Source organism: Chenopodium quinoa, unplaced genomic scaffold, assembly GCF_001683475.1.
Source record: "Chenopodium quinoa cultivar QQ74 unplaced genomic scaffold, ASM168347v1, whole genome shotgun sequence".
NCBI classification, from domain to species: domain Eukaryota; kingdom Viridiplantae; phylum Streptophyta; class Magnoliopsida; order Caryophyllales; family Amaranthaceae; genus Chenopodium; species Chenopodium quinoa.
The window spans coordinates 5,659,347-5,731,435 of record NW_018744693.1 but is presented as its reverse complement, the minus strand read 5'-3'; the positions used below and the strand labels follow the sequence as shown (position 1 = coordinate 5,731,435).

The window sequence follows — 72,089 nt, the reverse complement described above, 5'->3', positions numbered from 1 at the left end:
GAAAATGATAAAGGGAAAGGAAAGGCTAAGGAACAGGGAAGAGAAAAATTCAGCAAAGCAAACTATCAAAAGTCAGACATGAGGAAGGCCATGATAGCAGCCTGGGGAGACTCAGCAAGTGAAGAAGAAGATGATGACCAACCAGAAGAGGAGACAACCAATCTTTGTTTAATGGCCAAATCAGATGATGAAAAGGCTTACCTTGAGGAACTCCAGAAAGAGGTATTTCTTGATCCTAAACAGCTTAAAACTCTCTCTAAAGATGTCTTGATAGATATATGTCTAGAAGAAGAAGAATTCTTTAGAGATACATGTGTAAAGTTGAATAAATGTGAAAAAGCTCTTAAGGTTTGCAAAGAACATGGTGCTTGGTTGGAAACAGCCTATGCCAAGTCTCAAAGCAAATAAGAGAACTTGATTTTAAATACAAACACATAACTGAGATAGCTGATAGAATTAAGAATGAAAGTATTCTTCTGAATGTTGAACTAACTCAGTATAAGCTCATGAATTCTGATATCAGTTCTAGCAGTTCCTCAAGCGATCAATTGCTTAAATTCAATGTTGATTTTGAAAATTTAAAAAATGAGCTTTCTACTTTAAAAACCCAAAAGGATCAACTTGGATCGGAACTGAATGCTAGAAAGGATAGAAGTATTGATCCAAAAGTCATACCTAAGTGGATAGCTGATGCTCAAGGAAAAAGAACTGAAGGCCTTGGTTACATGACCAAGAAAGGTAAGCAAAAGAAATATGTTGAGCTTCCTACCATGAAGGTATGCACTTTTTGTGGTAAGACTGGACATCTCTATGGACAGTGTAGGATAAGAGAAGAAGCTGATAAAAGAAATGTAAAACAAGTGTGGGTCAAGAAAACTGATATTGCATCCACGTCTAAGGAACCCAAGGAAACCTGGGTTCCTGATCCTAATGCTTAGTTTTCTTGCAGGTCCTAGTGAGGGGGAACAACTCGTGGTATCTCGACAGCGGTTGTTCAAAGCATATGACAAGTGATAAATCAAAATTCCTCTCACTAGAAGACTACCCTGGAGGAACAGTAACCTTTGGGGATAATAAGAAGGGCGAGATCATTGGAAAAGGCAAAATTGGAAGATCTAAATCTCATTCCATTGATAATGTGTTCCTGGTCGAGGGCTTAATGCACAATTTGCTCAGTATATCACAATTCTGTGATAAAGGAAACTCTGTAAGTTTTACTTCTGATTCTTGCAACATCATCAACAACAAGTGAATAAAGGTTGTTCTAGAAGGAACAAGAAGAGGGAACACTTATACAGTTGACCTCAACTTAATCCCAAGGAACAACCTTAAATGTCTGAGTGTTATTGAAGATGATCCCCTGCTATGGCATAAACGTTTTGGACATGCTAGCTTTTCATTACTGGACAAGCTGAGGTCAAGGAACTTGGTTGTAGGACTTCCTATTATCAAGTTCCTACAGAACAAAGTTTGTGATGCATGTGTGAAAGGCAAGCATGTTTGCTCATCTTTTAAATTGAAGAAAATGGTAAGCACTACAAAGCCTTTGGAATTAATCCATATGGATTTGTGTGGTCCCATGAGAATTCAAAGCAAGAGTGGTAAGAAATATGTTTTGGTTATTGTTGACGATTATTCCAGATTCACTTGGGTTATTTTTCTTGCTAATAAAGATGAAACTTTTAACGAGTTTGTTGCCTTTGCCAAGAAAATACAGAAAATCAGTGGTCACTCCATAGTCCATCTCTAATCAGATCACAGAACTGAATTTGAGAACTCAAGATTCGATGAGTTTTGCAGGGAAAATGGCATGAATCATAACTTCTCAGCTCCAAGGACTCCCCAACAGAATGGAGTTGTAGAAAGGAAGAATCGAACCCTTGAGGAAATGGCTAGAACGATGCTGATTGCAAGTGGATTGCCAAGGAACTTCTGGGCTGAAGCCGTGAATACAGCATGTTACATCCTTAACAGGGTAACAATCAGAAGTATCATCAACAAGACTCCCTATGAACTATTCAGGGGAAGAAAGCCAAACATATCTCATCTTAGAGCCTTTGGTTGTAAGTGCTTTGTACATAATAATGGTAAGAAAAACCTAGGGAAATTTGATGAAAGAAGTGAGGAGGCTATATTTCTAGGATATGCCTCTGATAACAAAGCTTATAAAGTCTACAATAAAAGCTCAATGTGTGTTGAGGAAAGCATTCATATAATCTTAAATGAAGTTAACCAATTTGTGAGTGTACAGGAACAAGAAGAAGATAATGATTTTGAAATTGGATTGATAAGAGACAGGGATGAAGAAGAGACTCAGAATCAAACCAAGGAAAAGCAGCCTACTCTAGAAGAGGATCATCAAGAAAATGGAGAGGTTCCTCAACCCGATGAACAGGTAAATGAGGAACAAGCAGAAGAAGCAGAAGGAACAGAACCAGAAGCTCCTCAAATTGGAGTTCCAGCAAGGGAATTTCAACCCAGGCCATTCAAGTATCAAGGTTTCCATCCAACTGATCTCACTATCAGTGATATAGGAAAAGGAACGCAAACAAGATCACAAATGAGGAACTACTGTGCATTTCATGCTTTTCTGTCCATCCTAGAGCCAAGAAATCATCAAGAAGCCTTGGGAGATGCTGATTGGATAGTGGCCATGCAAGAGGAACTCAATGAGTTCAAAAGGAACAAAGTCTGGCACCTTGAGCCAAAGCCTAAGGGAAAGAAAGTTATTGGGCTCAAATGGGTGTTCAGGAACAAGCTTGATGAACATGGCACCATTGTAAGGAACAAGGCTAGATTGGTTGTGAAAGGCTACAACCAACAGGAAGGTATTGATTTCGATGAAACCTTTGCTCCTGTAGCTAGATTAGAAGCTATTAGAATCCTAGTAGCTTTTGCTTCTTTTATGGGTTTCAAACTCTATCAAATGGATGTGAAATGTGCTTTTATAAATGGTTTCTTAAATGAGGAGGTGTTTGTTGAACAACCTCCAGGTTTCGAAAATCCTAAATTTCCAAATCATGTTTTTAAGCTTGATAAAGCTCTCTACGGGCTCAAACAAGCTCCAAGAGCCTGGTATGAAAGGCTTTCAAAGTTCCTACTGAAAAATGATTTCAAAAGAGGAAAAGTAGACAAAACTCTTTTTCTTAAATCTTGAGGAACTGACTTGTTAGTTGTACAGATCTATGTAGATGATATTATATTTGGTGCTACTAACAATGGTTTGTGCAAGTACTTTGTTGAGCTAATGGGTGGTGAATTTGAGATGAGCATGATGGGTGAATTAAATTTCTTCCTTGGACTTCAAATAAAGCAAACAGCTGAAGGAATAATGATTCACCAATAGAAGTATGTCAAGGAACTTCTGAAGAAGTACAACATGGAGAATGCCAAGACAAATCATACACCTATGAGAACAACAACAAGACTTGATGAGGATCCACAAGGAACAAGTGTGGATCAAACCACTTACAGAGGTATGATTGGTTCATTGCTATATCTTACAGCCAGTAGGCCTGACATTTCTTTTAGTGTTGGATTGTGTGCTAGATTTCAGTCTAATCCTAAAGAATCACATCTAACGGTTGTTAAGAGAATTTTGAGATACCTCAAAGGAACAGATGACCTGTGTCTGTTCTATCCTAGAAGTGATGACTTTATGCTTAGAGGATTCACAGATGCTGACTATGCAGGTGACCTAGTCAATAGGAAAAGCACCTCAGGTATGGTTCAGTTCCTTGGCTCTTGTCTAGTTTCTTGGGGTTTCAAGAACCAAAATGATGTTGCATTGTCTACTGCAGAGGCTGAGTATGTAGCAGCAGCTGCATGTTGCTCTCAAGTCCTCTGGATTAAACAACAGTTGCGAGACTTTGGTATTAAATTTAATTGCATTACTATCTACTGTGATAACACTAGTGCAATTTTCATATCTAAATATCCAGTCCATCATTCAAGAGTTAAGCATATTCATATAAGGCATCATTTCCTTAAGGATAATGTTGAAAAGGGTTTGATTAAATTAGATTTCTGCCAAACTGACAATCAAATTGCAGATATTTTAACTAAACCCTTGAATAGAGAAAGGCATGAGAAGATGAGAATGGAACTTGGGATGATTAAGTTATACTGAGAAAAATGCATCAAGTTCCCCCAGGTATGAAACCCAAACTGACATGCTTAAACTATTGTATACTGTGCACAAGTGTTATATGTTTAATTACATAATTAAGACAGGTTGTGAGCAGGAGTAATATTTACTAAGGGCATAGAATATGGAAAGTCCGAAATTGGTTGCATGAGCCTTGTTGATTTGTTCCGTGTATCAAGTTGTATTTGCAAGTGATCTTTACTGATAATATTCAAAAGATAAAATTTTTGTGTTTATCTATCTTTCAAAATTCCAAATTCTTTTTATCTAAACACAAATAAATCGGATGAATGCATCTAATTTCATCATTATCTTTTGTTCAAAAAGTAGCCCACTTACACTACTCTCTTGAAACACGGTTTGCGTTTCCCTAAGCAATAAATATGAGTGTCAAATCAACTAAATTCACTTTACCTCCCAAACGACACCTCACTTATTCACTTCACCAAGTTACCTCCACCATAAAAGCAATGTCAGCCTCCTCAAAATTCACTCCACACAAAAATTACCTTCTCTCTCATCACTCCGATTAAAATTACTCTCCAATGTCTGTCTCACCAAAAACCCAAGTTGAAGCCGAAACAAACACAAACCCTACCCAAGACATCACCATGGAAATCATCCCGGAAACACAAAATCCTGAAGCCTCCAAGCATGAATCTCCAACTGATTCTAGCGCTTCTCGCAAAAGGAAAGCTGAAGACATTCAAGAAGAAATCGAGAACATTCCGGAGATGGGTGTCAACTAACAAGACAAGCCTGCTTTCGTGAAGAGGCTAGAAAAGATCAGTGATCACTTTGTGATAGGTTTGGCACTTAATTTACCTTGGTGTAGATCTGTTAAGCTTTATGAATTGCTAGATTTGTTTGAGGCTCAAAATTGGGTGAATTTGTTGGGTGAATGTTTCAATCGGAGTTTGTATGTTGATGCTATGAAGGATTTCTGTAAAAGCTTTAAGTATTCTAAAGGTGTAATTCGTTGTTGTGTGCTTAAGAAGGATATTGAGTTTGATGCTATGTATTTGGCTGAGTTGTTCGATTTGCCCAATACTGGTTACGATATTTATTTCAAAAATAATGTGATAAGGAACCATCTTCCTGATGCCAATATTGATGAAATAGTGGAGTATTTAGGTGGTGACCCTGAGGAAACTTACATAAACCACAATGACCTAACCCCTCTTGATAAAATCCTGTTAAAATTTGTGTTCAATGACATAATCCCTCGTTCTCAAAAGAGAGACAGTGAAAACAAGCTTGATTCTATCCTAATCTATTGCCTAGCCAAAAAGATCCAAATTAACTTTCCCTCCATCATGATCCAACACCTTTCCCACTGTGTTCCTAAGGGATGGAAGGTGGGATATGGCAACTTACTCACCTATGTATTTGAAAGCTTTGGTATCTCCTTGACTAATGTAGAACCCTGCCTCTCAAAAACACTGAGTACATACAACCTATATTCCTTGAAAATCATAAGTTGAGGATTGTAGATGGGTGTTTTGAAGCAGTACAGGAGGAAAAAGAGACTAGACCTAAGGAAGTGAGTGCACCATCTGAGGGGGAAGATGAAAGGGTTGTTGATATGGTTGAGGGAGTTGTTCAGGAAATTCAGGAGCAAGAGGAGGAAGAGGAAAAGCGGGTGGAAGAGGTCATTGAGACAGGGGGAAGGAAGAAAAGGAAGAGCTTGAGGCTGATGAAGAAAAGGGAAACCTCTGCACCCATTTGCATCATCCTGCTTGCATAATCATGAATGAGTAATGTTGGACTTAATGATTTTGATGATGACACAACCTCACTTACTTACAAACTAATAAGTGCTTGATTGTTTAAGTGTGTACTCAGTTACAAAGACTAGGAGAATGAAGTGTCTTGTAAAAATACCATGAGGAACAAGAAGGCTAGAAGCAGAGCTAGCCATATAGAAGAGTTCCCTCACAGGAACTGGCGCTTCAGAAATGAAGACTGGAGAAGAGAAGTTCCTCCCAAGGAACAGAAGCCTCGGAGTAGACGCTTCATCAGAGAACATGAAGACTAAATATATTTTTATATTTTAGGATTTATGTAAGTATAAGATATTAAGTTGCATTCGAAATACTGTGTGGAATTGGTCTTAAAAGATAAAATTGCGTAGGCTAGTTTTTAGGAAAGTGGTTAAGTTTTTAATGTTTATCTTTTTCTTAACCAAAAAGATTTTATTTTATTTCTGATTTTCAAAAATATCTTTAGAAAATAAAATCTCCCACTTTTTTCTAAAAGCTTGCGGCCTACTCCTCCATGATTTTCTTTAAGTCATGGTCTTGCACATTGAGGAGTTCATGTTTCCTTAATTTTAGGAACATGATCTTCTTAGTGGGTATGAGTAGTGGCGTAATGGTGTTGCTTCACAAAGAGGATTTTCCAAAGCTTTTGTTGATCTATAAATAGCCTTTAATTTCTGTTGGAAAAACTCACCCTTGCTCACATAAGTTTTCAAGCTTCAAAACGAGTCAAGTGTCAATTCCACACAAGTTCATTAGAGTGCTCTTAATATTCTTATACTAGAGTTTGTTTATCTTTTGAGTTGTAATTTGGGGAATGGGGAAGTTCGAGTGAACGTTTGTGTACGAGAAAGAGAAGTGAGAAAGAGAAGAGAAAGAGAAAGAGAAGAGAGAACAGAGAAGTGACAAGAGAGAAAGAGAAGAGAAGAGTAACAAGTTGGGTGACTTGTTCCTCAGGGTCTCAAGTTTGTAGAGGAACGTGAATTTGAGTCGTTAGCTTGTAATAGGTTCGTTTGCCCTATTATAGTGAAGATTCTTTTCTCAAAATCCCAAGTGGTCGTGGTTTTTCTCCTTGTTAGGGCCAAGGAGTTTTCCACGTAAAATCTCTCTTGCATTCTTTAGTTCCTTTAGTTAATCTTTCAGTTCCTTTAGCTAACTTAATTTTAATTCCGCAAAAAGTTAGGCTAAATTCTCATACTACAATTCAACCCCCCCCCCCCCTTCTTGTAGTATTCTTTAAAACAACAAGTAATAAATTAATCATTACACCAATCATATACCTTTGCCTCTAAGCGCGCCTTGCATAATTAGAGCACAAATAATACTTGTAATATAAAATAGTGCACGTCATACGAAATTCACAATGTATAACCAAACAATTTAACTCAGTCATCCCTATACATGATACTAAGTTCTCGATCCGTCGTCCTTAAACATGCACCTAAAAGAAAGGTTTCGTAATTTGTACGTACCTTGAGCAAACGAATTGGTATGCCACTTTACTAACTAGAAATCACCTTCAATAAACTCCTCTCCTAATCCAAATAATAACATCTCAATCAATACCCAATCAATCAAATTTACAACAATACTAACTTACTTTAAAACCTTCAAAATCCAAATCAAACAACACTTTAAAACCTTCACTTTAGTTAAAATTAAAGGCTTTTATATAGTTCTTTAAATTTTCTTCATAAAAACCTTAAAATACACTCTTATACATGAAATTACATCAAGTTCAAAGTCTAATAAAAATCTGAAAATTATATAAAAACCCCTAAAAATCTCCATTTTTAATGGGTGATTAAACCCTCTTTATAAAATATCAAAAGTAGTACTTAGAAACTATTTCCAACAATTAAAACTTCAATAAAAACATATATTTATGCTTAATTAACTTTAAACATAATTAATTTTATTAATCAAACTCAAGGATAATATTTTAAGAATAAAAAAACTTCGTTAAAATCAAAAACTGCCCGAAAATCATATTTAGAGGCTGAATTTGGCCACGAAAGGGTGGTTCTCACTACTAAAAGTAGTGAGTCTTTCTTAAAACGTTGTTTTCCACATGGAAAATACTACTTTTTCATCAAAATCGGATGAGTTCAAAATCTGATCGGGATTAAAACGGGATTAATATTAACGAACGAAAATCTAAAAATTAAAACACGAATTTACATGTTCAAAATAATCTGCAATTAAGTTAAACTAATCATTAGTTATAATCACCAAAATTTCAAAACATCATTACTATAAAAGCCCTAAATCAATTGTTCATAAAAACCCTAAAATCATGATTTTCAATAATTAAAAACCCTAGGTTATAAAATTTACAAAATCTGAAAATTATGATACTTATAAAATCTGAAATTATAAAGTTTAGTCATCAAAATACAACTTGATACTAATTAAATTACTTTTATACAATAAAATCAAAATCCATAAATCAATAATTACAATTATACAAATTAATAAAACAAAGGAGAGAGAAAATAAGACTAACCTTTTTTGTGTGGGAAATTTTTCAGGATTAATGGGGTATTTATAGGAGAGAATGTTGTAGGGTAAGTAAGAAGATTGGGCCTCATAAAATTATTGGGCCAATTAGGTAAATGAAATGGACTAGGCTTTGTTTGTATGATCATGAATTGTAGAACATAGGTTCATAAAATAGTTTGTGCTAAAATAATTTTTGACCAATATTAATAATTTGAAACTTTTGAAATTAAATTATGAAAAATAACAAATAAATATTATAAATAAAATAAATTTTCATTTATAAATATTTAAAAATACGGGGGATTACAATTATCATTATTATTGATTTAGAATAAATTTAACTTGAATTTTTTTTATTTTTTTTACTTTTAGATGTATATTTTCAGTCTAAGTTAATTTAATTTTAATTTAGCTAATTTGTATATTAAAATTTGAAAGTCTATATGCATTTAAAATTAGATTAGATAGTAGTCTTAAATTACATACCTGGAATGGAAAGTATTAATTACAGAAATGGAAAGTATATGAATCAAAATAATCACAATTATATTATATGATTTGGCAAATTTTTGTGTATAACTTGTAATAGGTAATTAATGGCGTTGACTAAAAAAAAGGGAAAAAAAAAAAGGAAAGAGATTTTGGAGGGAAAAAATAGCACCAGAAAATGATCCTTGTTATTCCTGATGTCTATTTTAGTATTATGTTATTATTGATGGGTGTACACAAGATTTTATTGTACACGTTGTTTCATAAAAAATAAAAATAAAAATTATTGTATACGAAGTATATGTCAAAAAAAAATTATGGCTAGTTCACAGATATGCTTTGATTTAATTTTATTTGAATTTATTTTTTTCATATCACACTATTACCTAATTTGACTAAATTTTGATGTAATACATAAATAGAAAATACATATAATGCAGTCTTATTAGATTTGTATAAATATATACTCCATATATATAGTCTGTTTGCACCATAGCACCTTAGTGAGTCAAGTTTTAAAAATTTTGACCATAAATAACACAAATATATAAGAAACTAGGTTAGTTTCCGTGTCATGCACGGTAATTTTAACAACCAATATCATTATAATTAGTGTTTTATTTTTTTAAAAAAAAAATCTTAAACTATAGCTGACAAATTTTGATCAAAATAAAGGATTATGAAAGATTTGTTATTAGATATGAAATGATGTATATAATGGTCGATATTTTATAAAAGCATGATAATTGTGAAATATTATTTTAAGATTGAAATAAATGTATGAGAAATAAATTTTATTAGTTAGAGTAAGAAAAATTTGTATTATTAGTTCATAGGAAGATTTGTAAAATAAATTATTTTGGATAATTTTTATTCTATAAGAAGCATTGGAATAAAGAAAGAAAAATATTGAGAATGTAGAAGAAATATAAATAATTATAATAATTTACTATAGTTAAATTTCACATAATAGTGGTTTGTTATTTTAATAGTTTTTCATATTTTGGAGCTAATTTCATTCTCATTTGTAATATTTTAATATTTTAGTATTTTAAAAGTTTTGAAATTTGTAGCAATTTTGCAAATTATGTTAAGAAATTTTTTTATGATTTAAATATTTGTCTTAGTTAATTTTTTTATTTTAAGTAATTATATAGTATAAGATTAGTGAATTATTTTTGTATAAGATTTGTTCTTTTAATAGAAATTTATCAAGTAAAAAAAAAACCTAAGGACATACCATGAGATGACACGTCTCATTGTTGATGTATATTTTAGTATTTAGTTATTGATTGATAATATAGTCATATGAGATGTTGTTGGATTTATTTCAATGTCTACTTTTAGATATTATATTTTTATAATTTTTACATGAGCGGAGTTGCAAATATTTACATTTTATGAAATGTCTAGGTGTAGACACCTGATTGTGTTTCCCCAAAACCAAACCGAGTAATAAATATCTTTCACGTCATTTGATTATCAAGCAAGGTGAAATGTGAAAGAATCTCGTGATTCATCTGTTTTTAATAAAAAATACTTCTTTTTATTTTCAAAAATCATTCATTTCGTACTCTATTTATGAAAAACGTCCAATCCAATTTAGTTTGGTCCATGGGTCCAATAATAGTTTATTTGGATGAGTCTTGAAAATACCTTTCCAACGATATATTAAAATCCCAATTCCGATGAATAATGAGGAAGTTATGGCTAAAATACTAAACTGGGCTCAAACCAGATTTTACCTACGACCCAATGTTCATGTGGAGGGTCCAAAGGTTTAATCCCAATCCTAAAATAATTAGGATTTATTAGAAGCTTCTATAAGTTTCTAAAAGATCTTAATTATCCTTTTTAAAAAGATAAGATTAAAGAGTTTGAAATTGGATAAACTTTCCTTTTTAAGTCCTAATTCTATTCGAAATGAAAGACGTTCAAAGATGATCAGATATTATTTTCGTACTTCATAATTTTTATCCAAATCTTATATGGTTGAATATATATCGAAACTATCTTTCCAATGACATACAATAATATTAATTCCAATTTATAACGAAAAGGATATGAAAAAAATACGAAACTCTATCCAAAACTGACACAGTCCCACTACTTCAGCCATATATTTAATTTTACAAAATATTTCAATAATTCTAATTGGGTTGGAAATTAGAATTCAAGAGATTTCCAATGACATATTATATGCCTTATTTGGACTTCTGGATCAAAAGTTATGATAAAAACAAAATCCGTAAAAACTGCTGACCATCGAGTTTTAGTTCGATTCGAATTCGGATTCTTTGTGGGGAGTGGAATTTGGAGTCTTTTCTATTCCTTCGACCCTCTTTTTTTCCTTATAAATATAGATCATATCATCCCTTTTTCAATCATCAACAATCATCTATTCTCTTCTCTTTAAAAGCTAGAAGCTTTTTTTTTTCTCTCTAGATTTTTTAAGCCTTGTCTTTTCAAATACAACATTCCTCCTTCACGAGTCTTAGACACACCTAGCCAAACTCGAAGTTTCCTTCGTCCTAGACGTGAAATGTTGATAATTTCTGAGGGTTTAATCCCAAATCCCTATTTCAATTATTTAAATTAATTGTTTGATTTAATATATCCTTGAAGTTACTAACGTGTGTATTGTTTTAATCAAAAGAGATACGAGGCAACAAAGTAAGTTGTTTTATTGCTATATTTCTACAGAAAGCATTTTAGATTATTTTAATTCCTAGTATCATGTTAGGATGTTATTTATTACTTTCTAGTATCATGTTTAGGTTGTTTCCTATTTCATCTATCATGTTAGTATCATGTTAGGAATAAAACTTTGATCTTTATTGTTTAGTGACATGCTAGGATTTGTTATTAATCATGTTACTATCATGCCTAGGATATTGCTAATATTATGTTTGATGAGAATATTATGATGATGATGATGATTTGTTGTATCAATTATTATTATTGTTGCTTGTTATATTATTATGTTATTGCTTGATCACACCCTCTCTTATAGGTCTAAAGGGAATTTGTACCTGTAATCACGCTTAATAAGATAATTAATAATCTTTTTTAGACTAATATGATTTTAATTCAAGTGATCGCCAATAATAGATTTGTTTGAGCATTAATATTCAACCAACATAGATTAAACAAGTTTAGGATTAATATATTGAATGTATGTTAGTCAGAAAGCGCACATGAATATGCGAAGAACTAAGTAGACGCCTATTTTTAGGGAAGGTTCAATCTCTTTTAGATTAGATTTGTACCTTCATCCCCGAATATTCAATCATGGTTCCAGACCACTATGGAGTTAGCGATATCATGGATCGTGAAGGGTTTAAAAGTTCCTAAAACTTGTTGGCGACTGTTTTACTCTAGTTTCCCTCCCTTTGGACGCGACCATACTTAACTGTATGATCACAGTGGGGCTCAAGTGGGGAATGCTTGAAATATCCGCTACAGTTTTTGGCGACACCACTAGGGAGGATTTCTATTTTAATTCCTAAAATTTATTTTGGCAATAATTTAGAATGAGTGGATGAGACTCGAAACGTTCTAAGTATTCTTGTGCGTAATTTTGATTGACATTATTGGCATAAGCATAAAAAGATCGGCATTGGATAGATGATGCGCGGGGAAATTAGGTCGTTGACTAACCTCCTCACGACCAAACAAAATTTATTATAATCCTAAACTAACCCCTAAACAAGTCTAGTGGTAAGTTTGGAGTCGAACCACAAGGAACGGTGTTGTTAGATTGTTCTCGATCTAGTGCTTAATCTACGCCGAATTCGGTTTATGGATATTGGACACTACAACTACACTAACACACATAAAAAGGCCAAGATATTATAAAGTCTACTAGGGGCAAAGATCCACTTTGAACAATTAACGAGTTAATGAGAATCCAATTGATAATAAATCATGCAAAGAAAGAATTAAAATGGGAATTAATTACACTCAAGAGCAATCTCTCAAATTCCTAGCCTAGATCCCTCATTGACTAGGTGCATAGAAGAAATTTACCCAAAATTCAATCAAATATATAAATTCTAATTCACAATCCCTTGTCAAACTAGAACTAATATGCAATCAAGTTTGCTATCATGGGAGATCAAACCAATCTAAAACAAACAACATGTCATCATCAATTCAATCAATTTAATCACACAATTATCATCAAATTTATCTCAAATAACTCAATTAACCATTACAAAGTTTCACTAAACACCTAGTAGAAGGAAATCTACTCAAACATGATTAACAAAGCAATTAAAGAAAGCATACAGAGAAAAGAGAGTAAGAATGCTCATTGATATAAGAGGGAGATCTTCAAATCATCAAATTCCTCCTTTGATTATCCAAAATCCATGAAAACCATTGTATTTCTTACTTTCTCTCTCCGAAATTTGAGAGTTTCTCTCTCTAAAAACCTAAAACTAACCTAAAAACTACAGAAAAAATGAATTCCCCCCTCTAAAATGAGCAAAAAATCTATTTATAGCCCTTACTAAATTGCCTAGGAAGCTCCGCAACAAGTCGAGCAGCGCGTAGAGGAGCGGGCGCTCCAATTTCGTGCACGGGCGCTCCTAGGTGCAGCAAAATATGGCCGAATCGTTCCAGAAAGTTTGGAGCGGGCGCTCCTCAAAGATGCGCGCCCGCTTCTCTCGGACTGGGCAAACCGCTCAGCTTCAAATGAGCATATCTCCCACGTTTTACATCGGAATTGGGCATATGACCTGTCGTTGGAAAGCTCTCAAGATAAGCTTTCATCTCAAATTAAAATCGCCCCAAAATGTTTTGTAGATCAAAAGATATAGGCATTTGAAGTATGATCTTTGCAAATCAAGTGCACGTTTCTTCATTACTTGTTCTTTTATGTTTTATATTTCTTCAATCTTGAGCAACGAAGTTATCCAAGTGTTCCTAAACATAATAGTAAGCCAATAAAGTTTAATATAATGTCATAGGCCACCAAAATATGCAAGAAAAGCTAAAATTGAGCAATAACGACATTTCACACACAAACATGAAAAATGTAGTAAAATGTTATTAAAACCAAGTAAAAAGATAAAAAAAAAAAAAAAAAAAAAACTATGAAAAACTAACTAGAAAACTCCTAAAAATAGCGAAATAAATGGCACTTATTAAAAGACCATCCGTAATGCGTCAAAAACATATGATTTTTACACATAGGAAATTTGGGAAATATGTTTCACAGCTAGAGTCGAAAAAACGCTGCAAAAACTGGAAAATTCTAAGAACATAGGGGGCTACTGAGGCATGTAAAAACTAGCACTGAGAAAATAGTGCCCGTCGGAGTGCGATGGCTCTGTTGTAGCGCGATAGGGAGATCGTCTCACGATGGTCCCTGTTGTCTCGCGCCAAGGTCTTCTAATACCAAGCCAAAAACCTGTGTTCTTGTTTCAACTAGTTTTAGTACTGTTTGCTCGGCTTTACTTCCTGATTGAGTTTTTCCCACTTTTCTAAACCCATATGTGTTCTACATAAGGCCATAATCCTTTGGGAATTCATGCTCCACCTACCCAATCGAACGCTCATTGCAACGAAGGGTACATCCGAGTTTGTGAATTCACCAAACCGTGGAAGCAAGTTTAACTTGCGGGGTCCCATCCATACGCGCCAACCCTTCCAAAGGTAAGGCTTCCGCGCTATGCATCCGGACTCATATCCATGGACTTTCTTTGACTAACCTTATCCTTGAACTTTAGAGAACTAGAGCCATGATTAGTTTGCAAACTCATTGCATCATATTGTGCTTACTTAACTCCTTGTGCATCTTTGCTTGTGCATATTAAACTAACCGTTGGGTTTGACTTGTAATTATGAATATGCTTAAACAAACTAATCGATGACTAAAGGATTTTGCTTAATTAATTGATTAATTAATTTGAACCAATAAATATGTCTAAAATCGAGTCATAGTTCCTTTGAGTTAACCCGGATTTTTATTCCTGTATACTGCACAAGCGCCAACTTGTTTTGGTCATAGCCGAATTTCTAGGAAGATACGAGTCATACAGCCTACGGATCTGTATTCCCAAGTTTTATCTTTCATTTGGAGTTGGTTTCGTCCAATTCGGAGTCACAGATCAAAAGTTATGAATTAAAAACTACAGCCTGTCCGATTTAGTGCACATACGTACCGTGAGGTCTTAACTTAATTTTTGTTTGAGTTTAGTCACATAGTTTAGTCACATGGTCGTGACACGAGTCTTGAACATATCACCTACACTCACTAGTCTAAGAACACACTTTTTATATACTTCTTTTCACACCATGACCATGTCTTAGGTTCATGCATGAGTCGCTCTTTCCGTCATTTGAGTTGGGTGTCCACTCTACTACTAATTTTTCCATATCTCTCCATTTACATCACCTTTTCATACATATCTCACACTTTCCTTCTTAAACACTTTCTACATTCACATTCCTTCATCTTACATGCTTCCTTCATACATCATTCATCTCACTACACTCTTTTCCCATCCATGCATGTTGAATCGAGTTTGAGTCATGTGATTGAGAAACAAAAAAAAAAGGAAATGATGAAACAAATGCACAAAGCAAGCTTCTCACCAATATTTCGTGCTTTCTTCTTCTTTTTTTCAAAACCTTCCCCAACAAGTCTAGCATAGGCACCCTTTGTCTTCCTTAGATTTATTCCCTAGATTTTATCCTTTTCCTTTAATAAAATGAGCATTTATTTCTTTGCATATGATCATCTATAGACACCTGATTGTGTCTCCCCAAAAACCGAACCTAGTGATGAGTACCTTTCGCGTTATTGATTATCAAACGAAGAGAAAGTGTGAAAAGTCTTGTGATGCGGTCGTTTTAATAAAAATACTTCTTTCTGTTTTTGAAAATATTTCTTTTATTACTCTATTTATGGAAAACGTCAATTCCAATATAGTTTGGTCCATTATGGCTCCAATAATGGTTTAGTTGGATGGGGCTTGAAAAGACCTTTCCAATGATATATTATAAGCCTAATTCCGATGAATAATGAGGAAGTTACGGCCAAAATACTAAATTGGGCCCAAACCGGATTTTACCTACGACCCAATGATCATGTGGAGGGTCCAAAGGTTTAATCCCATTCCTAAACTAGTTAGGATTAATTAGAAGCTTGTATAAGTTTCTAAAAAGATCTTAATTATACTTTATGAAAAGATAAGGTCAAAGAATTTGAAATTGAATAAAACTTCTCTTTTTAAGAATCCTTGTTTTGTACAAAAATGGAATATGTTCAGATATTATTTTCGTGCCTCATAATTTTTATCCAACTCTTATATGGTTGGATATATCATGAAATTATCTTTCCAATGATATATTATGATATTAATTCCGAGCTATAACGAAAAAGATATGAAAGAAATACAAAACATTATCCAAAACTGACACTCTTCCACTATTTCGGCCATATCTTTTATTCTACAAAAGATTTTAATGTGATTCTAATTGGGTTGGAATTTAGACTTCAAGTGCTTTCCAACGACATATTATATGACTTATTTAGTGATGCGTTTATACCCAACGCTGAGGGTTTTCTTTTGGTCAATGTTAAACTCAAACGGAGCTAACACAAACCTATGCTAGATTTTGATCAATCGGATCAAAACCAAGCTTGCTCAATCAAACGGATCGAACAAACAAACTTAATTCGTAAGTCTGCAATAATAAACTCAAGAAAACTATTATTTCAACTATGAATAAAAATTACAAACTAATAGCTTTTTATATACTAGAGTAACCGACATAAGATTCCTACTCCTAATAGGACAGCTAGACTAAACACTAATTATAAACCCAATATAACTAGGACCCTATAGCTTGTAGGCAACAAGCTGCCAATGTATTACTAAGAAACCAAATAGGAATTAACTTTCTATATTTCTTAAATAATTAATTAAAAGTAAGCTAAAACTACTACTCTAATTTAGTCTACCTTCTCGCCAATGTCGCCCATTGGAGTACTACCAAATTAAGATATGTTCCTACTCTAGCCCCAAAACGACCCTCCAAGTAGGCCATGATCCAATCCAACGATAATAGAATCCTACTTGGATGACATGTAAGAGATATAGCCTTATCAATCGCTTGACTAACTTGACCCTTTAAAACTCCCGCATCATTCTCCCCTTCTTCGAAAGAAATTGTCCTCCATTCCCCGACAATAATATTAACTTATTCCATACGTGTGTCCAACCCATCAAAACGCTCTAAATTCTTACCCACTGATGCAGTAAGTTTGTTTACATTATCTGAGGGATAATCAATTTCGTTTCCGAAATTACAAGGTTGTTCTTCGTCTCCAAGCATGTCTCTCGTTGGTTTCCCTCTTTCTCAATCAAGAGAGTCGATTACGTTAGACTACGCCGCAAAAATCCTCACCAAAAACCTTGGTTGTTGGCTCTTGATACCACTTGTTGCGTTTATACCCAAACACTGAGGGTTTTCTTTTGGTCCATTTAAACTCAAACGGAGCTAACACAAACCTATGCTAGATTTTGATCAATCGGATCAAAACCAAGATTGCTCAATCAAACGGATCGAACAAACAAACTTAAGTCGTAATTCTGCAATAATAAACTCAAGAAAACTATTATTTCAACTATGAATAAAAATTACAAACTAAAAGCTTTTTATAGACTAGAGTAACCGACATAAGATTCCTACTCCTAATAGGAAAAACTAGACTAATTTAAACACTAACTATAAACCCAATATAACTAGGATCCTATGGTTAGTAGGCAACAAGCTTCCAATGTATTTCTAAGAAACCAAATAGGAATTAACTTTCTATATTTCTTAAATAATTAATTAAAAGTAAGCTAAACCTACTACTCAAATTTAGTCTATCTTCTTGCCAATGTCGTCCCATTGGAGTACTACCAAATTAAGATCCGTTCATGCTCTAGCCCCAAAACGACCCTCCGAGTAGGCCACGATCAAATCCAATGATAATATAAGCCTACTTGGATGACATGTAAGAGATATAGCTAGGGCTATTCATAGGTCTAAGACCGGACCGACCCAGATAGGACCGAAGACCAAAAATTAGAATTTGAAGAACCAAAGACCGGACCGATTTAGCTAGGTCCGAACCCGGACCGGACCGCTTTGGACCGATTTAAGAATTTTTTTAAAAAGAATACTAAATTTTTAATAAAGTTATGAAAAACACGAAAAAAGTAAAGGAAAAACTATATTTTAACGTTATTTTAATGTCTTTTTCGTACAAAAAAAACTCATAAAGTTAAAGTTATCAAAGCTTATTAAGAATAATTTTAACCATTATTTAAGGTTTCATGCATATTTTTAATAAAAAAATCAGTCCGATCCAAAACTGGTTTTTATAGGGTATTGGACCGGAGCGAACCGAAGACCGGAAAAATGAATTTCAAGACCTGAAGACCGGACCGATTAATTAGGTCCGAACCGATTTATGAACACCCCTAGATATAGCCTTATCGACCGCTTGACTAACTAGACCCTCTAAAACTCCCATATCATTAAGACTTCTTGATCAAAAGATATGATAAAAACAAAATCTACAAAGAACTGTCCCAGCCTTGTCGCCAAACAACAGAGCATGTCGCCATGTGTGATCTTTTCTATCGTTTTGCAACAGACTCTGTCCCATGCGACAGCTCTGCGCCAGAACCAATTTTATTCCGATTCGAATTCTAACTCTTTTCTATCGTTTCCAAACTATTTTCTCTATAAATAGGGGTCGTATTTCCCCGTTTTTCAATCACCAATAATCATCTAATTCTATTCTTTCTCTCTCTAACAGTTGGAAGCTTATTCTTTCTCCCTCTTTCTAAACCTTCCCTTTTACAAAATTCCGCATTCATAAGTCATAGACACACCTAGCCAAGTTCGAAGTTGCCTTCGCCCTATACGTGAAAGATTGATAATTTCTGAGGGTTTGGTCCCAAATCTCTATTTCAATTATTTAATTTAATTGTTTGATTTATTATTTTCCTTGAAGTTAATAACGAGTGTATTTTGTTATTAGAAAGAGATACGAGACATCCAATTAAGTAATTTAATTACTTTGTTATTCTTTTGACATAGAATTCATGCTTTAATTGTTTTAATTACTAGTATCATGTTAGGATGTCTTTATGATTCTTAGTATCATGTTTAGGGCATTAACTAAGATTTCTAATAACAAGCATATTGCTATTATCATGTTTAGGATGCCTCCTATTTCTAATATCATGTTAGTATCATGTTAGGGCTAAAGTTTTGATCTTTAATGTTTAGGGACATGCTAGGATTTATTATTAATCTTGTTAGCGTCATGCCTAGGATCTTGCCAATATTATTATGCTTTATTGAGATTATGATGATGATTGTTGTTATGTTGCTTGATATTATTATTAGTTCTTGATCACGCCTTTTATATATGTTTAAAGGGAATTTGTATTTGTAATCACGCTTAATAAGATAATTAATAATCTTGTTTAGGCTAATATGATTATAATTCAAGTGATCGCCAATAATAGATTTGCTTGTGCATTAATATTCAACCAACATAGCTTCAACGGGTTTAGGATTAATATATTGAATGTATGTTAGTCAAAAAGCGCACATGAATATGAGAAGAATAAAATAGAGGCCTATTTTCAAGGCAGGTTCAATCTCTTTTAGGTTGGATTTGTACCTTCATCTTCGGATATCCAGTCATGGTTCAAGACCACTATGGAGTTAGCGATCTCATGGATTGTAAAGGTGTGTAACCTTCACCCTGTAAACGGTTTACAAATTTCTAAAACTTGTTGGCGACGCTTTTTGTAATACCCCGTATTTTTAAAAATGTTTTATAAATGAAATTTTATTTTATTTATAGTATTTATTTGTTATTTTCTGGAATTTAATTTCAAAAGTTTCAAATTATTAACCTGGGTCGAAAATTATTTGAACAAATTATTTTATGCACCTTTATTCTACAATTTATGTCCAATCAAACAAGCCTAACCCATTTATTTACTTAATTGACCCATTATTTTTATGAGGCCCAATCTTTCTATTTACCCTACAATTCTCTCCTATAAATACCCCATGAATCCCCAAAATTTTCCCACACAAAAAGGTTAGTCTTATTTTCTTTCTCCTTTATTTTATTAATTTGTGTAATTATAATTATTGATTTATGGGTTTTGATTTTATTGTTTGAAATTAATTTAATTAGTATCAAATTGTATTTTGATGATTAAACTTTATAATTTCAGATTTTATAAATGTCATACTTTTTAGATTTTAATTATTGAAAATCATGATTTTAGGGTTTTTATGAACAATTGATTTAGGGCTTTTATAGTAATGATGTTTTGAATTTTGGTGATTATAACTACTAATTACTTTAACTTAATTCCAGATTATTTTGAACACTTAAATTCGTGTTTTTATTTTTAGATTTCCGTTCGTTAATATTAATCCCGTTTTAATCCCGATCAGGTTCTGAACTCATCCGATTTTGACAAAAAAGTAGTGTTTTCCATGTGGAAACAACGTTTTAAGAAAGACTCAATACCTTTGGTAGAGAGAGTACCCCCCTCTAGTGGCCAAATTAAGCCTCTAAATATGATTTTCGGGCAGTTTTTGATTTTAACGAAGTTTTTTTTATACTTAAAATATTATCCTTGATTTTGATTAATAAAATTAATTATGTTTAAAGTTAACTAAGCATAAATATATGTTTTTATTGAAGTTTTAAGTGCTGGAAGTAGTTTCTAAGTACTACTTTTGATGTTTTATAAAGAGGGTTTAATCACCCATTAAAAAGGGAGATTATTAGGGGTTTTTAAAAAAAATTCAGATTTTTATTAAACTTTAAACTTGCTGTAATTTCATGTATAAGAGTGTATTTTAAACTTCAGATTTTTTTTATGAAGGAAATTTAAAGAACTATATATAAGCCTTTAATTTTAACTAATGGGAAGGTTTTAAGGTGTTGTTTGATTTGGATTTTGAAGGTTTTAAAAGTAAGTTAGTATTGCTGTAAATTTGATTGATTGGGTATTGATTGAGATGTTATTATTTGGTTTAGGAGAGGAGTTTAATGAAGGTGATTTCTAGTTAGTAAAATGGCATATCAATTCGTTTATTCAAGGTACGTACGAGTTACGAAACCTTGCTTTTAGGTGCATGTTTAAGGACGGATCGAGAACTTAGTATTATGTATAGGGATGACTGGGTTAAATTGTTTGGTTATACATTGTGAATTTTTGTATGACGTGCACTATTCTATATTGCAAGTATTGTTTGTGCTCTAATTATGCAAAGTGCGCTTAGAGGCAAAAGTATGTGATTGGTGTAATGATTAATTTATTACTCATTCATGATTATATAAATAGAATGAGTAAAGGAAGAATTTAAGACTTATAAGACGAGGTTAAGGTTTTGGGGTGCCTTATGCACTCAAGGTGTTTATACACCGAGGTAGTTAAAGGAATAAATAATAAATGTTGCTTGTCACTAATAAATCAAGAATTGAAATTGGAAAGTTGTTTTACTTGATTGAGTTGATATCGGATTGATTGTATTGTTTGCATATGAGTCATCACCAAGTCTAAACCTGTAAATCACGTAAAGTGCAAGATGGATGAGCAATAAAACTCTGGATTGGTGCCCATCTGGAGTAATGACAATCAGGGGTTGGGGTACACGGGGTATTAGCCGTGCACTTTTCTCAAGGCCGTCTGATCTACGAGTCTCCTATTTCAAATATTTTTTTCTAAAACTAGGAGTTAGGTGAGATCTCATACTAACTACGGTCACGGAGTCGCGCCCGTGGTCATTGGATGTTTATTGATGTTTCCGAAAGGAGGCATGGTGTTTTTTCTTTTATTGATGTTCCAAATGGAGCATGGGTTGGACAACCTTGTCTATTGCATAATCTAATGAATAAAAATAATGATTTACCTATTAATTAATGGAGTCTTAGTAATATAAATAGTTGAGTCATATGTCGAGTCTATAAACTAATGATGCGTGATGATTGATTATTAGTAGCATGTTAGGGATTTCTTTTACGTTTCGCAGCTTGTATGTACTCAGCTTTGCTGATTGCATGCTTTGTGTATCTTTCTCTGGTCATGGCCTTCGCCTTCCAATGACCCTGTTATGATTCAATCTTTACACTTGTAATATTGGGGAGCAAACTCATCACAAGTGTTTACATAGTTTGGACTTGCATCAAGGTGGTGGGATTTTGAGTGGAGAGTTTGTTATTATTCGTATTTTATTTCTTTTCATAAGTTTGAATTTATTTAAACTCAACTTTACTTTCATACTATTTTCACTAAGTTGGGTTTTGAATAAGGGCCTTAATGATTCCAAGTTGTAAGATTTAATTTGGTTTTGTTTATTGGTTTTGAAACTTATTTATAACTGAATTAGTTTTTCCGTTGCTAATTTCTGATATAGCCTTAACGTTTGAACACGTGGCGGTAGCACGCCAGTAATTCTCTTGAATATTATTCAGGATCCTCACAGGTTTAAAGAGAGAATTATTGGGGTGTTACACTTTTACTCTAGCTTCCTTCCCTTTGGATGCCACCATGATTAAGTGTATGATCACAGTGGGGCTCAAGTGTGGGATGGCTTGAAAAATTCCCTAAAGTTTTTTGGCGACTCCACTTGGGATGATTTCTATTTTAATTCCTAAAATTTATTTTGGAAATAATTTAGAATGAGTGGATAAGACTCGAAACTTCTCAGTCTTCATGTGCGTAATTTTGATTGACATTATTGACATATGCATAAAAAAGGTCCGCATTGGAAAGACCATCCGTAATGAGGTTTAAAGAGAGAATTATTGGGGTGTTACAACAGCTGCTACTTCTTTTAACCATTATGAGATTTTAGCTATTCATGAGGCTAGTCGTGAATGTGTATGGTTGAGATCGGTAATTCAACATATACGAGAAGATTGTGGTTTATCTTTTGGAAAAGAAGCACCAACCATTTTATATGAAGATAATACAACATGCATTGCGCAGCTCAAGGAATGATACATCAAAAGAGATCGGACAAAACATATCTGACCAAAGTTCTTTTTCACTCATAATCTTCAAAAGAATGGTGATATAAATGTTTTAAATATTCGTTCGAGTGAAAATGTGACAGATTTGTTTTCTATGACGCTTCCAACTGTGACAATTAAAAAGCTACGTCATCACATTAGATTGCGTTCTCTTAAAGTTCTCCAGTGATGTTGTTGTGAGGGGGAGCTTTGTGCGCTGCACTCTTTTTCCCTTAACCATGGTTTTTTCCCAATGATTTTTTCCTTGGTTAGGTTTTTAATGAGGCAGCATTACATGCGCATTAATAGGTATATATTGTATTGTTTTAGATAGTGAACATTCAAGGAGGAGTGTTGTAAAATAATGTCTGTTCATTATCAATTGGTAGTTACTTTTATGTATATATATTACTTCATTGTATGATAAATGATAAGACAATTTTATAATATTCTACATTATTATCTCTACATTCTTTCTCCCTTCCCTCTATTCTTTCATTCCTCAATGTACTTTTCACAATATCTTAATAATTATGAAAATATGAAATGTGACAAACACTTAGGGACACCCAAAATTACAAAAGTGACAAACAAAAGGGGACGGAGGGACTAAAACATTATAAAACAAAGATTTCAAGGGAGCACCAAATGGAAAACTAACAAAGATTTCAAGAGAGCACCAAATGAAAAACTAACAATAAAACATTTGAATGTGTTTAATTAATTAAAAATATAAACCCTAAAACATACCATAGGTTCATATTAAGCTACATAATAGCAGTACTAGAATACTTTTTTTTTTTGGTGTTTAGCAATACTAGAATACTAGCAATGCTACAAGGATTAATATTTTTCGCCCTACATTTAATTTCCTTTTGGTGCAACATTATCAAACAAAGAACAAAGAAGTAGAACCTAGCCCTACAAGAGCCAAAACTTGAAGTTGAGAACCAGGTGCAGGCACCACTGAAGGTGCATGCGGAGCTATACATGACATTGACGATCAATCGTAGTCCTTTACTGCAATGATCTTCATTACCACTGATGAAGAGATGAATCCTGGACGTTCGAGCTTAACCACGGTGTTACCATAAGTGTACATAGTAGTGGAGTTGGTTTAATTTTGTACAGTGGTAGTAGCCATATTTGTCCACTATTAGAACTGAATCATTATATAATATCAAATAATTTTTACAATAAAAATAAATTTCAGTATAATATGTCTAAATATCTTGCATTATTAAAAGGGATATATGATTGTATTTAACATTCAATTCGAAAAGTTTTTCCTAAACTTTTATCACACTATCTGGGTATCGCCTAGCCGGTCTTGCAGCCAGGCTACAAGAAAGCGACACTTGGTAGTCCAGTTTTTTACCAAGTGTAGCGCCACGTAGGCGACAAATAAGTTTTATTGTGACACATATGATGCTAAGTTATCGAATTTTGGATAAATTTTTTAAGATAAAAATGTTGTATATAGTTTTGTTATCGATATACTTCTAATATTTCATATGTACAAAATTAATCATAACTTTTAATAAAATCCTATAAGTTGGTTCTATTTTCATCATAAAATTCGTTTTAAAAGTTCTTTAAAATAAGATTCATTTATAATATATTTAAATTATTTAAAAATTAATGGAGAATTAGTAAAGATAATTATTGTTTGGTAAATTACTTTCAATAAAATAATTTAATCTCAATTAATTAATTTCAAGTCAATAATAACATTAAAAAAAAAAAGTTTCTGGCCTAGGGTTTGTCGTCCTTGTCTAAGGTTGGCGATTTCTTGGCGATTCCAAGTCTTCAATTCCCCAAATATTCTCTTCTTTCTTCTCTTAATTAATCAATCAACTCTGCTTATCTTCTTTCTCTACCAATCATTAATTTTATTGTGCCTATTTATGCTCTCATGGATGACATAATAAAAGAGTGGGAGAAATTGCAATTAACGGAGTATGAAAATGCGGTGGTGGGTGTAGTGGCTGAGGGTGCTGACGAGGATGCAAAAAAGGAACAAATTAGATTGGCTTTGGTCGGTAAACTATGCACTGCAAAAACATTCAATGCGGAAGCGATGAAAAGAACCCTATCGAACGTATGGGGTGTAACTGATAACATTGTGATTAGAACGATGGACACGAACCTCTTTATTTTCCAATTTCTGAATATAGAAGACAAACAAAGGGTAGTCGATGGTATGCCTTGGTTCTTTGATGGTAAACTTATGTTACTTGGGGAGTTAAAAGGGGAAGAACAACCATCTGAGGTTGAGTTTAGCCGCTCTCCTATGTGGGTTAGACACTTTGATGTACCTTTCAACAAACGAATACCAAGCAGGATGCGTGAGATTGGCGATGCCCTGGGAGGTTTCTTGGAGATGGATGAGTCGGACCCCTTTGAGTGGGGTGAATTTGTATGAATCAAAGTGCTTGTTGATGTGAATAAACCGTTGAGAAGAGGCTTGTTCTTAGCTGTTGGTGGGTCTCGTTCGAAGTGGATTGATATCAATTATGAGAGACTAGCAGATTTTTGCTTTTATTATGGCTTTCTTGATCATACCGATAAGATGTGTGCAAAAAAGGAGGGTGATGGTGACGAGAACAATGAACTAGTCTACCAGTATGGTCCGTGGATGAGAGCATCACCCATGAAAAATTCTCAAGTTGCGATTGGTACACGTGAGAAGGAGAAACAATTACTGTCTCGAATGAACTCTGGCAAGGGTAATCGTCCTATCTTGTACAAAGACCCAACAGCCATCAAAATCAGTCCTATTGGGGCAGCTAGAAAACTCCTATTTAGTACTCCATCTTCATCCCCTATGAAGTCGAATCCGAAAGTGAGGGAAGCTAGTCTGATGATAGTGAATGATGAACACACAAATAAGCTTGTCTTGAGGCCGAAGAGTATTGGAAGTAACATTAATTTGGGTGATAAGGGGGGTAGGGTGGGGGAGGATGGTGTTTTTTGGGATGGAGGCTGATGATGATTGTGGAGTTATTAGTGAAAGGGAGGGTGATCAGAGTGTTAATGGTAGCATTTTGGCTAGTGTGGGGGCTGTAGGGACCACAAGCAAAAATTGGAACAACAAAAATGTGAGTGGAAAGTGGAAAAGGAAAAGCAGGAAGGAGGGGGATGATATTTTCTTTACTGACAATGAGGAAACCGTGCAATATGACAATGGGTCTGTGAAGAGAATTCTTTCGAAGCCAGTAGACGAAAGAGAATATGTTGCTGATATGTCTTCTCTCAAAAAAAGGAAGGTTGTGACTAATGATGTCGGAGACGGTAGAGGGGTGTGGTGTGATCCAAACCCTCGAAGAGCAATGAAAATCTTGAGCTGGAACTGTCGAGGGTTGGCCAACCCTCGATCAGTTAAAGCTCTCCGAGATTGGTGCTGGAGGGAGCGGCCAAATATTGTCTTTCTCATGGAGACAATGATTGACGAGGTTAGTTTGTCTAGAATTAAAAATAGATGTGGTTTTGTTGATGGTATATGTGTTAGTAGTAGAGGTAATTCGAGTGGTATGGGTTTTTGGTGGAAGGATTTAAATGTTGTTGTTCGTACTTATTCTATTCATCATTTTATTGTGGATGTTTGTGATCATAATAATATTCCTAAATGGAGCGCGGTTGGGGTGTATGGGTGGCCGGAACAAGAAAACAAGCATTTAACATAGGCTATGTTGAGAAGAATAAAATCTAGTAGTGACTTACCGTGTGTGATGTTTGGTATTTTAATGAAATTGTAAGCCATGAAGAGGAAGAGGGGGGAGTTCCGCGGAGTGAGAATCTTATGGATGCTTTTCGGGGTGCTATTGATGATTGTGGGTTGAAAGATTTGGATTATATGGGAAGTATTTTTACATGGAAAAGGGGTACCTCACTTTCAACTTTCAAGAGAGAGCGTCTTGACCGCTTTCTTGCGGATGGGGAATGGTGTAACATGTTCCCTTCGTTTGTTGTCCGTCACTTCCCTATCTACCAATCGAATCATGCTCCAATCCTGTTGTTTACTAGTAATTACTATGAAAGAGGAGGTCGCAAGAAGGTTTTCAAGTTTGAAGCGGGGTGGCTTTCTAGTGAGGAATGTAGCAAGGTAGTGGATGAGGCATGGACTAGTAGTGTGGATAAGGATGCTGCTAGTAGGATTGCTTTGTGTGGAGAAATGTTATCTTCATGGGCTGCAAAAAAAATCGGTGATATCAAGAAAAAAATCAAGGCAACCGAAGAGGCTCTTAAAGAGGTACAAGACAGGCTACCCGATGCTACTATGTTCGAACAATGTGTGGTGTTATCGAGTAAATTAGACGAGCTTCACCGACTTGAAGAGTCTTATTGGCATGCTCGTGCTAGGGCGAATGAGATCAAAGATGGAGACAAAAATACGGCCTATTTTCATCATAAAGCAAGTGATAAGCGCCGTATTAATAGCATCATGGGTCTTTTTGATAGCAATGATGTGTGGAGACCGTCCAAAGTAGAGCTAGAGGATACAATAGCAAATTATTTTGAGGCTCTTTTTAGCACTTGTTCCCCAACCAACTTCAAACCTCCATTAGAGGAAATTGAGACTGTAGTGATTGAGGATATGAATGGGCGGCTTTGTGAAGATCCGACACCGAAGGAAATTAAAGCTATGCTTTTCCAAATGCATCCTAACAAAGCTCCGGGGCCCGATGGTATGCATGCTCTTTTTTATCAGAAATTTTGGCATATTGTTGGCTGTGGCATTGTTGATCTTGTGTTATGTTGGTGGAGAGGTGAGGTGACCCTTAATTCTATTAATAAAACATGTGTGGTGCTTATTCCGAAATGTGATGATCCTAAACGTGTGTCCGATTTTAGACCTATTAGTTGCTGCAATGTGGTCTATAAAATAATTTTGAAGGTGATGGCTAATAGGTTGAAGCCTTTTTTGGAAAAAATTATCTCTATTAATCAGAGTGCGTTTATCCCAAAAAGGTTGATAACGGACAATGCCTTGGTCGCGTATGAGATCTTTCATGCTATGAAGAGAGGGGGTGAAGGGAATGAGGGCTCCATTGCCCTGAAACTTGACATGAGTAAGGCATATGACAAAGTAGAGTGGGGCTTCTTGGAGAGAGTGATGTATAAGATGGATTTTTGTGATGGTTGGGTTCGAAGGATCCTGGATTGCTTGTCAAGTGTCTCTTTTTCCTTTAAAATAAATGGGGCAATCTCAGGTTCTGTAGTTCCTTCAAGGGGGTTGAGGCAGGGTGATCCCATATCTCCGTATCTATTCTTGATTATTGCTGATGCTTTCTCTACCCTCTTAACAAAAGTCACGTCTGAAAACTTGATTCATGGTGCTAAGATTTGCAGGGGTGCCCCTAGGGTATCACATCTATTTTTTGCCGACGATAGCTTACTTTTTGCTAGAGCTACTATTAGTGAATGCTCAGTTATAGCTGACAATATCAGCAAGTATGAGAGAGCATCCGGACAAAGTGTCAATCTGACAAAAACAGATGTTGTTTTTAGCAAAGGTGTTAGTGAAGATCGAAAGTGTGAGATCGTTGATATTTTGGGGGTACGAGAAGTAGAAAAACATGAAAAATATTTGGGGCTACCGACTATCATCGAAAAATCAAATAAAGCCATTTTTGCAAGCATAAGAGAGGATTTGGTGGAAAATCCAAGGTTGGAAGGAGAAACTCTTATCTAGGCCCGGGAAAGAGATTTTGATTAAGGCGGTTGCTCAAGCGATTCCGACTCATATGATGAGTATTTTTAGAATCCCGGATGGTCTAATTGATGAAATTCATGTTCTTTTAGCTCAGTTTTGGTGGGGTTCGACGGATACAACAAGGAAGATGCATTGGCATAGTTGGGACTCATTATGCAAACCAAAATCCATGGGGGGCATGGGTTTTAGAGATTTAGGAGTGTTTAATCAAGCCCTTCTTGCTAAACAAATGTGGAGATTGTATAACAATCCCAATCCTCTACTCCACGCTATATTGAAAGCTAGATACTTCAAGAATAAGTCTCTTTTGGAGGCTTATCGAGGGTATGACCCGAGCTACTCGTGGAGAAGTTTATGGGGCTCGAAATCTTTGCTACTAGAGGGTCTTCGATGGAGGATAGGTAATGGGGCTGATATCAAGGTTTGGTTGGACTCATGGATTCCTGGGAATATAATTCCAATGCATGATAACTCCTTTGATCCCGAATTGCGCGTCTCTGAGCTCATTGATCTACAATGTGGCAAGTGGGATGCTAATATTTTGCACCAACATTTCTCAGATGAGGTATGCTCACAAATTCTCCAAATCCCTTTGTCAAATAATTTACCCAATGATAGGCTATATTGGTGGCCATCTGTCAATGGTGATTTTTGTGTTAAATCGGCTTATTGGTTGGGTAAATTAGGGGCTGCAAATGTTAATAATGATAATGATAAAAATGTGTGGAGAATTGTGTGGGGTTTAGGTGGCCCACCAAAGCTAAGCCATTTTGTGTGGAATGCTTGTAAGGGGAGTTTGGCTGTTAAGAAAAAGCTTCATAGGCGTCACATTGCACCTGATGATCGTTGTGGGGGGTGTGGGATTGAGGCTGAATCCATTGCCCATGCCTTGTTTGAATGTAATGGTGTACGACAGGTTTGGAGTCGACATGAATTGGATGACTTAATTGCGGATTCTCCGCGTCATAACCCCTTCTCTGAGTGGCTTGCTTGGATGAGCAATAGAGTGGATCGAAATGTTTTGCGAAGACTCTTGACAATTGCTTGGGTTGTTTGGTTTTGTCGTAATAAACTTGTATATGCTAATGAGCAGCTCGATATTTGTTTTGTGGCTGAGGGCTTCCTCCGTATGGTCCATGAGCATAGCGTGTATGCTGGGAAAGTGTTCCATTCCCCTCCGTGTGCTAGCACTTCTAGTGTGTCGAGATGGATGCATCCACAAGCTGGGTTTGTTAAAATAAATGTTGATGCACACGTTGGTATAGGGTCGGCTGGTGGATTGGGTGCGGTGGCTAGAGATAATAATGGGAGAATCCTATGGGCTGCCACGAAGAGGCTTGCGGTGTGCTGGGCTGTCGAGGCTGCAGAGGCAACATCAGTGCGTTTCGGGTGCAGCGTTGCTAGGAGAATGGGTCATTCGAAGGTCTGGATTGAAGGTGATTCACAAACTGTTGTGAACAAAGTAAGCAAAGGTGTTCTTGGTTTTTCCCCAATATGGCTGATTTATGATGATATTAGGAAGCTAGCTAGCTCCTTTCATGCTTTTAATATTTCTCATGTTCGTAGAGCAGGTAACACTGTTGCTCACCTTGTTGCAAGGTGGGATACTCGTAGTTCGTCGGAACTTATTTGTATTGACACTATTCCGCAAGGCACTTTAGCCTTGGCGAAACTTGATTTGGAATAATAAATCCTGCTAACGTTTCCCCTCAAAAAAAAAATAGTCAATAATAACATAGATATATAGTTACAAACAAAAATATACATATTATAATATTATATTATCATAGGTCTTAAAATCATGCATGATCAAAAGGGAATTAACATTCAAGTTAAAAGTTATTCTATAACTTTATCATCAATCTATGCCCAAACACAAACTAGTTTCAATTAAAAAAATCCTTGTGCAATTTGTGCCGTGCAAGTCCTCCCTATTCTATAACTTTATTCATTCCTCTCTAAAATCCCAACGTTAGTGAGTGTAACGCGGTCTTACGCGCAAAATCAAATTACATTTTCAATTAAAAAAAAAAATTAAAGTGAATAAATTAGGAATAAATTGAAGAAAGCCTCCCATTTTCAGCTCCCACCCCCCCCCCCCCCCCCCCACCAACCAATAACTATTTTTAAAAACTCACACGCTTAAATATCATTTCTATTAAAATATCCCATTTTTCTTAGCCGACAAATTTTTTATCTAAGATCAACAAAAAAAGAGTCATTTCAATTTGATCTGGGTTTTTTGCTAAATTTTTTATTTTCTGTATCATCAAAGAAAGAATTATTCTTTTAAGGTAATTCTTCTTCTTCTTCTTTTTTAATTTTTTTTAATTGTTGGTTTTGAAAATTATTCCTTGTTGAGTTGATGTAAATTATGACCTTTGTTTCCAATTTGAATTTTTGGTATTTTAAATTTTGATTGTAGAAGTTTTTAGAGGAATTAATTGAAGAATATGAAAATTTGAGCTGGGTAATTGACTAATTGCTGATTGTGGTATAAATCAGATAAATTGGCGTCTAAATTAAGCAAATTGACTAATTTTGCTGTTTATGGGAAAAACTGAAGCTGAAATTGTTGGAAAATTATGAACTTTGTTTTTTTTTAAATTTTTTTTTTGGGGATTCTAAAATGTTAATAATTGCATTTGACTTTTTTTATATGATAACTCATGATCAATTACTTTACAGGAGTTGAATTTGGAGGAAAAGTAATTCATTTTGTTTTCTTATTTTATGCCTAAACTTTGGATTCTTTGTTTTTTAAGACATGATTACATATTTGGGCTATCAATTAATTTAGCTAGATAGACGAATCAATTTAGAGATATGTAACAAAAAAAAAAAAAAAAAAAAAAAAAAAAAAAGAAAAAAAAAAGAGGTTTCCTCAAATTCTTTTGTACTTTTGATGGTGTTGTGAGAAGTGATCGTTCTATTTTATGACTATAATGGACATAATCAGACTCGATCACCTTCTTAATTAATGTAATTTTCGGTATCATTCGATTACTTTTGCAGTAGTTGGCTGTTTGGTGGCAGGGATGGCTTGTTTTTGCATAACTAGCCGCCTGTTTAGTAGGTTTTTGATGGTTGATTTCGTGCCGCGTTAAAAACGTTCCCTATAGCTTCCTTGGAGTTTCTTCTTACCCCCAAAATGTAGCAAATTCTTTCCTATATTTGCTAAGAAATGCAAGTGTGTAGATTTTGTGGGTTTTTGTTGTTTGTTACACGAATGGCAGGAGATAAACTTTCCGAAATGCGTCATACCTTAATAAGCGTGGTTGAGTGTTTCTAATCAACATGTGGAGCAAGTGTTCATCTGCTGTTACTCTTGTTAGTTTGTTTTTGTTAGGCTGTCTGTTCAGAAATTCATCATAAGAACACTGTTGTTGATTATATCAGGAATTTAGCTGACTTGCCTTTTCTGAACCTCTGTAACATGATTCTGTAGAATTTTCCAAGCTCTTGTGCTTATTATATCCTATAATTTCCATCTTTCACAGGCCTCCATAATCTGTGTTGTACTCCTCTGTCAAACTTGCTGTGTTTTTGCCCTTCATTTGTGCTGATAATAGAAGAAATCATACATCAAATGGTGACAAATGATATCCACAGTGAATGTTCTAGCTCAACTTCATGGAGTAGTCAACCTGATACAGAGGATGATAGGATGATAGCACTTATGCTAACTGAAGAATACTCTCAACTAGATGGTGCTGTTGCTCGACGTCTCACTAACCTTGCTCCTATTCCTGTAAGATTACAATTTTTTTCCCTTCACGATACTTGTTAGCCGTATGGAGAAAGCTAGAAATTACATTTCTGTGTGCTCCTTAGTAATAACCATGAAGTTATTTTTATTGTTACAACAAAAATTTTAAGTATTAGCTTGTAGTATCCTTTTTTTTTTTTTTTTTTTTTTTTTTTTTTTTTTTTAATCCTGGTATACCAGTGATCCCCCATTATCATTTTCCATATCTTAAATTCTCTTCCCTGCCCTAACCAACGTTTTTTTTTACCAAATAATACTTTTACTAAGTTTTTCATTTTAGCTACAGCTATATGTATGATGAATTTAAACTAGAAGTCATTGTCAAAAGTTTATTAAAAAATAGATATAAATTTTTATGCTCATGCTCAATGATATTGTGTTCATAACTTGATATATCATTAATGCTGTCCCCGACTCCCCAGTTGTGCTGTTGACTGATATACTTCATAGTACTCTTGCTTCTTTGAAACAATCTCCAATTTGTTAGCATTTGTCATAGTATGCGGATCTGAATAAGAAGGGAGTACTTTAAAGTTTTTGGCTGAAAAATGGTGTTACATTCATCTTTTTTTTGCCTTTTATCAGTTTATCTTTTCGAGAAAAATTCTGTATGTTCTAATTTTTTTGAGTAGGTATACAAAATACGAAGTATTAATTACGTGAATTCTACAAGTAAAAATAAGGCCTCAAGATTTATTCCTCTATTATTTTTGCCTTTGTCATTGGGAAGAAATTGTTGTTTTGTTTACCCGTGGTGGTGGGGGTTGACTTTTTCCTACCTATAACTTGATCCATAACTCAGATGTAATAACAATTGGGTATTTCTTTTCTTATAACCTATTGATAAATATAATGTGTGAAAGGAAGAGATGGTTGATGGGATGCAGGGAAGTAGAGATACTTCATCTAACTGCTGATATCCCCTGTTTAAATTGTAGCATTTAGTTTGCTACATAATACATTCTTAGTTTATTGGCTATTCTTGGCTGCCCTGTTGACCAAAGTCTATGGAATCATGACAATATTGTAAAACTATTGCTTTTTTAGTCTTACTACAGAAGTTCATTTTTTTTTTATTAAATTCCTTCTTTTTTTTGTTAGGTTATTCCAAGAATAAATTCCTTTATCCCTACCGTGAATGATGCCAATTTGGACCACCAACGGCTTCTCCAGAGGTTTGTCCCATGCTTAAGTAGGGTTGTTGGATTTAAACATTCACTTTCTAAGAGGTGTGAGGATTGCAATTTTCTCTGTTTTCACTTTTCACATCTCTCAATACATGGTAAAGAGTCAGAAATAACAATTTGGCCTCTGATTTGTTGGCCATGTATTGCTGTTCATGCTATCTATTGACTTCTTGTACCTTAACTGCTTCATTGCTTTTCAGACTACAAGTTTATGGACTCTTTGAAGTCAAAGTCTCCGGTGATGGAAATTGTCAGGTGAATGGAACTGTACATAATATGCCAATGTAGGTTTGTAACATTATATAGCAGTCTTACTAATCTTTGTCTCACTGCAGTTTCGTGCACTCTCAGAGCAGATGTTCAAGTCTCCAGACTATCATAAGCTTGTGCGTAAAGAAGTGGTCAAACAGGTAAATTCCGCATATCACCGTTAAAAGTTTTGTTCTCAAAAGAAGTGGGGTGAGAATAAACTAGACAAGAGAAGGAGATAAAGTTTGAAATGCAGTTCATTAATTTCCACCTATAAAGTGCTAGTTGATATTTGTTTTGAGTTTAGTGACAAGAGTGCTAAAGTGGAAGATAAGAGACCCATATTTCTCAACTGTCTTTTTTCTATAAAATACACATACCTAAATTTTTCAATTGGCTTGAGAAGGGAGATCCACACTTGCTCTGTAAGTCTCTTCTTTCAGTTTTCAATGTAAATTTTGGGATGAAAGTCTAAACCACCTTGAGAAGTCAAACAAACACATCCTCTGGCTTGGGGGGTACATTTTTGGATGTGCCATTGATAATTATGCACTCTTCAGCTATAGTCCAATTTTCTATCATTAGCTCCAAAATTTTAATGTATGCTATCATTTTTTTTCTTACAGCTAAAGGAGCACAGGTCTCTTTATGAAAATTATGTTCCAATGAAATACAAGCACTATTACAAGAAAATGGCAAAGTATGCCCTTTATGTTTACGATGATTGCCTTATGTTTTCAGTGATCTTTTTTATTCATTTTTTTTTTGCAAAGCTCAAGTACTTATTTGCCATCTAATTTATGCATATGCAGAAATGGGGAATGGGGAGACCATATTACTCTTCAGGCAGCAGCTGATAAGGTATGCATTTTGGCTATGCATCATATATTTTCTTGTTTATGGGGTCGCAAAATTGCTTTAATGTTATTTCCTTGTTTATGGGCATGTATATGCTGGACAAATTAAGATGTCATTTTCTATGAAACAAAAATGATATGAAAGGTAAGAAATAAACATGTCTAGTGGCCGTAATGCGGATCTAGGCTAACTAAAACCTATAGGACATACTCTTTAATGAATGACACAGTTCAATGAGTTGCCTTTGTCGGTTCAGCTCTTTGTGACAATGTACACATGCACTGAGTGGCTGAGCGTATAAGAGTCTTGAAGCCTGTATTTTAGGCAGGACTTGAAGGCCTGTGCATAGGTAAAGTAAGGGGCCTTTCTATATTTATAATTTAATCACAAATAGTCATGATACAGGCTACCAGAGTCATGCAATCACTATTGAATATTTCTTGAAAAAAATGTAATTCAATCAGCTCTAATATAATACTAATGTCTCTCAGATATGATAATAATATGACCAGAGCAGTCTGCTATAAAATAGAGAACATACAGGCAAAATATTCTCAGCTAGGTGACCAGACTACCATAGTTGTTATACACTCATCTTTGTGCATTCTCTGGATATTAACATGTTTATTTAAGCATTACGTCATTACCCAAAGTGAAGAAGATCAACTTTAAACTCCTAGCAATATGTTTAAGATTGGCTTTCTTTCACTATATATTAGATATCAAGTTTAAAAAATTATAATAAGATCAAGTTATAGGGGAGGGATCGGGTGAGAATAGATCCATATGTGAGAACCCATACCTATTTGAGAACTAATCTAAAATTTAGAACATCTAAGTGAGTAATAATTTAGAACATCTGCTTTTAGATTTAGAACGTGAGTAAAAATTTAAAAAAACCTTGATTTATAATTTAGATCATATGAATAAAATTTAGAAGATGTGATTAAAAAGTTTGGAACATGTGAGTAATAATTTAGAACATATGTTTTAAAATCTAAAATATATTATTAAAAATCTTAGAATACATAATTTAGAATTTAAAACACATAAGTTAAAATCTAGAACAAGTAATTTAATATTTAGAACATGTGAGTTGTAATTTAGGACATTGGATTTAACTCATTTAATATTTAGAGCATGTGAGCAAAAATATTGAACACCTGATTTAATATTTAGAACATACGACGAAAAATTTAGAACATAGAGAGTGTTCTCACATATGAAAGAGTTCTCTCATAAACGATGGGTTCTCACGAGAATCTTCTCATAAGCGATGGGTTCTCACATATAAAATACTACCTCCGATTCATTTTAGTTGCAACAAAGGACAACTTTACGCAAACCAAGGCAAAAGATTGAAAGCATGATTATGGAAAAATAAGGGTACATGCTTAACTATTAATCCACCCCCCCCCCCCAAAAAAAAAAAAAAAATAAATTCAACCTTAAACAGTAACCCACCACTACCACCACCACGGACACCACCAAGCATCACCCAAACCACCCACCACCACCACCCTGCAACACTATAACCATCCACCACCACCCCACGCACCTAGAAACCCAGGATCCCAGCACCACGGCCGCAGATCTGCAACCACGAAACCCACCACAACGCCGCACCCATAAACCCACGAACCTAGCACCACCGCAAACCCACGAAACCAACCCAGCACCACGGCCGCCGATGTGATCTGCAACCACGAAACCCACCACAACAACGTCGTACCCAGAAACCCACGAACCTAGCACCACCAACCCAGCAAACCCACGAATCAAACCCACTACCGCCGCTGATCTGAAACCCAAGAATCAAACTTGCAAACCAAATTGCCGATCTGTAACCCACGAATCAAACCCACGAAACCAATCCATGACGCCGCCGATCTACAACCCCCGCCGCTCGTAACACCATGAAGCCACCATGAAAATGGGGTTGGAGGAGGAGAGAGAATATTATATGGGATGAGAGTTTAATTAATTAAGATTGGGGTTTAATTTAATGAAATCTGATTTGTAATTTAATAAGGGTGTTTAAGAAAAAAAGTAAGGGCATATACGTCATTTTACAGGCCAAAAGTTACCAAATAAGGAATTTTTTTTTTGTTGCAAGTAATTTGAACCACCCCAAAATGGAAATTGTTGCAACTAAATTGAACGAGAGGTAGTATATATATACATATTCATCTCTCAACCCAAGTTTAAGTGTGTTAAATTATATGAGGCCCAATTTTCTTAAATACTATGAAAAAGTGTGTTGTAAGTATTAAAAAATAGAGGAAATATATATTTTGGTTCTTCTAGAAATAATTCACTCATGTAAAGGCATATGAAAAATTAATCTTGAATATTTTATTGATGAAAGATGCTCTACAATTAAGCTTTACTCTGAACCAGTTAGTGATTCCAGATGCTACTTAGAAATGTTATTATTTACCATCCCTTTACTGCTGTTTCCTTCTTCAAATTAAATTTTAAGTTATTTGTCCATTTTTCTTTCTGAAGGCTCTTCTCCATCTATTCTAGAAAGTATTTGAATATGCTCCATCTGTAATAATATTCCTATCAGCAGTATTTCATATACTATTGAAGTTCCACATCTTTCACCTCCTTAAAAACTAATTTCCTCAGAGTTTAGAGACTTTAAAACCCTATCATTGCTATAGGCAATGTACGTAACAAACTGCTGTATCCTAGGAATGATATGGGCATTAGGGTGGAAAAGACCATGAGAGGTTTTCCATATGTTATTATAATTCCCTAATTGTCTCGATTACTTTGTGCTTCATGGGATATATTTCGTCAACAAATTTATACATATGAAAAAATTACTTCCTCCATTTCATTTATGGCCTACATTTTTTCTCATTATACCCTAAATGCCCCACCTCATGGGTCACACTTACCCCCACAGACCCCACTAGGCCACTAACTCCTCTCACCTTTTTTTAATCTTTATTTACCTCCTAATGCCTCATCTTATGTACCCCACTTACCCCATTAACATAAATTATTATCATTTTATAATAAGATGTGACGTTTTTGTTCCTATAGTTCAAGATTTTTTTTTATTATTATTATTATTATTTTTTTTTAGGAAATAACATTGCAGTTCAATATGTACAAAAAGGAAGAATAAATTATTTAATTTTCTTCGATTGAAAAGCATACGACTTTAATGCACACTTGTTATAAGTCGTAGGGCAACTTTGTCACTTTTGCAGATACTTACATAACAAAACATTTATCCTATGAACCAAGAATTTTATTTTGAATATATGTGGAAGGATGAAGTGAAATGAAAGAACGGTGGAGCTACCCAAAACATCAAATGCAGAGCCTTAAATCATATTAGTATTTTGCTAGCAGCCTACTATACTGTGTACTTTTGGTTTATATTCCATCATGTAATTTGTTTTTCATGTGCATTTTGGTGGTTTCATTATGTGTAGTTTGCTGTGAAGATATGCCTCTTGACTTCCTTCAGAGACACATGCTTTATTGAAATTGTTCCCCAGTACCAGGCACCTAAACGAGGTATCCATGATATCTTTATACATTCTGTTGATATTCATATATTATTTGCTATAATGACAACTACAAGAAAGAGGTTGAAGGAAGCCATTCGCATGCTTATGTTCATATTTTAAAATTGATGGTTTGCACTTCGTATGATTCAGCATCAAAGGTTTCACTAAAGATGCTTAAAAAGTTTAAAATTAAAGTTAGCTCTCAACCTAAAGCAATTGTTGAAAAATTAAAGGAAATTTTTTTGGTAATTTTGAGGTATTATCTTCTCCATGATGTAACCCTGTACATTTTTTTTTGGTAATTTTGAGGTAAATTTTCTTAAGATTAATTTGAAGTAGAAAATTTTTGTAATATAGTTTCATTATTATAAGTAATGATTTATTTGAGCTGTGGATGTAAAATGACTAAATGCACCAATATTTAAATGTCCGGAAATTCTTATTGGCAACCTTATGTTTTCTCTTATATTTGGTAAACTTTAAAAAAAGAAATTATCACGAATGACCTTTTGGCTTCAGAAATATACTCCATAAAATTGTTTGAAAAATGTTTTTAGTATAATTATAAATAACATAAATCAATTCAAAAAGCTCTTTCCCTCCTCTCCCTCTCTCTACACCATTCCAGAGCACCTTTCCCCACAACTATCCTCCGAACTTTGCAGCAAATCCCCACTGCCACACCACCAACCCTATGCCTTACTGCTCACCCACCCAACCTATTGAGGTTGAAATTCTCATCATCATCCAATCATGATATGGGCCATTATCTCTTGTTTCTCCTTGCATACCCCTTTTTATTATTTTAATACAACTTTGAGTCATTAAAAGTGCATCTTGAATCTTAATACATGAAGATAGTATATGTCACTGGCAGAGTCAAGAATTTTAAACTAGGGTGACAAATAGACATTGTTTAGTTTGACAAAAATGTTGCAACACACATACACAAAATTTCTAAAATACAGAGTACTTAGTAAAAAAAAAAAAATTCCAAAATCCTGTACCAATTCTTCCTCCATTAATGTATGCTTATGTGTTTAGAATTTTTGAAGAATTGGGACATTTAATAATGTAGCCAATTAAATGCACGATTCATAATTACCTATTATAATTGTAATTTGGGGTATTGTTCATGCAAAACTACAGTTATAATTATGTAAATAAATATATGGTGTAATTATTAAGGGAAAAAAATGAATAAACACAAAAAGAAACTAAAATGGCTTGCAACAGGGATTGATCCCGCGTCCACAAGTCCCCAAGTCTCTACTAGTGGGACTTAAACGTTGCTCTATTTCATTTTTTTAGTCCCTTGTCCCTTGCTGGCTCTGCCAGTGGTATATGTAAATATATATATAATGTTATTGTATAATATATTATTGGAATAGTTTTAAACTTATAATGTATAATTTCATTATATTAGTTTTTATAATAATAGACATACAAAGGTACTAATGGTCAAGAACATGTCTCAACATGCATGAAGAGTGTTAATGAGGGTATATAAATTTTCCTCCGTACTGATTATTAATGATTAGATGAATTAACCATTCTTTTTCCTAACAAATTTAGTGTTACTTTCAGTATGGATCAAGTTCTGTGCGAGTTGAAATCCTTTGATGACATATAGAATATAAATACGCCTATATAAGAACTAGAGTGGCGTTTGGTTGGTGAAGGGTAAAAGGAATGAGATTAAGAAGGGGAAACACAGAGATTGGAAAGTTAATTCTTTATTTTTGTATAGTTGATTATTTTACATCAAGAAAGGGAATCACTTTTACAACCACCACTACCCCTCCTACAACCACAACACTTTAAACTCCTTCAGCCTACCTCCACTACTATAGCCACCGCCCTCCTCACCAGTTGCTGTCTTTACCCTCTCCAATTGCCGCCCTTCTCCCAATGTTGCCTGTCGCCGCTGCCATCCCTTCTCTCTCTCTCTCTCTCTCTCTCTCTCTCTCTCTCTCTCTCTTATTATTTTATTTGTTTTTTTTTTAAGAAAGTTTTTCATAATCTAGTTGTTTGGTTGTTTTTAGAGCGTTAAGGTTGTTTTAGGGCGTTAAGGGATGTATTTTGAGTGTTTGGGGGTTGTTTATGATCAGGGTGTTTATGGAGATGGTTAGGTTTTTTTGGTTGTTTTCGTGATGGGTATCTTTGTTTTGGAGGGTGATGTGTGGTGTACATGGTGGGTGTGGGGTTCATTCCGAGTGGGATTGGGTGGTTTCAGGTGCGCTTTCGGGTGGGAATGGGTGGGAATTTTTCAGGGTTGGTGAAGAGTGATTTGGGTGGGCGGTGATGATGGCTAGGTTGATGGGCGGTGATGACGGAACCACCACCCATCAACTCCGGTTGATACCTAAGTTGGATCCGGATGTAGCTTCGGTGAACCGGATGGGCATCCCAAAAAAAAAAAAAAAAAAAAAAAAAAAAAATCATCATCAACAAGGGGAATATAGTTGTGATGAAAAAAAATACTACTTCCGTTACATATTATTTACAACGATTAGACATTTTTCCTCTCTATTTTATGTCAAATCGTTGCAAATAATATATAACGGAGGTAGATTAAGTTTTGTAATTGTATGTATGTATAAAAATCAATTTGAATTATGGTGGCAGAACAGTACCACCAGCATGTTGGTGGAAAATTGCACTACCCACTTGAAATCGAACTGATTCATAACTCCTCAAACTGATTCCATCACAGTATTATTACATATGTCATTTCTGTTGAATTGGCCTGATTCAATTGCTGAAAAGATGTTGAACAAGAATCATTTGGCGTAATTAATTAGAATCATGAGTTCTTCCAATTCGGGTTAGTGGGGGTGGATGTGGGCTAGGAAGGGAAAGGGGTAGGGAAAAAAAAAGAGAGAGAATTTAGCATATTTTTAGCTTTATTTATACAATTAGGTCATGGAAAATTTTAAACAAAAGAAAAACAAAACTGAAAATTTCTGACTATGGATGTTTGACCTTGAATCATTTTTTTTTTTTTTTTTTTTTTTTTTTTTTTTTTTTGCGATGAAATAGTTATTATGGTTAAACTTAGAAAAACAAAATTACAAATTGTTATAATTTTCTCTAGTCATTTGTATATGCTGCATTAAGTGCTCATACCGAGTTTATTTCTTCTTAATACATATCTCCAGTATTTTATATATTCTATCATCTAAACCAAGCTTGGTTTGATCTAGCGGACTAGTGGTATATAACATGTACGATTTCTTAGGTGATGATATCAACTCTAAATAGGGCACTTTTTAGGTAGGATTACCTTACTCTTCCCTCCTCCTGCAACTAAGCTGCAAGGTGCTTGGGCTCCAACTGGCTGTAGAAAGAATATGATATTTTGTTTTTTTTAATGTACCATATATTAACTTTTTGAAAAATTATTATTATATATCTTCAATGCGTTATATTTTTCTAACATTTGAATTTTCTTCTTTGAAATTATCATTATGATGTTTAAGGGTTTCATATGAAATATTGATAATTAATGATGATTGTCTTTTCTATGATACAGATGCTTGGTTGAGTTTTTGGTCAGAGGTTCATTATAATTCATTATACGAACTCAGAGGTTTGTTCTTTGTGGAACTGGTGTATATTTACATTAACTTTATTATTGTATGCATTTAATCAAGTAGGTTTGTCTTTTTTACAGCCGCTCCTGTGCCACCCAAGCCAAGGAAGAAGCATTGGTTGTTTTAGATCCCTGGTTATGATCAAAGTCAATTGATTAGAATTAACTCTTTTGTACATTGCTTATACTTCATGTACACTAACATAAGAAAATATATTTGAGTTATTAAGCATTAGGATTCTCTTATTCTTTCATTTGTTCTCTTAAACAACCTTATTTTTGATCGATTGGGATATGCAAGATTGTGAAATTGCAGTAACATATGTTTATATAACTTATTTAGTATTTGTTACTTTTTGTTTTGTAAATAAGTTGATGAAAGATTTGAATAAATTTTTTTTGGCATTTTAGTTTTGGATATGTATGTGGTTCACTCAGGCTGTTTATGAGATTTCGGATTTCGGTGGCCTGGGGCAAAAACTTAAATCGGGGCCCTAATTCACGTATACTATATAAATTTTTTAAAAGTTGGGTATGCAAAATGAAAATGCATATTTTATTATGGTTAATAATCTTTAAAAACATCAAATTTCATAAAACATTGAAATTACATTAACGTAACTCTCGTTGAAGTAATTACACCAGCCGAACCATTCAAACTAAGTATTCAACCAATCAATTAGATTTTTTTTCCTCAAATTTTGTAATGTTTGCATGAAAGCAGTTATACAGGTTAAGAAAAATATAATTTAATACAAAGAAGAGATCTTGATGAATAAAGTCGTGTATGCACCGTTCAAAAAAAAAAAAGTAGGGTATGCAAGAAGAATTATATAATTAGATAAATTTCCGTTGAAAATTGAAGAGTTAAAGGACCGTTTTTTATAGTTTTCATCTTCAATTGAATCACGAAAGAGAAGAAATTTAACTAACTGAAAATTTTAATGAGATACATTTTGAAAAATAAAATTACCAAAAATAGGGGTACAATTAAAAGTAATGACATTTTTTTTTGTTAATTAAATTCACTTAGGAAAGTGAATAATTTGGGCAAAAAAAATAGGGAAGAAATACGTTTACCAAATATGCCATTTGATATTTTGGAACTCTACACTACTATTGTAGTGTTGTACAATACACACTTGTTGCTTTCTTTCTTTCTTTCTTTCTTTCTTTCTTTCTTTCTTTCTTTCTTTCTTTTTTTCAAATGTATATATAAGTAATACTATTTAGTATGAAGTACTACCTACGCTTCATATTTTTTGCAACTTTGGGTATTTTTTGTGATATAAAATATTACAAAGTTGCAAAAAAATATGAAACGGAGGTAGTATTTATTTTGGGGCCTTGTATTGTATTGAAGCTGGGCTTTTTAACAAGGGGCCCAGGGCAACCGCCCTAGCTGCCCTCCCCTTGCGGCCAATTATAATATGCACCCTTGTGCACACAGAACTACGTGCACCACTAATAGGACGCTGACACGTAGCTCCTTCTATGTGCACACAGAACTACGTGCACCACCAATAGGACGCTGACACGTAGCTGCTTCTTTCCTAGCTGTTTCTTTTCTTATTTTTGCAACGTATTTCCCGCGTTCTTTCCTTTTTCAATCCTTTCCTTATTTCTCCATTTTTCCTTTTCAATTATCATTCGAAATTTGGCATCGTCGATTTTCTCTCTCCTCTAGTTTTCTCTCATCAATTTTCTCTCTCAGTTACTTTCTCTTTTCGATTAATTCAGTGCTCTTCTCACCATTTTTGATTGCTCTGTTCATCCTTGTTGTTCTTCAATCTTGTTTTTGCCATGGATTTGATTTCTGTGCCTGAAGTTCTTGATAGGTGAGGTAAGATTTCTGAATTCGATTAATTTTCGTTAATTAGGTTTTTTCAATGTGATTTTTGAGCAACTTTTAATTATTGCTAATTATTTGAAGTTATAATTATCGTTTGTTTTTAATTCATTGTATAATTAGGTTTTATTTAGTTTCTTATATTTGAGATGAGATTGTGATTTTTTATTTTATAGTTATTAGGTTTGTTATTTTCTTGAATATTATTCTGAACATTGAATAATTTTTAGTTTTAATTAGTTGTATTTTCTATTGATTTATTGATGAACTAATCACATTATTGATCTATTATTTTTAATCTTCTGTAATTTTTTATTAGATTTTGATTAATATGATTCTGCAGTAGTATTATAATAATTTGTGTTGATTTTCATCATTTGTTGATTAATCTGTTCATTAATTCTTGATTTTGAACTTTCGCCTCTTTTGATTTCTTGCTGAACAATTTATGTCCAGAATTTGATAGATATACGTATGTTTTGTTCAAAGTGTTTTGAATTTGATTTCTGATTTATGAATTTTAATATTATTTTGAACATTGCATAATATTTAGGTTTAATTAGTTGTATTATTCAATTTATTAATTGATGAACTAATTAAATTATTGATCAATTTACAATTAGCTTCTGGAATTTGTTTAAGATATTTTGATTTCTTATTGTATTTTATTAATTTGTGATGAATTTTATCATTTTTTGATGAATTTAATGAATATTATTTGTTTGTAATTCGTATTAGTCGTATTATTAGTATTTTAAATATATTATGAACACTGTCATGTTATTTATTGAATCTTTATTTTATTTTATTGAACCTTTGATCCTATATATATTTTAATATAGAATTGTACAAGTAATTATGAACATCTTATCCTTTTATTTGAACTTTGTTCTTTTATTTTTGAACTATAATAATTTTTGTTATGCATTTTGTTTGTTTATTGCAGTTTATAAGTATGAAGTTGTTTATGAGGAAAGTGAAAAGTCTGAATTGCAGTGGAAACAAGTCAACAGTGATGCGGATGCATATGAAATGTATAATGATTATGCATTTCGGCATGGATTTAGTATTAGGAAAGGGAAAGTTCGATATGTTGGTAGTTCAAGTGTTTGGAGAGGCAGAAATTATGTATGTTCAAATGCTGGTTTGAAGGATACTTCTTCCAAGGTGCCTAGGAAGTATTCTAAGTTGGATTACCGTACATGTTGTGAAGCTTACATTGATTTTGTTATTGATGAGAAAGGTGTTTGGACTGCTGTTAAACACAATATGGATCATAATCATGCTATGATACCTGTTGAGAAAAGATATCTCCTTAGGTCTCAAAGGAAAATTCAAGGTGAGCATTTGAAGTTCATAAGAACTATGAAGGCTAGTGGGGTTAGGGTTACGGATTCTCTTCGTGCTTTAAGGAAAGAAGTTGGTGGATCTCCTAATCTATGCTACACTGTTACTGATGTTTACAACACTTTAGCTATTGAAAAAGCCGGCAGATTAGAAGGTGGTGATTGTAATGCTTTGATCAAGTCTTTTGCTGCAAGACAAGCCAAGGAGAGTGACTTTTATTATGAGTTTGAGGTTGATGGAAATCATGCCCTTTGTAGTGTATTTTGGAGGGATGGAAGAATGCGAAGGGATTATGAAGCTTTTGGTGATTTGATGGTGTTCGATACCACCTATAGAACTAACAAATATGGCATGATTTGTGCCCCTTTTGTTGGTATGAATCACCATTGTAATAATGTCATGTTTGGAATGAGTTTTGTTCTTGATGAAAAGACCAGCAGTTTTGTATGGTTGTTTGAGGCTTTTATGAGATCTATGGGAGGATGTCGAGATCCCATAACCTTAATGACTGATCAAGCCCCTTCAATTGCTGCAACAATTCGACAAATATTTCCAAGCACCCGGCACCGTTTGTGCACTTGGCACCTTGGTGAGAATTCAAAGACCAATATAGGAGGACTCAGAATATTAAAAGGGTTTCCAGAAGTATTCGATTTTTTCCTTAAGTACTGTGAAAGTCCTGCTGAATTTGAACATTATTGGCCAAGGAAAGCTTTCTTTAATATTATTTGAACCTTTTAGTTTATGTTTTAAACTTTTTTGTTTGATATCTGAACTATTGCATTTACATATTTGCGGACTTAATTTTATTGAATTTAACCTGATTTGTTTCTTTTTGAACATTAATTATATATATTTGAATTAAATGTATTAAGTTTTGAACCTTTCTTTAAATATGAACTATTTATTATTTATTTTCAACATTTTTACTTTTCATGTTTAACAAGTGCATATGAATAGTATTATTAATGTTTTGAACTTTTGTTGGTGTAATTTGAACAACTATATTATCATTTTGTTTATTGATTTGTTGTTTTTTGTTTTTAATAGAATGATGACAAAATACAAGTGTTCAGAAAATGATTGGTTAAATCACTTGTATGATATCAAAGAGAAATGGTGTCCTGCTTATTCAAAAGATTATTTTTCGGGTGGAGTTTTGTCATCCCAAAGGAGTGAAACAACAAATCATTCTGCTTCCAATAGATTGAATAAAACAGATGGTTTGAGTGACTTTTACAGTACTTTTATTGATGTTATATCAGAGTGGAGGAGTAAAGAAAGTAAGCAAGATTTCCGTTTTTTGAGGGGTAACCATCATCTTGCAGTAGCTAATGTTCGTTTGCTCATACACGCTAGGGAGATTTATACTATTTCTGTGTATGTTGTTTTTGAGGATCAATTTGCTAAAGGAATTGCATGTTGTCAAGAGCGGAAGCATGAAGATGATGAGACTATTTGTTATTATGTTTGGAGGCCAAATAAGGACATTATTAGGCATGAAGTTACTTATGAAAAATTTACTTTCAATATCAATTGACCATGTAAGTATTGGAGTGAAATGGGGTTGTTATGTGGACACTCTCTTCGTATATATAATATTCATTGTGTTCAAAAGATACCAGAACAGTACATAATGAAGAGGTGGACTAAGAAGGCTATGTGTAGTCATGTTTCTGATGAAGATACATGTCAAGATGTTAAAGTTGTTCCTTCTGCTGTTTGGAGAGTTCAAATGGTTAAGAAGTATGTTCAGTTAGTGACATCATGTCAAGAAGATCTTTTAGCAAGAACTGAAGTTGAGTATACTTTTCAAATGTTACGTGAAAAGGTCGAAAGTGTGCTGGGTCCAATTGATATTGAAGATGTTGAAGTTGGTGAAGAAGCTAATGAAGAAGTTGATGAAGAAGGGTTCATAAACAATCCAAAAATAGCTAGGAAAAAGGGTGAAAGAAACTACAGGACAAAAAGTACTGTTGAGAAAGCGTTTAATAAAGCTAAGTGTTGGAAAAAGAAAGTAGATAAATATAAAGATGAAGCCAGAGCTACTGTCCAAAAATTGGTTGTTGAGGTACTTTTGAACCCCTTTTCTTTTTATCTGAACTTCTGTTACTTTTTATTGAACAACTTATAATTTTATTTTATTTGCAGGTTTTAGATGATGATGGAGATCCTTTGATTTATTCACATCCAACAACACAAGGTTCAAATCTCTCTGTTCTTCCAAAGAGAAAAAATGTTCAAAGTAAAAATAGTAAATCTTCAACCAATGCTTCTCATTCGTCATTGGCAAATGTAAGTATTTGTTTAACATTTCAATTGTTTTTTTTTTATACTTTTCTATTATATATGTTTAATTTCATTTTTATTTTTAGGTTTTTGGTGATGGTGTTAGAACTGGTTTCCAAGCTTCAAATGGAAAAGGATTCAAAAATAGTAACCCTTCAACTAAATTTACTCAGCAATCTTCATCTAATGTAATTATTTTTCCAAATTTTTTTTATTTTTTTGAACTTAATTCTTTTACTATTGAACTTTTGATATTAACTTTTGAACTTGTTAATTTTGTAGGTTTTTGAAGGTCATTCATCCAACAATTTTCCAAGACCTAATTCTTCTCAGCCATGCTCATCTAAAGCTTCAAATTCCTTTTCAACAACTAATGTTCAGTCTTCCTCTGGAAATTTCTCAAGTGCTTCTCATCCAACTTTTTCAAATGTAATTTTTTTATTGAACTTTTTCAAGTTTTTCTTGAATTTGTGTTTTTAAATTATGAACTAACTTGGATTTTTTTGTAGGTTTTTGGTCATCAAGCTTCAACTAATTCTTCTCAGCCATCCTCATCAAAAGCTTCAAATTCTTTTTCAACATCTAAGCCACCTTTATCAAATGTAATTTTTTTTTACTGAACTATGTTTTGTTTTTGTTGAACTTTTTTGTTTATATTCTGAACTATTTTGAATTTTCTGTAGGTTTTTGCTCATCAAGCTTCAACTAACTTTCCAGCGACTGTTTCTCAGTCTTCTTCAAGAAATGTATCTTTTTACTTATTTTACTTTAATATATTTTGAACTTTTGTTTTTTTATTTCTGATCTTTTGATAATTTTGTAGGTTTTTGAAGGTCAATCATCCGATAATATTCCAGTACCTAATTCTTCTCAGCCATCCCCATCAAAAGCTTCAAATACATTTCCAAGAACTAATGCCCAGCCTTCCTCTGTAAAATTTAACTTCTTTACTCTTAATATTTTTTATATTTTTAAAAAATAATTTATTAATATAAATATTTTTATGTATATACTATATGTTTTGTAGGTATGTGGATCTCAAGCTAAAAATACAAAATCTTTCTTAAGAGCTTCTCAGCCACCTCTATCAAATGTATTGATAATATTGAACTTTTTAATTTTTTATTTTGAACTTTAAATTTTATATTATGAATTAATCTGAATTTTCTGTAGGTTATTGGTCATCAATCTTCAACTTACTTTCCATCAACTGGTTCTAAGTTCTCTACAAGAAATGTAACTTTTTAACTGAACTGTTTTAGATTTTTTTTGAACTTCTAATATTATAATGTAAACTTTTAACTTTTGTTAGGTTTTAAGTGGCTCACAAGGTAAAAAAGGAAATCATCTGAAGTGAACCATAACAGAGGTTTTCGATATGAGACTAGTAAATGGTTTCAAGTAAGTATGGACATTCTGTTTCTCTATTCTGAATATTTTTGTTTTTGTTTTTGTATTTTTGTTTTTTATTTTTATTTTTATCATTTTTCGTTTAATTTTTGTGTTTTTAGTATTTTGATGCTGGTCGCAATGCAAGGAATGAAGAGTCTCGTGGTGTTGGCTCTTCTAATGTTTCAAATTATGATGAAATGTTATCAATGTTTGATAAGACAAGTAATTCTTAGTTCATTATTATATATGAATATATTTTCATAGGTTTTCAATTTGTAAGAATATTCAAATTCTTATTAATTTCCAATACATACGAATATTTTTATCATTACTTTTAAATTGTTTGTTATTATTATTTTTATTTTTTATTATACAAAAAATATTGACAAACATATTTTATAAAATGAACAACTACACTTCAATATTTGAACATAATTTTAATATCAACAACTATACTACAAATATTACATATTTAAGTCAATCTTAATTCAAATTGAAAATTCAAACAACATTTGTCTTTCAAACTAAAAATTTAAACACACCAAATAAAATCACAGTTTCTTGAAATGTCATTAAATTTAAATATTAATTCTCCTCAAGTCTTCTTCTTGCTGCCATTTTCACTCTGTACCCTTTTCTATTGGTGGGGCTTAAAATTATTTCTGAACAATACTGCACCCTAAGCTTTTTCTGATTTGATCAACCTGAACATGTAAAGAAAACATATAATTATGAACAAAGTGTTAAATGTTTTGAACAAATAAAGAAAAAATATGAACACTATTGTTGAAACTCACATCATTTGCTTTTAAATCACATTTCCATTCTAGCAAAGGTTCTGCTGTGTATGTTTCCATATGTTTCATCACGTAAACACCACAATTATTATGATCCAAATTGCTTCTCCATTTCATCTTGATCAAGTCAGTTTTGAAACTTAAGACTCTTGCAACATCACTTCTCGCATAATCTTTTGTTCGCATGAAATATGTAAAAGCCTCCAGCTGATAAACAAAATGATAAATTATTTGAACACCTGAGCACAATTTACTGAACATCTGAACAAAATTTACTGAACACAGCTTAATAATTTAGTAACTTACCATCTTTTGTGGATTATCTTCATACTTTGTAGATGCTTTCACATTCATTGGAAGCTTTCTGTTATCAATCAAATCAATTGTACCTTTGTACATGTTGATACACATCAATTAGAAGTGCTTATATGCAGCCACTGGAAACAAGAATTCCCTAAATTTTTTTATGTTTTGAATTCCACTATTATTCATTTCATAGCGCAATTGAGCAAACTTCTCATGTCTTATTTCTGTGGTAGTATTTGCACTTGCACCTTTGTCTGTGCATACAATCAACTGCAATTAACAATTCAAAATAATGAACATTTATTATAAACATAATGAACATTAAAAAAAATATATTGAACAAGTTATATAAAATTATTTATTTTTATTTGAAAATGTTTAAAATTTATTTTCTTACGTATGGCATTGTGGAGAAGTATATGCTATTTTTTTTGCCCTTGATGTTCAAGATATGAGCCCAAGCATCAATAACTGTTGTATCGATCTCTTCATCTGTTCCAAGTGTCTTCATTTCTTCCCTGTTGACACTGTTATCTCCATCATGGTACATCAATTCACTGTCAATACAACGAAAAAAATTAACAAAATTAAATTAAGATTTATTTTATTATTTGAACTATGTAAATAATTATCTGAACAATTATATTGAATTTATGAACAAGAGATTTAAATTAGCAAACTTACTCATTAGGCCCATCACTGAATGCATAATCAGACAAGGTTGCATGCATTGCACTAACATTTTTGAACAAATCTTTGTATTTCATCATGAATGGGGACTTTAGAGAAGCTGGCAATTTTATCACTTCTCTTCTTGGTCTTTTGTTCGCATTAACTTCCTGTACTGTTGTTTGTCTAATATAATAATATAAAAGTATTGTTAGTTTTTTGAACTATATATTTATGTAACTGAACTTTAATTTTATTTCTAATGAACTTTATCATATATATATATTATTATACAGTTACCCCTTTGATTTTTCACAAACTTTGTTTTGTTTTCCTGCTTCCTCTTTAGATCTGTACATTTGAACATACAGTTAAAACATTTGAGTACTTAAATAAAAATATTTGAACACAAAAAATTAATATAGTAATTATATCATTCAATACTTAGTAAATACATAAATATTTTGTAGTTTTTCTGATTTCATTCAACATATTTATGCTAACTTTTTCAGCTTCTAACCTAGTTGTCCAAAAAATTACAGATTACCATTTTTTTCCAAAAAGTTACACATTACTTCCAAAATATTTACATATCATCTTCTTTTTCCTTTCTACCCTATTGCCCAAAAAACTACATATATAAGTGATGTTCGGATAGAATGACATTACCCTTCGTGATACTGAAAACCCTTTGAAATTGGCTTGCCCAAAATATCATTAAGTGTTGCATCACCAATTCCAAATATGTTTGAAAACTCACTGGTATCAAACATGTCTTCAAAAGGTAGTTCAGACGATTTTCCAGCTCCAACAGGTTCTCCCATTTGTAAAGGCACCTCCACTGCCTTTGATGTTCCTCCACCTTCTGCAACTTCTTTTCCATGACCTTTCTCTCCTCTACCTATGGTAAGTGTTAGATCAAGGGTACGTTTCTCAGCAATAGCACCTTCTCCCCTTTGATCTCCACTTTCACCACTTTCCATAGGACCCGCACTTGCTCCAATTTGAGCATCTTGTGGTGTTAGAGGATCCTCAATTTCCAAGGACCAAGCTCTTTGAAATTGAAATCCCCCCCTAGTTTCTCTTCTCTCCTTGCTTTTCCTTTCTCTTTTTCTATTCTTTTTTCAGATTCTCTTCTTTCTGCTTCTTTTTTCTCAGCTTCCTTCTTCTCCAAGTACTCTCTTTCAATCTGATCAATATCCTTTAAGAAAGACTCTATTCCAAAGAATGCTTCATCTTCACTTAAACTGGAAGCATCACTCCTTTTTTTTCCAATAAGATTTTCAACACTTTTGATAATCATGTTCTTTGGGAACAAGTCTTTTCCTAACTTCAATTTGTCAGTCATTTTTGACACACAACTTCCCAAAGTCTTGACAATTTCCATCAATTTATCCATAAATTCCTCCTGATTTCAACATCAAATAATGAACATAAGCTTACAGTATTCTGAATATGCAGTAAAAGTTTATGAACAATAAAAATTTATAGATTGAATAATTTACTGATTTTAGAATGAAATAATAAATTATTATTTATTATTTGAACATTAGAAAAAAACATTTGCACATTTTACATAAAATTCTGAACATATAAAAATAAACTTTGAACATAAAAGTAACTGAACCTTGGATGGCTGATTTTTATTGATTGGCATAGCTTCACTGACTTGTTGTTGAACTTTTGCTTGATGTTGTGCAGGTATTTCTATTCTTTGTAACAACTACCTAATCCAAATTGTGACTTTGCCTCCAATTTCATTCTCTCTTGAATCATATCTCTATTCCAAGCCGAAATAATTGGGTATGTTCTCGGTTGCTCAATACCTCTTTTTTGCACTCGATCACAATACAACAACTGTCCCATTAAAAAGGCAGACCAAGACATTATTCTATTATGAATTTTTAACAAAATTAAAGAAACCTATGCATTAAAATTTTGAACAAAATTAGGAAAACTTTTGAACATCTAAATATAAGTTATAAGGTATATGAATATATTTTTTTAAAAGTTTCAACAAACATAACCAAAATTCTTTAAATAAACACAAGAACATCATGCATTAAAATTTTGAACAGTTATACCAAAACTGTTGAACATTTGAACACAAGGCATAATTCATATTAACATAAGGCAAAAACATTTTGAACATATGCAATTTTAATTTTGAACAATTAGGGATACCATTTGAACATAATGCAGTAAAATATGAACAAATAAATAATAATAACAAAACTGAAAATCATACCAACAAGAAAGGTAGTGGTCCCTTAAAAAATCCCTTTGTGTTTTTCTTCCACTCAGGTACTGTGGAAATCAGACTTTGTAGGACATACTTGCACCAATTCAATTCCTTAATCTCAACACAATCTTGAATTGTGTGTAGGAATTTGTAGTGGCAGTGAAGGTTTTGGCTTGTTTTCATCATTGAATTCACAGCTAGCACAAGGAAATCTATTTTGAACATCTCAGTTGCTTCTCCTGTGTTCTTCTTTCTTGATTCAATTTCTATTGCAACATATTTCCTTTTATGCAATGCTTGCTGATCTTTCTTGTTTTTCTTTTCTTCATCAGTTTCATAATTCTCAAATATCCATTGGGTTCTAGGGCTACCAGTTTCACAACCCCAATTTTCCCTCCACCTCATTAAAGGTGTCATAATCTCCATATCTTCATCTTCCTCCTCTGCCTTCTTTGGTTCTTTTTCAAAAATAACCTTTTCACCTCTAGGCAATCCATATACAATCTGCACATCATGTTCATTTATCTCTACTGATTTGTTGAATGGTAAGTATAGAGTGCTACTGTTTTCTTCAAAATGCCTCAACAACCAAGCACAAAATACGGCATCATTTTGTGGCAAATTCACAGAAAGAATTGCCCCAAAACCCATTTCATCCACTGCTTGTTTTTGTTGTGGGGTTAAGTTTGCTACAAAATTCATAAACTTAACATATCCCACTCGAACACATAGCTTCTCTTCTTCATACATCATAACTTCATCATCATCATCAGTCAAACTTACGACATCTTGATCAATAAGTTCATCATCTTCTTCAATTATTCTCTTTCTTTTTTCTGAATTTTCTCAACCTTTTTACCTTTCTCCTTTTTCTGAACTTCTTTTTCCTTCTTCTGAACTTCTTTATCCTTTTTCTGAACTCCCTTAGGTGATTTCTTAACAACCTTTTTAGAAGATTGTCCACCTTCCTGTTCACCAGGTTTTTCCTTGATCTGAACCCCCTTCTGTTTTTTTTAACACCCTTCCAGATTTCTGAACTTTGTTTAATTCTTCTTCTTGAATTTCATGTTCTTCATCATGCTGCTGTTTCTCTTTTTCTGGGGTGTTTTGGCTGCGCAACACTCTTGTTGATGTAGTTTTTGTGTTCTTTCCTTTTTTTTGTAGCTATGTGTTTTTTCCTTGTGAAAGAACTGATTTTATCGTATAAATAGTTATAGTTAAAAAATGTTAAAATTTATGTAAATTAAAGAAAATTACACTACAAAAAAAATGAATAAATAGTATATAAAGAAGTTACCTCTTAGATGTTTCCTTGGGCTGGTTAGTATTGTCACCATCGCCTTCACCATTATCAGAAGTTGTTGAAGGTGGTACAGTACTTTGTGGAGGAGTATCAGATTTTTCCTCAGGTTGTTTAGAATTTTCTGGTGGGAGTTCAAAAGTTTCTATAGGTTTATCAGAATTTTGTGAAGGTTGATCAGAAGTTTGTGGGTGATAATCAAAAGATTGTGAAGGTTGATCAGAAGTTCCTTTAGGATGTTCAGAATTTTCTGGTGGGAGTTCAGAACTATCTTGTGGGTTCTGATTCTCAGTGTTTTTTTCTGTTCCATTTGGGTTCTCTGGTTCAGAAGTTTCTGATGGGGGTACAGAAGTTGCAGGATGTTGTTCAGAATTTCCTTTGAGTTGAGTTCAAAAGTTTCCTATGGCTTCTCTTTTTCATGTTTTTTTTTTTCTTTTTCTTTTGGCTTCTGTGGTTCAGAAGTTTGTATAGGTTGATCAGAAGATTGTGAAGATGGTTCAGTGTTTCCTGTTTGATCAGAAGTTTTTGGAGGTTGATCAGAATTTTGTGGAGGTTAATCAGAAATTTGTGGAGGTTGATCAGAAGTTTGTGGAGGTTGATCAGAAATTTGTGGAGGTTGATCAGAATTTCCAGGTGGGAGTTCAGAACTTTCAGGGTGGTGTTCAGATGGAAGTGGGGACTCTCCAGCAGTTGGACTGTTAATAAAAAAAAATAATAAGAACAGAATAAAAATATCTAACTAATTTAAGAATATAAAGCAAATTGAAATCATATGTTTTCATGCTAAAATATGAATGGAAAGCAAACTGAATTGGAATATGTTCACTTATTAAATTTTGATATTCAAAATTTTTAGATGGGTTGTTCAAAAAATAATCCAAACTTAATCACAATATATTAAGATAAATATAGAATTGTGTGTTGTTCAGTGGTTGTTGTTTATTGTTCAAACTTTTTAAAAGGGCGTTCATAAGATAATGTAATAATGTAATATTAACCATAATATATTCTAATATAAACTGAAATATATAAAAAATGTTCAGAAGTTTTTAAAGGGTATTTAGGACATAATGTTCAGTAATTTTTGTGTGTTGTTCAAAAGAATTTAAGGGTTGATCAAAAGACATATTCAAAACATAAGCACAATTATTGAATTTGCAAACAAGTATATAATCATTTATATAAATTTGTATGGTGTTCAGTGGTTTTTGTTTATTGTTCAAAATGTTCTGAACGTTGTTCATCAGTTAATAAAATATTTAAATGTTAATCATAATATATTTCAATTTAAACTTAAATAAGATTTTTAGTGGTTATTCGTTGTTGTTCAAAATATTTTTAAGGGTTGTTCAAAAAGAAATCCATACATAATTAAAATTAATGAACATGCAAGTAAATATAGAAACATAAATACACAATTGTTGGTTTTTCAGTTGATTAAAATAGATGTTCAATGCTTTTTTCAGAATTTTTTGTTCATACAAACAACATATATAAACATTAAACAGGAAACATATGAATCAAAATATACCTGTTTGATGGACTTTGTGAAACTTGTTTGTTCAATTCTTCCAATATATTTTTATCAACAATTGGACTTGTTTTTATATCTTCTAATTTCTTCTTTTTTGGTGTTTTGAGTCTGAACATCTGACTTAATGTCCTGTTCAAAATATTTTTGTTTCAAATTAATTTTCAATTTTAAAAATTAGGGTTTCAATTACTCATTTTTTTTTATGAATTTGAACAATAAATCACTTACATATCTTCATCTTCTTCAGTAATCGGAGATTGTTTCGATTTTCTACAAAAAAAATAGAAAAAAAACAGAATTATATTGATTATTAACTATTTCAAAAAATTAAAAGCGACAACAATTTAACAAAATCGTATCATAATCAAAGTAATTGGAGTGATGTTCACCTTTTTGAAGGTGTTTTCGGTGATCCTTCGTCTTTCGCCATGGAAGTGCAACAGTTTTAGAGAGAGAAAATTAAAGTTGTTTGAGAAAATTGAAAAGAGGAGAGAGATATGCAAAGAAATTAATTGAAGGAAGTGTATAATTTATGAGAAGAGAGAGAATGTTTAAAATGATTAAAAAAAAAAATGGCGGTTTATACTTTGAAGTTTAGAACGGTTATTCTTTTTAAAAATAAAAATAAAAACCGTATTATGTTAGTTGGACGGGTTTTGTTTATTTGGGCGTGGGTTTTATGTCTTGCTTCTGTTTGTTGGGCCGCGTATTGGGCTGGTGCACCTATTTCTAGGTGCACCATGGTGTATCTAATACCAATTGTCCCCTTGCTACGGCCCTAATCGTTCACTATAAACATGTGAATATGTGTAGAGATTAGAGAAGCATGCAAAACTTTTACGGTTGGCTGGATCTGACTTCGTAATTAAAATTTTCATGCTCAAAGTTAGGAATCATAAAATTAGCTACTTAAATGATTTTAACGTTTGGCGAAAATTTTTGTAACTATATATCGCCGTTTTTCCTTTTTTCCCTTAGTATATCGTAATTTCTCCATTTTTTTAATACCAATATTAATGTGTTGTTAAGGTGTTATAGGTCTCCCTCTACAAAGCTTTACCTCGTTTCCACTTAATTTTTCAATTTAGTTTATTATAGTTAATTTTTCAATATTGATTACTATAATATCCCAGTTTCAATCTAAGATGCATAGATTATTTATAACAAAAACTTTTGCATGCCCCCGCTTTACAATAATTTTTTTATACATCGAACATTTTTACGAAAAGTGACCCTTTTTTCTTACAAAGGTGATCCTTTTTTTTGCACAAAAGTGACCTTTTTTTTGTATAAAAGTGACTTTTTTTCACAAAAGTGATCCTGTATTTTCACAAGAGTGACCCCTTTTTATTTCACAAAAGTGACTTTTTTTTTTCCACAGAAGTGATCCTTTTTCACAAAAGTAATTAAGCTACATGTGCAAAACAGAGTATCAAAATCAGCAAAAATAAACACAAAATTAACAATAATCATGAATAAAAGTACAATCACTAGAACAAACCAAACTAATAAAGATCTACATCACATAACAACAAAAAAATAAAATAAAATAAAATTAATCAAGAAATCTGACATTGTCATTGATATATTGAACTTTATCAATTCATCTCGTAAGTCTTAACCCCAAATCAACCCAAAAAAGTAGTGAAGAAACAAAACCTAGTTATTGTAGTATCTATCATTTCTCACAATTGATATATATAGAATTAAAGGAAAAACAATTGAATTGATTTTGAGTTATATAGATTGATGTATATTGGGAATCCATTGGGATAGAGAGAAAGTGGAAAGAATTATGAAATTTTCAGTAAAATATGAGAAAGAGAAGATTTCAGAGTAATGCAAAGGAATGATTTTTTTTAGTAGAGGAAGATGGTCGATGTTGTCAAGTATCAGTTTTTCTATTGGCTGCTATATAATTGAAGAGGAAGATGGGTCTTAAAAGAGGAAGGAAAAAGAAGTACAAGTAGTAAATTTCTAGCTATTCAATAATTTAATGTAAACCAGACTTTTTGTAAAAAATTTATATCACCTTAATTTGCATCCGTCTCAGATTGCAGATTGCTTTCTTATAAACTAGGCAAAATTGGCCTCAATACTCTGAACTTTGGCTTGGGTGCACTCAGCACCCTGAACTAAGAAAAATAGCCAAAACACCCTGAAGTATTAGCATGGGTGCACTTAGCACCATACAAGAAAATTTCCGGCCAAAAGTGGCCGGATTCCAGCGACTTTTTTTTTAATTAAAAAAATGTTTTTTTTTTTAATTTTCTTCTTCTTCTTCTTCTTCTTCTTCTTCTTCTTATTATTATTATTATTATTATTATTATTATTATTATTATTATTGTTATTATTATTGTTATTATTATTATTATTATCATCATTATTATTTATTATTATTATTGTTATTATTATTATTACAAAAATACCTCAATTTGCGTGTTGTTATTTATTTTTTTACGGAAATTAAGGTTTCGGGGGTCATTTTTACCCTTAGCTTAATGAGTCCAAATTAAGCTCGTAACTCGCAAAAAAATTATGGAAATACCTCGTTTTGCGTGTCGAGGAATATCTCGATTTGCGTATTGTTATTATTTTTTGTGATGGAAATTGTTCGGGTAAGGTTTCGGGGTCATTTTTACCCTTAATGGGTCCAAATTAAGCTCGGAATTCGCAAAAAAGTAATGAAAATACCTTGTTTTGCGTGTCGAGGAATATCTCGATTTGCGTATTGTTATTTCTTGGGACGGAAATTGTTTTGGTAAGGTTTCGGGGTCATTTTTACCCTTAATGAATCCAAATCAAGCTCGGAATTTGCAAAAAAATAATGGAAATACCTCGTTTTGCGTGTCAAGGAATATCTTGATTTGCGTGTCTTAGCTACTTAGATATTTTTCGACATGCAAAACGAGGTATTACCGTTTTTTTGCAAAATCTGAGCTAAATTTGGATCTATTAAGGGTAAAAATGACCCCCGAAACCTTACCTCAACAATTTCCGTCAATAAAATAACAACACGCAAATCGAGGTATTTTCTTGATAATAATAATAATAATAAAATAAAAATACATTTTTTATAAAAAAAAAACATTTTTTTATTAAAAAAAAAAAGTCGCCGGAATCCGGCCACTTTTGGCCAGAAATTTTCTTGTATGGTGCTAAGTGCACCCATGCTAATACTTCAGGGTGTTTTGGCTATTTTTCTTAGTTCAGGGTGCTGAGTGCACCCAAGCCAAAGTTCTGAATGTTGAGGCCAATTTTGCCTATAAACTATGGCAAGTATTTCAAAAAAAAAATAAAAAATGGCAAGTACAAAAAATATTCATAATTCTTAGCTAAGAAAAAAGAAGGTAAGCCATCTTATCTCCGTCGTTCTTTAATTTTATTCCATTGTTAATCAAATTAGAATACAGAGAAATAAAGTGAAAGGGCAATTATAAGATAATAGGCAAGTAATAAAGGTTAAATGTGTTTCACCAAAAAAAAAAATAAAGGTTAAATGTTGCACAAATTGATACTTCAACATTTTTTTTTTTTGAAATTGTTATTTCCATTAAAAGGGTTGATAAAAAAACATGAAAAACAAACTAAATTAAGTATTCGTGAGTACTTTGTCGGACATTTTTGTATTTTTTGGGTTAACTGTCGCCTGAAATTATTTTATTTACCAAATTGTCGCTTAGGGTTATTTTTTTTACCAAATTGTCGTTAGAATTATTTTTTTTACCAAATTGTCGCTAAGGGTCTTTTTTATTTACCAATCTGATCAACTGACCAGTAATACTCATCATATATCTAAAGTTATACGATTAGCCACAATATGAGACATAATCTAGTTTTCCACTAAGTGTTATGCTATATAGCCAATATACCAAGTAGGTAACAACTAATTATTAGTTTGACATGTATGATTCATTTGAATAGATTTTTAGAATAAAATTGTTGGTTCAAAATTTTATTTTTGATACGAATTCTAATATAGTACTCCCTCCGTTCTATAAAATAGTTATTGTTTGTGTTTTTTCAAGGTTTTTAAGAAATTAGAGGAGAAAGTGGATGAATTACATTAATAAAAGTGAAAAGTACAATTATTGACAAAAGTTGAAGAGAAAAAGTAAAAAAAGTACAAGACATATGCAAAATTCAATGAAGGAAGGCATGGAGCTAGCTATCAATGAGAAACTAAGAAAAGTCACAGTGGATACTGATGCGCAGTCGCTCAAAAAAAACATTAGAGGACATTGGTAAGCAGGGGACACACGAGCTTACTGCTCAGTTATGTTCAAGAGCTGCTGAAGGGCCCATGCAAATTCGAGTTCAGTTATGTTCGGAGAGAGGCCAACGAAGTGGCGCACAACCATGCTCAAATGGCAATAGCAATGCAGGGGGATATAGTAAAGCACACTAGCGTCCCATCCTGTGCAAAGAATGCATATGAGAATGATATGGTGGAGAGCTGCATCTAGACCTTATGGAAGGATGATCTTCTGGTGCCAATATTGTAATCGAACTGGTTGTTTTTCTAGCAGGCTTTCTAGCAGAACTTGTTTATTTTATGTTGCTTTGGTTGGGTTGTATTTTGGAGCTGTCATTTTGACTCCTCTTAACGCTTGGTGGCGATTTGATTAATTAATATGATTTCCCTTTTTCCATTAAAAAAAACATATGCAAAATTCAAGGATATTTTAGGAATTACAATGAATAAAGTTAAAAAGCGAGAATATGATTGTCTTTACATAATATCTAAAAATGAAAACAGGAACAATAATTTAGATATTCAAAATAGGAAAACAGAAACTATATTACGGGACGGATGAAGCATCATATTTATAATCATATCATATAACTAATATATAAAAGCTATACTTTTAGCCAGGTCACTAGGCAGCGACACTTGGCGTTCTAACTTTTCGCAAAGTGTCACGCTACATAGGATAGACTTAAATAGACTTTACAAGATAAAAAGTTAGTTTAGAATTCTATTTGGATAGAATTTTAAGATAAAATTGTTAGTTTAGAGTTTTATTTTCGATAAAATACCAATATTTCAGATGTACAAATTATAATTAAAATTTGTATCAATGATATATTTTAAAATTTGATATATAGATTAAAAATTTATCTTACAATTCAATAAACAACCCGGGCATTGCACGAGGTACAAAACTAGTTAAATATAAAATTTCATTAAATATCTTATAAATCGTTAACTTTACACCAAATGTCACACACAACAAATAAGCATTAATGTGACACATTGACATGTATAGTGCTAAGTCAACGAAACAGGTTGATTTTTTAAGATACTAAATTATTTTAGAATTATATTTTTCAATAATTTTCAACATTTCGTATTCATAAAAAAGTTATAACTTTCATTTAATATCTTGTTAACTTTTAATTTTTACAACAAACAAGTATTTTCAAAAATGGGTTTTTCTATATAGTAACCATATTATTTTCACTTTTTCTACGTTGTGTCCCAATATATACCACTTTCCACACTGTAACCCCCAATATACATTTTATTTCCATACGTCGGTAGCCTTACCGTTACCCCGCCGTTAAAAAATTCCGTTAGTGGGACCCACTCTCTATTTATTAATATTTTTATTATCAATTTGCGTTGAAAAATATTTCGTTAAACATTTTGGGGGCTATTTTGGTTCTTTAGGGTCCAAATTGAACTTAGATTCCACAAAAAAAAATAACGTAAATGTCTCGTTTTGTGTATTAAAACGTGAACACGTAGATCAAGATATTTCTTAATATAAGCAAAACGAGGCGTTTAAGTTATTTTTTTGCCAAATCTTGGCTCAATTTGGAACCTTAAGGAATAAGATAGCCCATAAAACTTTTAACAGGACATAACGTGCAAATCGATAAAAAAATAAATGGAGAGTGGACCCTACAAACGGAATTTTTTAACAGCGGAATAACAACAAGGTTACCGTATGGAAACAAAATGTATATTGGGTTACAGTGTGAAAAGTGACATATGTTAGGGCACAATCTAGAAAAGTGAAAATAACAGGGTTACTAATTTACTACATAGAAAAACCCTTTAAAATAGATTTCTCACTTTTATGAATATTGCAATATTTTTCTCAAGAAGCTCTCATATTTAATATTTAGCAAGTGTCGCAATTTTTTGGGATTGAAGGAATTAGTTCAAAATAACACTCATTATAGTATATTTTAATCGATTGAAATTAAGTGTTTCACAATCTAATGTATAATTTTATACAGTATATAATCATTTGCTGATCACAAAATTATTGATGGTGGAATATTTTCATCATATAACTACAAATTAATATTTGTACAAATATAATTACTGAGTAACTTTAATTCATAAATTGAAGATTGAGATAATATATGGGCGTCTATTAAAAAAAAGGATAAAAAAGATAATATATGGGCGCTGATATTGCCAAGGCAAAAAAGTCACTTCCAAGGCAAATTATTTACCCGATATCCATAATATTTGCGAATCTTAATTTGTCAAACTTATTAATTCAATAAAAATACATTGTAATATTTTGTTTCCTATAATAATAGTAGCTACAATTAAAATCTTTCCAACTCTAACTACTAATTATTCTCGTCAAAATATGCAATCAATAATCTATAACTAATACTAAACTAGAAACCGCTAATATCATCCCCATCCTAAATTGCACACATGTCATGCTCTCATAAAAAAAATTTCCGCCTAAATTTATTGATGACATCATTTTATTATTATTATTATTATTATTATTATTATTATTATTATTATTATTATTTTCTTTTGTGTTAAATCCTTCCATCTATTATGCCTAAAAAATAGTACTCCTTATTAGATAGTTACCAATCTCAAAGACTCAAATTCAAGAATATTCCCATTTTCCCCCATTATTGAAACCCTTACTGATTTTCTTCTTTCTCAATTGTGTTGTTTTGTCCCCTCTTTCTTAATTTTTTATGCCTCCATTATTATTTCAATATTTAAATTTTTGCTTATTTTGTGTAGTTATTATTGATTATTTTATTTTATAATTTTGATTAATATATATTCAATGTAATACAATTTTTTTATTTTAATAAATTTGTATTTATTAATCAATTTGTGTGTGTGTGTTTTTTTTTTTGTTAAACCATACATCGTACGGGAGCTAAACTAGTATATACTAAAAGACACACCAACAATGACACGTGTCACTTTCTGGTGTGTCCTTAGTATATTTTTTTTAATGATTAATTATTAAATTTTAATTTAAGCAAGTTATTTAAAAAAAAAATTATTTTTGTCAACTATATAAATGAGCAAAAATACTTACCATTTTTACGTTGATACATAATTAATTACGGAATAAATAATCTTTTTCAAGAAGATATAATTTTAGTGACATATTTTTTAAGAATATGATCTTGTTCAAATATTCTATGTTACTTCAATTTTGTTCGATATTTAACAATTTTTATATTTTATGCTATAAAAAATTAATTTATCAAAAGAAAATATAGGGTGATTAAAATAACCGTGCATGGCACGGGACCTAACCTAGTTAATTGAAATATTCATCATCATAAACTCATTAATTTAACATTTTATTAGGAGAGACACAATTATCAAAGTTTTGCAGATATTAGCTACCTCTATACTTGTTTATAATTGAATATTAGTAAAGGTACTTTCATGTTAACTTAAGATATACAAATGTTCTACTTTTATATTAAATTTTCCATTGAAAAAAATATTCATATTTACTTTTTTAGGTGTAATTTTTTTTTAATTTTCGATTATTATTACTATTATTATTAAATTTTCCATTGAAACAAATAATAGCACTATGTTGTATAGGGATACTTCAATTCTCAAACTCTAAAATCTAGTTAGGATTGGTAGACAAAGGTTTTTAAATTATTTATCATATTCATTGAAGATTAATGCTATTATATAATGATGGAAGAAGATAGGGGTGTACACCGGTCCAAAACCGGACCGGATCTGGACCGGACCTGTTTGGACCGGGGACCTGAATTGGGTAATTATGAGGACCGGGGACCGGACCTGAATTAACAGGTCCGGTTCCGGGCCAGACCTGAAAAATCAGGTCCGGTCCGGGTTTGGACCTGAATGGACCTGTTTTGTGTCTTTTTCGTTTTTTTTTAATACAAAACCTGTTGGACCTGCATATGGACCTGTTTTGTGATTTTTAGACCTGTTGCATAATTTAATAATTACATACAAACCAAAATTATCAATTACAAAACTACATAAAGTCTATAAAGTCCCGATTCTCAAACACCAAAAATACAAATGAGTCCACCGAAAATACAAATAAATCCACGAAAACTCATAAAATTACATAAATTCTCTTAAGTCTCAACTCTCAAGTACTAGAAATACATAAATTCTCCAACGAGTTGTTTTCCCTTTGATCGCGTGATTCACACTAATGAGTCCACGAAAACAACTTCATCGTCTACATCGTTAGATTCACCACGTTGCACCTCTAAATAAAATACAATATAGAATATATTAATGATTGATAACAATGAAATAATAAATTTGGTGTAACAAAATTTCAAATACATAAAATTATTACTACCTTTCTCTATTTCCTCTAACTCTTTCAAATTTTCTTCCACATCAACATTTGGCACTTCCTTAGCTCTAAGCCAATCTTGTGTGCAAAGTAACGCTTGAACCATCTTCAATACAAAAATATTACACAAATATGTATAAACAAAGTCATATTAAGATATAAACAAACTTGATTTTATAAAATAAAAAGATAACGATGCATTACCTTAGGAGTTAAAGAACTCCGAAATGGATCTAGAGTACGACCTCCCGTACTAAAAGCAGATTCCGATGCAACGGTCGACAATGGGATGGCTAGTATGTCACGTGCCATGCGATTAAGAATCACATAACGCTGACCATTCTTACCCCACCATGTCAATGCATCTTGTTCTTCCTCCTCCAGCCCTAATTGATCATTTAAGTACCTATCCAACTCACTTATCGCATACCCACTTGTCCCCTTCAATCGTTTTGCTCTTTCTTTTAGTTTCCTCACATAATCGGAACCCAATCCTTTACTATTATCAATATCCATTGACATATTATCTCCACAATCTGGAATATTAGAAGTAGCATACATTTTTCTATATTCCTCAAATAAAGAGTAAGCGAACTCCTTCACATCATTAGCAAGTTTTGTACCCTTTTCCGGTCCATGCATATCCGTTAGTGTCAATTCAACAATGACCATCTTAGAGTGAGGGTCGAGAAGAAGAGCAACATAAATGAACTTATTCATCTTATCCACATCCCCCCAATACTTATCAAACTTTTTTTTCATTGCAATGGCCATGGCTTGAAAATTCAAGTCCTCACTTTGTTCCCAATTATTCAACATATCATACATAGAAGCAATTTCTCCTAAACCTTTATTAGCTGTCACATAATGGGAACCAGAAATTCGTTTAGTTAACAGATAAAACCCCTCTAGAAACAAAACCAACCTCTCCACTTTTTCCCAATCTTCGGGTTCGGGAGGCCTTTCATTGTCATTCAAATCCTCTCCATCAGGAAGAGATAACCCACTAAAAACACGTCGAAACTTCAAAGCCGTTTCCAACATTATGTATGTGGAGTTCCAACGAGTGGGGACATCAAAGGATAAAGAAGATTTTGAATCTATGTTTGCTTTTTGCACAAGATCTTTGAATCTAAGTATTCTTGCAGGGGAATTCTTAACATATTTCACAGCATTTCTAACTCTATCAATGCACACACCATGTTCTCTAATACCATCCCACACAATTAAATTAATGATATGAGCAATGCATCTAACATGAAGATTTTTTCCATCATTTATACATCCTGTTCTTCTAACCATTCTACTCAAGTGTGCACAAGCAACATCATTTGAAGAAGCATTATCAACAGTGACAGTAAAAAGTTTATCATCAATACCCCAATACTCTAAACATGCCTCAACTGCTTTTCCAATAGCCTCTCCTTTATGACTAGAAATTGGACAAAAATTTATGATCTTTTTATTCAATTTCCAGTCATTATCAATGAAATGAGCTGTAAGACACATATAATTAATTCTTTGTATTGAAGTCCAAGTATCAGTGGTCACAGAAATTCTTTGACATGTCTTAAACATTTCTCTCAATTTCTCTTTTTCACTATAATACAACTTTAAACAATCACGAGCAATGGTAACACGAGATGGAATGTGAAATTGTGGACATGCAACTTGCACAAAGTGCCTAACACCGGGTTTTTCCACATGCTTAAATGGTAACTCATCAACAATAATCATGTGAATCAATGCCTCTCTAACATCATTCAAGTTAATAATCCTACTCCCACACTTTAATTCACTACTCTCATGTTCTTGATCAAAATACAATTTAGTTTGCTTTTCTTTTCCCTTTTCTTTTTCTATATTAATAGGATTACCGAGACATGATTCTGCATGGTTTTTAACATTTTTTGAACCATTAAGATTACCATCAGCAGCAAAAGTTTTAGGACAGAACTTACATTCAGCTCGTAGTTTTCCATTCTCGACGTACTCTAAGTAATATTTCCAATACTCAGCTTTCCTCTTACTTTTTCTGTTCCATATATATTCTCGCCCCGCTTTTAGCTTCTTATCAGGAGGCAAAGTAGATTGCAATTCTTCCATATCCTTTTCAGAAAGTGGCTGTGACGTTTGTTCAGAAAAAGAAGCAGACCCGTTTGGATTGAGAGCTCTCCATCTACAATATAATTATATACAATATAAGTAATTTTAACGTAACAATTATATACACATACCATTTTATAAAAAAATTTAAGAGCAACTTACATTGCAAGAATAAGAATCTGTGGTTCCTTGACTTCCTTCACTCCCTGCAAGAATAAAAACAAAAATAAGAACCCCTGAACTACACACAGGTTAGCCAACTTATTTAATCTTAATAATCTGAGTCCATATTTTTAGCAGCCTAGCAGGAATAAACACAAATTTTAAAGTATAAGTTAGCTTAAAAAGTGTCCATATATACACATTAGAAATATCAATACACATTAGAAATACTTTCAACTTTCTGAAATTTATGTTAAGAAAAAAATGAGAGAACATTATAAACCTTTAACTTCCATTTAAAAGGTTTCAAAAAAAAAAAAAAAAAAAAAACTACAGTGAAGAGGGTTTAAGTATTTCATACAAGTTTTTCAAATGTAAATAGAGTTTCTTGTCCAATTCTCCTTGAATTCATACCTTATAAATTAGTTTAAATTATTTGAACTAATAATGTTTATTATGATCTATTGCAACAGGTTAAGGAGAATCCATCAGGAAATTTCAAGGAGATGTATAGACATATTTGTATAGGTGCATGGACTTTCTCAACACTAGATCACGGTTGGCAAGTCTCTGATTGTACTGCAGAGGGGCTCAAGGTAATTGAATACACATTTTCTATCATAAACAATACTCATCTAGCCATTTCTTAACCCTCGAGTTTTCATCTTTAGATGAGAACACCTAACAACGTAGCAAAATTAAAACAGCCCCATCTCTAACCCTTACCCTACCCAGATCCACCACTGCCCACACCCCTGCTCACCACCCCAACCCACCCCACCCCACCCCACTGCCACCCCTTAACCCTTAACCCCCAAACACCAGAACCGTACCACCGTAACCCCACCATAACCCCACCCCAACCCACCCTACCACACAAATTTTCGCACTAAATTAATCTTAATAATCATAATAAACACAAAATTTCGAACTAAATTTCGCACTTGAACCCTAAACCCTAAACTTCTTAATTCTTATGAACCCTAAACTCAAAAAAACCAAAAAAAAAAAAACAGAAATTCGAAAGAGATGAACTAAAAATAAGAAATTCAACATGCAAACATCAAACAATCATTAAAAGCAATTGAAAATTTGAAACAAGAATAAACATATAAATTCTCACACTTAAATTTATTATTTCGAATTAAAAATACCAAAATTATAAGCAAATACTTACCAGATATTATCGGTGTGCATCGCCTGAGAGAATGAGGGAGGTGTCGGCAGTGGGCGGTGGCCGGAGCAAGTTGGGACAGCCGCGTTGAGAAGTTGAGATTGAGGGAGGCTGAGAGAATCAGTTTGGGCATAGGGAGTTAGGGTTAGAACTTAAAAATATGAAAGAGATTGAGGGAGGCTGAGAGAATCAGATATTTTCTTGTTTTTTTTTTTTTTTTTTTTTTTTTAATTACGATTTTCCCGGGTTTCAGGTCCGGACCTAAAAACCCCGGGTTTGGACCGGGTCCGGACCGGGACCGGGAACCTGGATTTTTAAGAACCGGGACCGGACCTGAATCAACAGGTCCGGGTCAGGTCCGGTCCGGTTCAGGTCGGTTCAGGTCCGGTTTCAGGTCCGGGCCAATTTTTGTACACCCCTAGAAGAAGATGTGCTATTGGAAGTTTTGTTTTAATTTATATCCATTACAATCATCAATTCAACTTTTGATTATATTTTGATTCTTCTTATATCGATTATTAGAATGAATTAATTAACAAAAAGTATATGTGCTTGCATATAGTAGTGGTATGTACTCTATGTAGTACGGACAATGAACGGGAACAAATAAAAATAATGTTGCATTTCTTTACAAAAATATGAATAATGTTGCATATCTTTACAAAAATATTGTATATATACAAACGAATCCAATAAGTAAGACTACTCAAAAATAAAATAAAAAATATTTTTTTTTTGAGGACAAATAAAAAATAATTAGCTATTATTATTATAGGCAACAAAACATTACAAAGTATTTTATTGAATTAATAAGTTTGACATATTAAGATTCTCAAAGATTATGGGTATTAAGTAAATAATTTGCCTTTAAAGTGACTTTTTTGCCTTGGCAATATCAGCGCCCTAATATATATAGTATTATCTTACTAATATTGATAGATATTATGTATTGATATGACAAGTATAACGTGAAATAAACATAATTTTTATATATAATTAAGATATATAGTATTATCTTACTAATATATATAGTATTATCTTACTAATATAGACTTTTTTTTAATAACATTTTAACATTTCTTATGTACAAAATAAATTATAACTTTTAATAAATATCTTATAAGTCTGTTACAGAGTTTTTTTATATAGAGAAGGCATTGTGTGCAGACGGACGCACGAACTGTTTGGTGTGGGAGGCTTGGCTGATATATTTTACTTGTTGGCTGATATGTTTATTTTGTTGGCTGATATGTTTTTTGTGTTGGCTAATATATTCTTTTTGTAGGCTGATATGTATTTTTTTTTCATTTTGTTGGATGATATCATACATCATTTGCCTTATATGCTTCTTTAATTAGCTGATATATTTATTTTGTTGGCTGATATGTATATTTTAATTGTAGGCTTATAAGTTTCATTTTGTTGGTTGATATGTTTATTTTATTGGCTTACCTATTGTTTTTGTTTGCTGATTTCATCCTTTTATTGACTGATGTGCATCCTTTGTTGGCTGATATGTTCCTTTTGTTGCCTGATATATTCTTCTTGTTAGCTGATATATTCCTTTTGTTGGTTGATATGTATCTTTTGTTGCTTGATGTATTCCTTTTGTTGGCTGATATGTATCTTATGTTGGTTGGTGTATTTCTTTTGTTGGATGATATGTTTTTATTAAGGAAAAATTTTAAATTACCACCAAAAAATAGATTCATTTTGTAAATAACCACCCGTTAAAAATTTTATTTTAAAATACCACCCATTAAATTAATTAATTACGCAGATTACCATTGTAAGGAGGGTGATCCCACCGTTCCTTAGATGCCCATGGCCGCTTAAAAGCCTAGGACTTTACACTTGTTAGGGTGTATTAGGATTTGAATTCCTGACTGTTTGGGAGACCTTGAATTAGAAATGATACTCTCATCACGCTTTTTTGTAAGAAACAAGTAGGAGTCGCCAATGAGTTTTAGGAAAACTCATAAACCCTGTTCATGCCTTTCTCCCAAGTAGAGTTCAAGGGATAATTAGCACGAATCATAAATTTACCCATGCCCAAATCGGTCTACATAAACCAGAAATGAGTTCGGGAGCGAGGATATTAAGATAACGTTCCCTTTAGAGGGGAATCACTATCTTAGCCCTAGTACGACATCTACTAGCTCTTCCTTTTTTACAATTTCATCATCAAACAATATATGCAACGTGATACCTAAAGACTAAGTTAGTTGATTTTATTTACAAGCATTAATCACTTAGGAATTACATTGCAAAAGTTGCTATTCTTTGTTTAATCAATATTCGTAAAAAGAACAAAATAAACAATATTCGCCTTTTCTTAAGTGATAAAACAACAATGAATTATCAAATTCTATTCTTGATTAACAAAAGAATACTATGTGAATTAATTAATTAAAAGTTTGTTTAAAGTGATCAAACAACACTATTTATTCAATTAAAGTTATTTAAACAATAAAGGAAGTGATTTATCTAAGTGCTCAGTTTATGTTAAATCTCTGTTTAATGTATTTATGGACTTTCTTTCTTCTTCATACCTTCAAGAGATTCAATGGATGGATTAGGGTTGAAGAGTAGTTGGGAAGAAAGAGGGAAAAGTAGTATTATTGTAAGAGAAGTAGAGAGATTAGGGTTTTGAGAATAATAGGGTTTTAATTCTGATTTTTTCGGTCCTCGTAATGCTGAACGAAGTCCCCTTTTTACAGGAGTAGGGATCTAGGTTTAGGGTTTTAGATCCGCTCCGTCAGGTGGCGCACGCAACTCTCTGAGTCGCGCTGGGTGTCGCGCGCATCTCAATGAGTCGCGCGCACAACTGATTGAGTTGCGCTGGTTTGCGATTTGCCTTATACGAGAGTGCGTTTTAAAAACTTTCATAACTTTTGATTGCGGAGTAGGATTAAGGCATGTGAGATATCATTGGAAATATATGAATGTCTAATTTCCAATTCCGTTAGAATTAGGTTAAAATATATTATGGATCAAAAGTTATGGCAGTTGGAGTGCAAGGGTGTCGGTCTTGGGCCCGGTTTGGTTTTTTATCATAACTTTTTCGTTTTGGCTCGGAATTGGGCTTATAATATACCGTTGGAAAGCTCTTTGAAAGGGATATCCATCTGTATAGGCCTTGAATGGGAATTTGATGGTTTATTTGCCTGTTTGGCTCAGTTTTTCAATAATGTAGGTTCCATTGGATCCAATCATTGCATTTGACGCATTTGGGTCCGTTATTAATCAAGTTTAAACATGTATGAACATGTTTTAGGCCTAATTAGTAATTATAAAAGGCTCTAAGATAACTTGGTCTCAAATATGGGTTTCAACTTACTTCATAATTCTTTTTATAGTCCATAAACATTTCAACTTTGATCTAACATGAAGAACAGATTTTTGTAACATCATCGCACTTCCTTTCGGGACAAGAGGCCAAAAGTAGTGTCTATAGTTAGCCCCCACTTTGATCGAGTCTAGAATAGACGATGATCAAAGTAGTCAAGGAAATAAATCCGAGACTCATTCTGTGAAGTTCCCTAAGAATAGTGAATCTTTCAGAAATATTAAGGATGTCGAAACGACCCTAGGTTCGCTAAGTGTTTGAACCAAGTAGCTATTAAGGCTAGAAAAAGTTATCTCTAGTCTCAACGCGCTAAAGAATCTAGATTGATCCTTTGCATTTGTTCTGGGTGATGTCAAGTCATGAGAAGAGATCGGTTTTAAAAAAGAATAAAAGGGGATGATTTCCTCTCAATCGTGTCATCGTTGGTCTAAAGTCCCTCGATATGTCATTGAAACTTTAGCCTGACTTTAACAAAGTAAAAAGATGAAAAAGGTGTTTTCAGTATTCGAGCCGAAATGGTTCGGTATTCGAGCCAGATGTCCACAAGATAGAAATACATGTCTCAAGACTGAAGGCATATATCCAAATCCAGTGAGGTGGAAGAAAGTCAGCAACTCTCTCAGCAGTTTTGTACACAAGATGAGTACATGTGTCTCAGGACTGGGGGCACGTGACTACATAGGCGCGACATCGTCTCGTCGCTTCTTTATAAAAGGGGTGGTCGGACACCCTAACTGTCCGGTAAGTTAGTAAGCGCACTAACTACCGTATTTGCTTCCATTCAAGAAGTGCCTATTCCTGATGGTTCGGCGCGCCTGTCGACTCGTGAGCTAACGCCTACAGTAATTCTCTACCTTTTAGTTCTGAGAGGTAGATCTCGCAAAGCTTAGGCTGAAGTGAAATTTTACGCAACACCTACGCCGTACAATTTTGCGCCATACGATACGCCATTTGCATTTTTACGCTGAATGAAAACATTTTCCTTTTTGCTTCGGACGTGAAAAAAGAAGAAAACCCGGACATTTGTAACGTCAGTGCAGTAAAATGACAAACCTGTCTATGGGTGCTTTTACATAAATCACCACTACGGAACGTCTTAAGGCATTCTT

At 33.0% G+C, this 72,089-nt stretch overlaps 3 protein-coding genes across 4 annotated transcripts in view; all 3 read left to right on the top strand.

Moving 5' to 3' along the window:
* Positions 1–3,157, top strand: part of LOC110702348 — a 4,045-nt gene extending 888 nt beyond the window's left edge. The window contains exons 1-6 of the mRNA XM_021880054.1: positions 1–348; positions 498–776; positions 819–917; positions 1,259–1,689; positions 1,801–2,887; positions 2,972–3,157. The exon at positions 1–348 is cut by the window's left edge and continues 888 nt beyond it. Coding sequence (XP_021735746.1) covers positions 1–348; positions 498–776; positions 819–917; positions 1,259–1,689; positions 1,801–2,887; positions 2,972–3,157 — 2,430 coding nt within the window. The remainder of the gene's footprint in view (positions 349–497; positions 777–818; positions 918–1,258; positions 1,690–1,800; positions 2,888–2,971) is intronic.
* Positions 3,158–30,638: 27,481 nt separating this feature from the next.
* On the top strand, positions 30,639–42,100 carry LOC110702662 (OTU domain-containing protein DDB_G0284757-like). 2 transcript variants are annotated; one of them, XM_021880410.1, is made up of 10 exons: positions 30,639–30,973; positions 32,180–32,430; positions 33,550–33,623; positions 33,836–33,890; positions 33,971–34,045; positions 34,511–34,584; positions 34,697–34,745; positions 38,198–38,282; positions 41,811–41,867; positions 41,952–42,100. In XM_021880410.1, the coding sequence occupies exons 2-10, from the start codon at positions 32,269–32,271 to the stop codon at positions 41,996–41,998; spliced, it is 678 nt and encodes a 225-aa protein (XP_021736102.1). In that variant the 5' UTR covers positions 30,639–30,973; positions 32,180–32,268; the 3' UTR covers positions 41,999–42,100. The 2 variants fall into 2 exon arrangements, with proteins under 2 accessions (XP_021736102.1, XP_021736103.1); XM_021880411.1 differs by lacking the exon at positions 30,639–30,973 and adding an exon at positions 31,024–31,661.
* Positions 42,101–43,673: 1,573 nt separating this feature from the next.
* Positions 43,674–46,606, top strand: LOC110702347 (protein FAR1-RELATED SEQUENCE 5-like). The gene is made up of 4 exons (XM_021880053.1): positions 43,674–43,708; positions 43,804–43,814; positions 44,666–45,731; positions 46,117–46,606. Exons 1-4 carry the CDS (start codon positions 43,674–43,676, stop codon positions 46,604–46,606), a joined length of 1,602 nt encoding a protein of 533 aa, XP_021735745.1.
* The last annotated feature ends 25,483 nt before the right edge of the window (positions 46,607–72,089 follow it).

Bases quoted from the DNA above. Each gene is read 5' to 3' on its own strand.
- LOC110702662 (XM_021880410.1), top strand. From the start codon at position 32,269: ATGGTGACAAATGATATCCACAGTGAATGTTCTAGCTCAACTTCATGG. The intron at 33,624-33,835 runs GTTTGTCCCATG...ATTGCTTTTCAG, and splicing joins CACCAACGGCTTCTCCAGAG to ACTACAAGTTTATGGACTCT. The intron at 33,891-33,970 runs GTGAATGGAACT...GTCTCACTGCAG, and splicing joins CCGGTGATGGAAATTGTCAG to TTTCGTGCACTCTCAGAGCA.
- LOC110702347 (XM_021880053.1), top strand. From the start codon at position 43,674: ATGGATTTGATTTCTGTGCCTGAAGTTCTTGATAG. The intron at 45,732-46,116 runs GTACTGTGAAAG...TGTTTTTAATAG, and splicing joins GTATTCGATTTTTTCCTTAA to AATGATGACAAAATACAAGT.